Source organism: Oncorhynchus keta, chromosome 14 (assembly GCF_023373465.1).
Source record: "Oncorhynchus keta strain PuntledgeMale-10-30-2019 chromosome 14, Oket_V2, whole genome shotgun sequence".
NCBI lineage: Eukaryota > Metazoa > Chordata > Actinopteri > Salmoniformes > Salmonidae > Oncorhynchus > Oncorhynchus keta.
In genome coordinates, this window is record NC_068434.1 from 1,870,119 (window position 1) to 1,942,207 (window position 72,089).

At 42.8% G+C, this 72,089-nt stretch overlaps 1 protein-coding gene and 2 long non-coding RNA genes across 3 annotated transcripts; all 3 read right to left on the reverse strand.

Annotated features, from left to right (window-relative positions):
- Positions 1-10,520: 10,520 nt before the first annotated feature.
- LOC127907101 (uncharacterized) lies at positions 10,521-14,726 on the reverse strand. Its single transcript, XR_008063215.1, has 3 exons — positions 14,566-14,726; positions 11,522-11,729; positions 10,521-10,674 (listed from the first exon to the last, which is right to left on the reverse strand). It is a non-coding gene; the product is annotated as an uncharacterized LOC127907101 (long non-coding RNA).
- Positions 14,727-22,492: 7,766 nt separating this feature from the next.
- On the reverse strand, positions 22,493-52,928 carry LOC127907099 (uncharacterized). Its single transcript, XR_008063190.1, has 14 exons — positions 52,424-52,928; positions 51,396-52,043; positions 50,684-50,987; positions 46,978-48,715; positions 45,542-46,149; positions 43,513-44,038; positions 42,960-43,119; positions 42,240-42,703; positions 40,291-40,770; positions 37,819-38,014; positions 35,169-35,264; positions 32,768-32,835; positions 28,352-28,515; positions 22,493-22,768 (listed from the first exon to the last, which is right to left on the reverse strand). It is a non-coding gene; the product is annotated as an uncharacterized LOC127907099 (long non-coding RNA).
- An 11,891-nt stretch (positions 52,929-64,819) lies between these two features.
- On the reverse strand, positions 64,820-65,812 carry LOC127907394 (uncharacterized protein slr1819-like). The gene has a single exon (XM_052462653.1). The coding sequence runs from the start codon at positions 65,810-65,812 to the stop codon at positions 64,820-64,822; it is 993 nt and encodes a 330-aa protein (XP_052318613.1).
- Positions 65,813-72,089: the final 6,277 nt, after the last annotated feature.

A 72,089-nucleotide genomic window follows, 5' to 3' on the forward strand; every position in this document is an offset into this window, starting at 1 on the left:
CTGACTCCACCTCCAATACACCATCCTGACTCCACCTCTAATACACCATCCTGACTCCACCTCTAATACACCATCCTGACTCCACCTCCAAGACACCATCCTGACTCCATCTCCAATACACCATCCTGACTCCACCTCTAATACACCATCCTGACTCCACCTCCAATACACCATCCTGACTCCACCTCCAATACACCATCCTGACTCCACCTCTAATAAACCATCCTGACTCCACCTCTAATACACCATCCTGACTCCACCTCCAAGACACCATCCTGACTCCACCTCCAATACACCATCCTGACTCCACCTCTAATACACCATCCTGACTCCACCTCCAATACACCATCCTGACTCCACCTCCAATACACCATCCTGACTCCAATACACCATCCTGACTCCACCTCCAATACACCACCCTGACTCTAATACACCATCCTGACTCCACCTCCAATACACCACCCTGACTCTAATACACCATCCTGACTCCACCTCCAATACACCACCCTGACTCTAATACACCATCCTGACTCCACCTCTAATACACCATCCTGACTCCACCTCTAATACACCATCCTGGTGTAACAGGCCTGATTTATATCATAATGGTCTTACCAGGCCTGATTTATATCATAATGGTCTTACCAGGCCTGATTTATATCACAATGGTCTTACCAGGCCTGATTTATATCACACTGGTCTTACCAGGCCTGATTTATATCATAATGGTCTTACCAGGCCTGATTTATATCATAATGGTCTTACCAGGCCTGATTTATATCACAATGGTCTTACCAGGCCTGATTTATATCATACTGGTCTTACCAGGCCTGATTTATATCATAATGGTCTTAACAGGCCTGATTTATATCATAATGGTCTTAACAGGCCTGATTTATATCATACTGGTCTTAACAGGCCTGATTTATATCATAATGGTCCTACCAGGCATGATTTTATGTGCACATGCATGCAATAAGGATGCAAATAATTAAAAGACACTGTTTCGTTTTGCTTATAATGACAGGGTGTGTCACTAGACAGATGTCTTGGCAGGAGAATCTCAAATGTACAACCAAACCAAAAGACTGGCTGCCCTACTCCCTCTGTCGTTACATCTGGAGGCTTTGAGAATCATTCCTGAGCGTCATAATGTGTTGGACTTGTGCTTAAAAATAGAAGGGAACATTTTCACACACACACACACACACACACACACACACACACACACACACACACACACACATACACACACACACACACACACACACACACACACACACACACACACACACACACACACACACACACACACACACACATACACACACACACACACACACACACACACACACACACACACACACACACACACACACACACACACACACACACACACACACACACACACACACACACACACACACACACACACACACACACACACACACACACACACACACACACACACACACACACACACACACACACACACACACACACACACACACACACACACACACACACACACACACACACACACACACACACACACACACACACGTACATATAGACACACATACATACACTCACACATACATACACTCACACACACACACACACACACACACACACACACACACACACACACACACACACACACACACACACACACACACACACACACACACACACACACACACACACACACACACACACACACACACACACACACACAGAAATGCAGGGTTGCACATTGTGTAAGAGAGCTGAAACTGAGCTCTTTTTAAACATCCACATAACACTTCCAACGAACGACATAGAGGGGGGAGAGAAAGGAGAGAGGATACCTCCTGGGAGAATGTATCAATCACAGACAAAAGATGATAAAGAAGGAAGAGGGGATTGAGAGTTGGAGAGAGAGGATCACAGGGAGGTATAGAGAGAGGAGAGAGAGGAACACAGGGAGGTATAGAGAGAGGAGAGAGAGGATCACAGGGAGGTATAGAGAGAGGAGAGAGAGGATCACAGGGAGGTATAGAGAGAGGAGAGAGAGGTACACAGGGAGGTATAGAGAGAGGAGAGAGAGAGGAGAGAGAGGAGAGAGAGGTACACAGGGAGGTATAGAGAGAGGAACACAGGGAGGTATAGAGAGAGGAGAGAGAGAGGATAGAGAGGAGAGAGAGGATCACAGGGAGGTATAGAGAGAGGATCACAGGGAGGTATAGAGAAAGGAGAGAGAGGAACACAGGGAGGTATAGAGAGAGGAGAGAGAGGAGAGAGAGGATCACAGGGAGGTATAGAGAGAGGAGAGAGAGGTACACTGGGAGGTATAGAGAGAGGAGAGAGAGGATCGAGAGGATCACAGGGAGGTATAGAGAGAGGAGAGAGAGGGACACAGGGAGGTATAGAGAGAGGAGAGAGAGGATCACAGGGAGGTATAGAGAGAGGAGAGAGAGGTACACAGGGAGGTATAGAGAGAGGAGAGAGAGAGGAGAGAGAGGAGAGAGAGGTACACAGGGAGGTATAGAGAGAGGAACACAGGGAGGTATAGAGAGAGGAGAGAGAGAGGAGAGAGAGGATCACAGGGAGGTATAGAGAGAGGATCACAGGGAGGTATAGAGAAAGGAGAGAGAGGAACACAGGGAGGTATAGAGAGAGGATCACAGGGAGGTATAGAGAGAGGAGAGAGAGGTACACAGGGAGGTATAGAGAGAGGAGAGAGAGGATCACAGGGAGGTATAGAGAGAGGAGAGAGAGGAACACAGGGAGGTATAGAGAGAGGAGAGAGAGGAACACAGGGAGGTATAGAGAGAGGAGAGAGAGGATCACAGGGAGGTATAGAGAGGAGGGAGAGGATCACAGGGAGGTATAGAGAGAGGAGAGAGAGGTACACAGGGAGGTATAGAGAGAGGAGAGAGAGGATCACAGGGAGGTATAGAGAGAGGAGAGAGAGGTACACAGGGAGGTATAGAGAGAGGAGAGAGAGGTACACAGGGAGGTATAGAGAGAGGAATAGAGGATCACAGGGAGGCATAGAGAGAGGAGAGAGAGGATCACAGGGAGGTATAGAGAGATGAATAGAGGATCACAGGGAGGTATAGAGAGAGGAGAGAGAGGATCACAGGGAGGTATAGAGAGATGAATAGAGGATCACAGGGAGGTATAGAGAGAGGAGAGAGAGGATCACAGGGAGGTATAGAGAGAGGAGAGAGAGGAACACAGGGAGGTATAGAGAGAGGAGAGAGAGGATCACAGGGAGGCATAGAGAGAGGAGAGAGAGGATCACAGGGAGGCATAGAGAGAGGAGAGAGAGGATCACAGGGAGGTATAGAGAGAGGAGAGAGAGGATCACAGGGAGGTATAGAGAGAGGAGGGAGAGGATCACAGGGAGGTATAGAGAGAGGTACACAGGGAGGTATAGAGAGAGGTACACAGGGAGGCATAGAGAGAGGAGAGAGAGGATCACAGGGAGGTATAGAGAGAGGAGAGAGAGGATCACAGGGAGGTATAGAGAGAGGAGAGAGGAACACAGCGAGGCATAGAGAGAGGAGAGAGAGGAACACAGGGAGGCATAGAGAGAGGAGAGAGAGGATCACAGGGAGGCATAGAGAGAGGAGAGAGAGGATCACAGGGAGGTATAGAGAGAGGAGAGAGAGGATCACAGGGAGGTATAGAGAGAGGAGGGAGAGGATCACAGGGAGGTATAGAGAGAGGAGAGAGAGGATCACAGGGAGGTATAGAGAGAGGAGAGAGAGGAACACAGGGAGGCATAGAGAGAGGAGAGAGAGGAACACAGGGAGGCATAGAGAGAGGAGAGAGAGGATCACAGAGAGGCATAGAGAGAGGAGAGAGAGGATCACAGGGAGGTATAGAGAGAGGAGAGAGAGGATCACAGGGAGGTATAGAGAGAGGAGGAAGAGGATCACAGGGAGGTATAGAGAGAGGAGAGAGAGGATCACAGGGAGGTATAGAGAGAGGAGAGAGAGGATCACAGGGAGGTATAGAGAGAGGAGAGAGAGGATCACAGGGAGGTATAGAGAGAGGAGAGAGAGGATCACAGGGAGGTATAGAGAGAGGAGAGAGAGGAACACAGGGAGGTATAGAGAGAGGAGAGAGAGGATCACAGGGAGGTATAGAGAGAGGAGAGAGAGAGGAGAGAGAGAGGAGAGAGAGGATCACAGGGAGGTATAGAGAGAGGAGAGAGAGAGGAGAGAGAGGATCACAGGGAGGTATAGAGAGAGGAGAGAGAGAGGAGAGAGAGGAACACAGGGAGGTATAGAGAGAGGAGAGAGAGGTACACAGGGAGGTATAGAGAGAGGAACACAGGGAGGTATAGAGAGAGGAGAGAGAGAGGAGAGAGAGGAACACAGGGAGGTATAGAGAGAGGAGAGAGAGGTACACAGGGAGGTATAGAGAGAGGAGAGAGAGGTACACAGGGAGGTATAGAGAGAGGAACACAGGGAGGTATAGAGAGAGGAGAGAGAGAGGAGAGAGAGAGGAGAGAGAGGAACACAGGGAGGTATAGAGAGAGGAGAGAGAGGTACACAGGGAGGTATAGAGAGAGGAGAGAGAGGTACACAGGGAGGTATAGAGAGAGTAACACAGGGAGGTATAGAGAGAGGAGAGAGAGGTACACAGGGAGGTATAGAGAGAGTAACACAGGGAGGTATAGAGAGAGGAGAGAGAGAGGAGAGAGAGGATCACAGGGAGGTATAGAGAGAGGAGAGAGAGGATCACAGGGAGGTATAGAGAGAGGAGAGAGAGGTACACAGGGAGGTATAGAGAGAGGAGAGAGAGAGGAGAGAGGAGAGAGAGGTACACAGGGAGGTATAGAGAGAGAACACAGGGAGGTATAGAGAGAGGAGAGAGAGAGGATAGAGAGGAGAGAGAGGATCACAGGGAGGTATAGAGAGAGGATCACAGGGAGGTATAGAGAAAGGAGAGAGAGGAACACAGGGAGGTATAGAGAGAGGAGAGAGAGGAGAGAGAGGATCACAGGGAGGTATAGAGAGAGGAGAGAGAGGTACACAGGGAGGTATAGAGAGAGGAGAGAGAGGATCGAGAGGATCACAGGGAGGTATAGAGAGAGGAGAGAGAGGAACACAGGGAGGTATAGAGAGAGGAGAGAGAGGATCACAGGGAGGTATAGAGAGAGGAGAGAGAGAGGAGAGAGAGGTACACAGGGAGGTATAGAGAGAGGAACACAGGGAGGTATAGAGAGAGAGAGAGAGAGAGGAGAGAGAGGATCACAGGGAGGTATAGAGAGAGGATCACAGGGAGGTATAGAGAAAGGAGAGAGAGGAACACAGGGAGGTATAGAGAGAGGATCACAGGGAGGTATAGAGAGAGGAGAGAGAGGTACACAGGGAGGTATAGAGAGAGGAGAGAGAGGATCACAGGGAGGTATAGAGAGAGGAGAGAGAGGAACACAGGGAGGTATAGAGAGAGGAGAGAGAGGAACACAGGGAGGTATAGAGAGGAGAGAGAGGATCACAGGGAGGTATAGAGAGAGGAGGGAGAGGATCACAGGGAGGTATAGAGAGAGGAGAGAGAGGTACACAGGGAGGTATAGAGAGAGGAGAGAGAGGATCACAGGGAGGTATAGAGAGAGGAGAGAGAGGATCACAGGGAGGTATAGAGAGAGGAGAGAGAGGTACACAGGGAGGTATAGAGAGAGGAGAGAGAGGTACACAGGGAGGTATAGAGAGAGGACTCGAGGATCACAGGGAGGCATAGAGAGAGGAGAGAGAGGATCACAGGGAGGTATAGAGAGATGAATAGAGGATCACAGGGAGGTATAGAGAGATGAATAGAGGATCACAGGGAGGTATAGAGAGAGGAGAGAGAGGATCACAGGGAGGTATAGAGAGAGGAGAGAGAGGAACACAGGGAGGTATAGAGAGAGGAGAGAGAGGAACACAGGGAGGTATAGAGAGAGGAGAGAGAGGATCACAGGGAGGCATAGAGAGAGGAGAGAGAGGATCACAGGGAGGTATAGAGAGAGGAGAGAGAGGATCACAGGGAGGTATAGAGAGAGGAGGGAGAGGATCACAGGGAGGTATAGAGAGAGGTACACAGGGAGGTATAGAGAGAGGTACACAGGGAGGCATAGAGAGAGGAGAGAGAGGATCACAGGGAGGTATAGAGAGAGGAGAGAGAGGATCACAGGGAGGTATAGAGAGAGGAGAGAGAGGAACACAGCGAGGCATAGAGAGAGGAGAGAGAGGAACACAGGGAGGCATAGAGAGAGGAGAGAGAGGATCACAGGGAGGCATAGAGAGAGGAGAGAGAGGATCACAGGGAGGTATAGAGAGAGGAGAGAGAGGATCACAGGGAGGTATAGAGAGAGGAGGGAGAGGATCACAGGGAGGTATAGAGAGAGGAGAGAGAGGATCACAGGGAGGTATAGAGAGAGGAGAGAGAGGATCACAGGGAGGCATAGAGAGAGGAGAGAGAGGAACACAGGGAGGCATAGAGAGAGGAGAGAGAGGATCACAGAGAGGCATAGAGAGAGGAGAGAGAGGATCACAGGGAGGTATAGAGAGAGGAGAGAGAGGATCACAGGGAGGTATAGAGAGAGGAGGAAGAGGATCACAGGGAGGTATAGAGAGAGGAGAGAGAGGATCACAGGGAGGTATAGAGAGAGGAGAGAGAGGATCACAGGGAGGTATAGAGAGAGGAGAGAGAGGATCACAGGGAGGTATAGAGAGAGGAGAGAGAGGATCACAGGGAGGTATAGAGAGAGGAGAGAGAGGAACACAGGGAGGTATAGAGAGAGGAGAGAGAGGATCACAGGGAGGTATAGAGAGAGGAGAGAGAGAGGAGAGAGAGAGGAGAGAGAGGATCACAGGGAGGTATAGAGAGAGGAGAGAGAGAGGAGAGAGAGGATCACAGGGAGGTATAGAGAGAGGAGAGAGAGAGGAACACAGGGAGGTATAGAGAGAGGAGAGAGAGGTACACAGGGAGGTATAGAGAGAGGAACACAGGGAGGTATAGAGAGAGGAGAGAGAGAGGAGAGAGAGAGGAGAGAGAGGAACACAGGGAGGTATAGAGAGAGGAGAGAGAGGTACACAGGGAGGTATAGAGAGAGGAGAGAGAGGTACACAGGGAGGTATAGAGAGAGTAACACAGGGAGGTATAGAGAGAGGAGAGAGAGGTACACAGGGAGGTATAGAGAGAGTAACACAGGGAGGTATAGAGAGAGGAGAGAGAGAGGAGAGAGAGGAACACAGGGAGGTATAGAGAGAGGAGAGAGAGAGGAGAGAGAGGAACACAGGGAGGTATAGAGAGAGGAGAGAGAGGAGAGAGAGAGGAGAGAGAGGATCACAGGGAGGTATAGAGAGAGGAGAGAGAGAGGAGAGAGAGGAACACAGGGAGGTATAGAGAGAGGAACACAGGGAGGTATAGAGAGAGGAGAGAGGATCACAGGGAGGTATAGAGAGAGGAACACAGGGAGGTATAGAGAGAGGAGAGAGAGAGGAGAGAGAGAGGAGAGAGAGGAACACAGGGAGGTATAGAGAGAGGAGAGAGAGAGAGGAGAGAGAGGTACACAGGGAGGTATAGAGAGGGGAGGGAGAGGATCACAGGGAGGTATAGAGAGAGGAGAGAGAGGAACACAGGGAGGTATAGAGAGAGGAGAGAGAGGATCACAGGGAGGTATAGAGAGAGGAATAGAGGGAGGTATAGAGAGAGGAGAGAGAGGATCACAGGGAGGTATAGAGAGAGGAGAGAGAGGAACACAGGGAGGTATAGAGAGAGGAGAGAGAGGTACACAGGGAGGCATAGAGAGAGGAGAGAGAGGAACACAGGGAGGTATAGAGAGAGGAGAGAGAGGAACACAGGGAGGTATAGAGAGAGGAGAGAGAGGAGCACAGGGAGGTATAGAGAGGAGAGAGAGGAACACAGGGAGGTATAGAGAGAGGAGAGAGAGGAACACAGGGAGGTATAGAGAGAGGAGAGAGAGGAACACAGGGAGGTATAGAGAGAGGAGAGAGGATCACAGGGAGGTATAGAGAGAGGAATAGAGGGAGGTATAGAGAGAGTATTTGAACCACTGGTTCCCTCCAACATGTGTTCTCTATCAGCATTTGTAAACAGTTTGCTGGTGTCTGTTTGTGCTGCTGGAAACAGAGTAAATCAAAAGCCAGGGCTCTGAGCAGGTGTCCTCTCCTCAGCTCAGCTACTAGCTGCAATACTAGCGCAGCAACGTCCTTCCCTGAGGGGGTTAGCCCTGAGGGGGTTAGCCAATATGGTGTTAGCCCTGAGGGGGTTAGCACTGAAGGGGTTAGCCATGAGGGGGTTTGCCATGAGGGGATTAGCCATGAGGGGGTTAGCCCTGAGGGGGTTAGCCATGAAGGGGTTAGCCATGAAGGGGTTTAGCCATGAGGGGTTAGCCATGAATGGGTTAGCCATGAGGGGGTTAGCCCTGAGGGGTTTAGCCATGAAGGGGTTAGCCATGAAGGGGTTTAGCCATGAGGGGTTAGCCATGAATGGGTTAGCCATGAGGGGGTTAGCCCTGAGGGGGTTAGCCATGAGGGGATTAGCCCTCAGGGGGTTAGCCCTGAGGGGGTTAGCCATGAAGGGGTTAGCCATGAGGGGATTAGCCATGAGGGGGTTAGCCCTGAGGGGGTTAAAGGGTAGAAAGCACAAGGTTTTACTCACCAAAGTAACAGTGTGGTCAAAGAGTTAGTCACTTAGATCTGGTCACTAGATTACTATGGTAACCTCATTGATTCGCCCTCACTAGATCACCATGGTAACCTCACTGACTCTCCCTCACTATATCACTATGATAACCTCACTGACTCTCACTATATCACTATGGTAACCCCACTGACTCTCCCTATATCACTATGGTAACCCCACTGACTCTCCCTATATCACTATGATAACCTCACTGACTCTCACTATATCACTATGATAACCTCACTGACTCTCCCTATATCACTATGATAACCTCACTGACTCTCCCTATATCACTATGATAACCTCACTGACTCTCCTCCACTATGGTAACCCCACTGACTCTCCCTATGATCACTATGGTAACCTCACTGACTCTCCTCACTATGATAACCCCACTGACTCTCACTATATCACTATGATAACCTCACTGACTCTCCCTATATCACTATGACCCCACTGACTCTCACTATATCACTATGGTAACCCCACTGACTCTCCCTATATCACTATGGTAACCTCACTGACTCTCCCTATATCACTATGATAACCTCACTGACTCTCCCTATATCACTATGATAACCCCACTGACTCTCCCACTATATCACTATGGTAACCCCACTGACTCTCCCTATATCACTATGGTAACCCCACTGACTCTCCCTATATCACTATGATAACCCCACTGACTCTCCCTATATCACTATGGTAACCTCACTGACTCTCCCTATATCACTATGATAACCTCACTGACTCTCCCTATATCACTATGGTAACCTCACTGACTCTCCCTATATCACTATGGTAACCCCACTGACTCTCCCTATATCACTATGGTAACCCCACTGACTCTCCCTATATCACTATGGTAACCTCACTGACTCTCCCTATATCACTATGATAACCCCACTGACTCTCCCTATATCACTATGGTAACCCCACTGACTCTCCCTATATCACTATGATAACCTCACTGACTCTCCCTATATCACTATGATAACCTCACTGACTCTCCCTATATCACTATGATAACCTCACTGACTCTCCCTATATCACTATGGTAACCTCACTGACTCTCCCACTATATCACTATGGTAACCCCACTGACTCTCCCTATATCACTATGGTAACCCCACTGACTCTCCCTATATCACTATGGTAACCTCACTGACTCTCTATATCACTATGGTAACCTCACTGACTCTCCCTATATCACTATGGTAACCTCACTGACTCTCCCTATATCACTATGGTAACCTCACTGACTCTCCCTCCCTATATCACTATGATAACCTCACTGACTCTCCCTCCCTATATCACTATGATAACCTCACTGACTCTCCTATATCACTATGATAACCTCACTGACTCTCCCTCACTATATCACTATGATAACCTCACTGACTCTCACTATATCACTATGGTAACCTCACTGACTCTCCCTCACTATATCACTATGATAACCTTGACTCTCCCTACTATGACTCTGACCTCCCTATATCACTATGGTAACCTCACTGACTCTCCTATATCCTATGATAACCTCACTGACTCTCCCTATATCACTATGGTAACCTACTGACTCTCCCTATATCACTATGATAACCTCACTGACTCTCCCTATATCACTATGATAACCTCACTGACTCTCCCTATATCACTATGGTAACCTCACTGACTCTCCCTCCCTATATCACTGACTCTCCCTATATCACTATGGTAACCTCACTGACTCTCCCTCCCTATATCACTATGATAACCTCACTGACTCTCCCTACACTATGATAACCTCACTGACTCTCCTCACTATACTATGATAACCCCACTGACTCTCCCTATATCACTATGATAACCTCACTGACTCTCCCTATATCACTATGATAACTTCACTGACTCTCCCTCACTATATCACTATGATAACCTCACTGACTCTCCCTATATCACTATGATAACTTCACTGACTCTCCCTCACTATATCACTATGGTAACCTCACTGACTCTCCCTATATCACTATGATAACCTCAACTCTCCCTCATCACTATGATAACTCTCCTCTCCCTATATCACTATGGTAACCTCACTGACTCTCCCTCACTATATCTCCTCCCTATATCACTATGATAACCTCACTGACTCTCCCTCACTATATCACTATGATAACCTCACTGACTCTCCTCACTATATCACTATGGTAACCTCACTGACTCTCCCTATATCACTATGGTAACCCCACTGACTCTCACTATATCACTGTGGTAACCTCACTGACTCTACCTCCTATATCACTATGGTAACCTCACTGACTCTCCCTATATCACTATGATAACTTCACTGACTCTCCCTATATCACTATGGTAACCTCACTGACTCTCCCTATATCACTATGATAACTTCACTGACTCTCCCTATATCACTATGATAACCTCACTGACTCTCCCTCACTATATCACTATGGTAACCTCACTGACTCTCCCTCACTATATCACTATGGTAACCTCACTGACTCTCCCTCACTATATCACTATGATAACCCCACTGACTCTCCCTCACTATATCACTATGATAACCTCACTGACTCTCCCTATATCACTATGATAACCTCACTGACTCTCCCTATATCACTATGGTAACCTCACTGACTCTCCCTATATCACTATGATAACCTCACTGACTCTCCCTATATCACTATGATAACCTCACTGACTCTCCCTCACTATATCACTATGATAACCTCACTGACTCTCCCTATATCACTATGGTAACCTCACTGACTCTCCCTCCCTATATCACTATGATAACCTCACTGACTCTCCCTCACTATATCACTATGATAACTTCACTGACTCTCCCTCACTATATCACTATGGTAACCTCACTGACTCTCCCTATATCACTATGATAACTTCACTGACTCTCCCTCACTATATCACTATGGTAACTTCACTGACTCTCCCTCACTATATCACTATGGTAACCTCACTGACTCTCCCTATATCACTATGATAACTTCACTGACTCTCCCTCACTATATCACTATGGTAACCTCACTGACTCTCCCTCACTATATCACTATGGTAACCTCACTGACTCTCCCTATATCACTATGGTAACTTCACTGACTCTCCCTATATCACTATGGTAACCTCACTGACTCTCCCTCACTATATCACTATGGTAACCTCACTGACTCTCCCTCACTATATCACTATGATAACCCCACTGACTCTCCTCACTATACACTATGATAACCTCACTGACTCTCCCTATATCACTATGGTAACCTCACTGACTCTCCCTATATCACTATGATAACTCACTGACTCTCCTATATCACTATGGTAACCTCACTGACTCTCCCCCTATATCACAATGATAACCTCACTGACTCTCCCTCCCCTATATCACTATGATAACCTCACTGACTCTCCCTCATATCACTATGATAACCTCACTGACTCTCCCTATATCACTATGATAACCTCACTGACTCTCCCTATATCACTATGATAACCTCACTGACTCCCTCACTATGGTAACTTCACTGACTCTCCCTATATCACTATGATAACCTCCCTACTGACCTCCCTCCCTATATCACTATGGTAACCTCACTGACTCTCCCACTATATCACTATGGTAACCTCACTGACTCTCCCTATATCACTATGGTAACCTCACTGACTCTCCCTCACTATATCACTATGATAACCCCACTGACTCTCACTATATCACTATGATAACCTCACTGACTCTCCCTATATCACTATGATAACCTCACTGACTCTCCCTATATCACTATGATAACCTCACTGACTCTCCCTATATCACTATGGTAACCTCACTGACTCTCCCTATATCACTATGATATCTGACTCTCCCTATATCACTATGGTAACCTCACTGACTCTCCCTATATCACTATGATAACCTCACTGACTCTCCCTATATCAATATGTTAACCTATGATCTCCTCACTATGATAACCTCACTGACTCTCCTCACTATATCACTATGATAACCTCACTGACTCTCCCTCACTATATCACTATGATAACCTCACTGACTCTCCCTATATCACTATGGTAACCTCACTGACTCTCCTCCCTATATCACTATGATAACCTCACTGACTCTCCCTATATCACTATGATAACCTCACTGACTCTCCTCCTATATCACTATGATAACCTCACTGACTCTCCTCACTATATCACTATGGTAACCCCACTGACTCTCCCTATATCACTATGATAACCTCACTGACTCTCCTCACTAAATCACTATGATAACCTCACTGACTCTCCTATATCACTATGGTAACCTCACTGACTCTCACTGACTCTCCTGACTCTCCCTATATCACTATGATAACCTCACTGACTCTCCCTCACTATATCACTATGATAACCTCACTGACTCTCCCTATATCACTATGGTAACCTCACTGACTCTCCCTATATCACTATGGTAACCTCACTGACTCTCCCTATATCACTATGATAACCTCACTGACTCTCCCTATATCACTATGATAACCTCACTGACTCTCCCTATATCACTATGATAACCTCACTGACTCTCCCTATATCACTATGATAACCTCACTGACTCTCCCTATATCACTATGGTAACCTCACTGACTCTCCCTCACTATACCACTATGATAACCTCACTGACTCTCCCTATATCACTATGATAACCTCACTGACTCTCCTTTATCACTATGATAACCTCACTGACTCTCCCTATATCACTATGATAACCTCACTGACTCTCCCTATATCACTATGATAACCTCACTGACTCTCCCTATATCACTATGATAACCTCACTGACTCTCCCTATATCACTATGATAACCTCACTGACTCTCCCTCCTATATCACTATGATAACCTCACTGACTCTCCCACTATATCACTATGATAACCTCACTGACTCTCCCTCACTATATCACTATGGTAACCTCACTGACTCTCCCCCTATATCACTATGATAACCTCACTGACTCTCCCTCACTATATCACTATGGTAACCTCACTGACTCTCCCTCACTATCACTATGATAACCTCACTGACTCTCCCTATATCACTATGGTAACCCCACTGACTCTCACTATATCACTGTGGTAACCTCACTGACTCTCCTCCCTATATCACTATGGTAACCTCACTGACTCTCCCTATATCACTATGGTAACCTCACTGACTCTCCCTATATCACTATGATAACCTCACTGACTCTCCTCCTATATCACTATGGTAACCTCACTGACTCTCCCTATATCACTATGGTAACCTCACTGACTCTCCCTATGATAACCTATGACTCTCCTCACTATGATGGTAACCTCACTGACTCTCCTATATATCACTATGGTAACCTCACTGACTCTCCCTCACTATATCACTATGATAACCCCACTGACTAATATCACTATGATAACCTCACTGACTCTCCCTATATCACTATGATAACCTCACTGACTCTCCCTATATCACTATGGTAACCTCACTGACTCTCCCTATATCACTATGATAACCTCACTGACTCTCCCTCACTATATCACTATGATAACCTCACTGACTCTCCCTCACTATATCACTATGATAACCTCACTGACTCTCCCTCCCTATATCACTATGATAACCTCACTGACTCTCCCTCACTATATCACTATGATAACCTCACTGACTCTCCCTCCCTATATCACTATGATAACCTCACTGACTCTCACTATATCACTATGATAACCTCACTGACTCTCCTCACTATATCACTATGGTAACCTCACTGACTCTCCTCACTCACTCCCACTGACTCTCCCTATATCACTATGATAATTTCACTGACTCTCCCTCACTATATCACTATGGTAACTTCACTGACTCTCCCTCACTATATCACTATGGTAACCTCACTGACTCTCCCTATATCACTATGATAACTTCACTGACTCTCCCTCACTATATCACTATGGTAACCTCACTGACTCTCCCTCACTATATCACTATGGTAACCTCACTGACTCTCCCTCACTATATCACTATGGTAACCTCACTGACTCTCCCACTATATCACTATGGTAACCTCACTGACTCTCCCTATATCACTATGGTAACCTCACTGACTCTCCCTATATCACTATGGTAACCTCACTGACTCTCCCTATATCACTATGGTAACCTCACTGACTCTCCCTATATCACTATGATAACCTCACTGACTCTCCCTATATCACTATGATAACCTCACTGACTCTCCCTATATCACTATGATAACCTCACTGACTCTCCCTATATCACTATGATAACCTCACTGACTCTCCCTATATCACTATGATAACCTCACTGACTCTCCCTATCACTATGGTAACCTCACTGACTCTCCCCTATATCACTATGATAACTCTCCCTATATCACTGACTCTCCCCCTATATCACTATGATAACCTCACTGACTCTCCTCCCTATATCACTATGGTAACCTCACTGACTCTCCCTCACTATATCACTATGATAACCTCACTGACTCTCCTCACTATATCACTATGATAACCTCACTGACTCTCCCTATATCACTATGGTAACCTCACTGACTTCCTCCCTATATCACTATGATAACCTCACTGACTCTCCCACCCTATATCACTATGTTAACCTCACTGACTCTCCCTCCCTATATCACTATGGTAACCTCACTGACTCTCCCTCCCTATATCACTATGGTAACCTCACTGACTCTCCCTCACTATATCACTATGGTAACCTCACTGACTCTCCCTATATCACTATGGTAACCTCACTGACTCTCCCTCCCTATATCACTATGATAACCTCACTGACTCTCACTATATCACTATGGTAACCTCACTGACTCTCCTCACTATATCACTGTGGTAACCTCACTGACTCTCCCTCACTATATCACTATGGTAACCTCACTGACTCTCTCACTATATCACTATGATAACCTCACTGACTCCTCACTATGATAACCTCACTGACTCTCCCTATATCACTATGGTAACCTCACTGACTCTCCTCACTATACTACTATGATAACCTCACTGACTCTCCCTATATCACTATGGTAACCTCACTGACTCTCCTATATCACTATGATAACCTCACTGACTCTCCCTATATCACTATGGTAACCTCACTGACTCTCCTCTATATCACTATGGTAACCTCACTGACTCTCCTCACTATACCACTATGATAACTCACTGACTCTCCCTATATCACTGTGGTAACCTCACTGACTCTCCCTATATCACTATGATAACCTCACTGACTCTCCCTATATCACTATGGTAACCTCACTGACTCTCCTCCCTATATCACAATGATAACCTCACTGACTCTCCCCCTATATCACTATGATAACCTCACTGACTCTCCCTCACTATATCACTATGATAACCTCACTGACTCTCCCTATATCACTATGATAACCTCACTGACTCTCCTATATCACTATGATAACCTCACTGACTCTCCCTATATCACTATGGTAACTCACTGACTCTCCCTATATCACTATGATAACTTCACTGACTCTCCCTATATCACTATGATAACCTCACTGACTCTCCCTATATCACTATGATAACCTCACTGACTCTCCTCCCTATATCACTATGATAACCTCACTGACTCTCCTCTATATCACTATGATAACCCCACTGACTCTCCCTATATCACTATGATAACCTCACTGACTCTCCCTATATCACTATGATAACCCCTCTCCCTATATCAATATGGTAACTCACTGACTCTCCCTATATCACTATGATAACCTCACTGACTCTCCCTATATCACTATGGTAACCTCACTGACTCTCCCTATATCACTATGGTAACCTCACTGACTCTCCCTATATCACTATGGACTAATCACTATGATAACCTCACTGACTCTCCCTCACTATATCACTATGATAACCTCACTGACTCTCCCTATATCACTATGATAACCTCACTGACTCTCCCTATATCACTATGATAACCTCACTGACTCTCCCTATATCACTATGGTAACTTCACTGACTCTCCTATATCACTATGATAACCTCACTGACTCTCCTATATCACTATGATAACCTCACTGACTCTCCCTATATCACTATGATAACCTCACTGACTCTCCCTCCCTATATCACTATGATAACCTCACTGACTCTCACTATATCACTATGGTAACCCCACTGACTCTCCCTATATCACTATGATAACCTCACTGACTCTCCCTATATCACTATGATAACCTCACTGACTCTCCCTATATCACTATGGTAACCTCACTGACTCTCCCTATATCACTATGGTAACTTCACTGACTCTCCCTATATCACTATGATAACCTCACTGACTCTCCCTATATCACTATGATAACCTCACTGACTCTCCCTATATCACTATGATAACCTCACTGACTCTCCCTATATCACTATGATAACCTCACTGACTCTCCCTATATCACTATGATAACCTCACTGACTCTCCCTATATCACTATGATAACCTCACTGACTCTCCCTCCCTATATCACTATGATAACCTCACTGACTCTCCCTCACTATATCACTATGATAACCTCACTGACTCTCCCTATATCACTATGGTAACCTCACTGACTCTCCCTATATCACTATGATAACCTCACTGACTCTCCCACTATGGTAACCTCACTGACTCTCCCTATATCACTATGGTAACCTCACTGACTCTCCCTCCCTATATCACTATGATAACCTCACTGACTCTCCCTCACTATATCACTATGGTAACCTCACTGACTCTCCCTCCCTATCACTATGATAACCTCACTGACTCTCCCTATATCACTATGGTAACCTCACTGACTCTCCTATATCACTATGATAACCTCACTGACTCTCCCTATATCACTATGATAACCTCACTGACTCTCCCTATATCACTATGATAACCTCACTGACTCTCCCTATATCACTATGATAACCTCACTGACTCTCCCTTTATCACTATGATAACCTCACTGACTCTCCCTATATCACTATGATAACCTCACTGACTCTCCCTATATCACTATGATAACCTCACTGACTCTCCCTCCCTATATCACTATGATAACCTCACTGACTCTCCCTCACTATATCACTATGATAACCTCACTGACTCTCCCTCACTATATCACTATGATAACCTCACTGACTCTCCCTATATCACTATGGTAACCCCACTGACTCTCCCTATATCACTGTGGTAACCTCACTCTCCCTCCCTATATCACTATGGTAACCTAACTCTCCCTATATCACTGACTCTCCTGACTCTCCCTATATCACTATGGTAACCTCACTGACTCTCCCTATATCACTATGATAACCTCACTGACTCTCCTCCCTATATCACTATGATAACCTCACTGACTCTCCTCACTATATCACTATGGTAACCTCACTGACTCTCCCTATATCACTATGGTAACCTCACTGACTCTCCTCACTATCACTATGATAACCTCACTGACTCTCCCTATATCACTATGGTAACCTCACTGACTCTCCTCACTATATCACTATGGTAACCTCACTGACTCTCCTCCTATATCACTATGATAACCTCACTGACTCTCCCTATATCACTATGATAACCTCACTGACTCTCCCTATATCACTATGACACTGACTCTCCTCACTATATCACTATGATAACCTCACTGACTCTCCCTCACTATATCACTATGATAACCTCACTGACTCTCCCTATATCACTATGGTAACCTCACTGACTCTCCTCCCTATATCACTATGATAATCTCACTGACTCTCCTCACTATATCACTATGATAACCTCACTGACTCTCCTATATCACTATGGTAACCTCACTGACTCTCCTCACTATATCACTATGATAACCTCACTGACTCTCCTATATCACTATGGTAACCTCACTGACTCTCCTCCCTATATCACTATGATAACCTCACTGACTCTCCTCCCTATATCACTATGATAACCTCACTGACTCTCCTCACTATATCACTATGATAACCTCACTGACTCTCCTCACTATATCACTATGGTAACCCCACTGACTCTCCTATATCACTATGATAACCTCACTGACTCTCCTCACTATATCACTATGATAACCTCACTGACTCTCCTCACTATACCACTATGATAACTCACTGACTAATATCACTGTGGTAACTCACTGACTCTCCCTATATCACTATGATAACCTCACTGACTAATCACTATGTTAACCTCACTGACTCTCCCTATATCACTATGGTAACCTCACTGACTCTCCCTCCCTATATCACTATGATAACTCACTGACTGATAACCTCACTGACTCTCCTCACTATACTATGATAACCTCACTGACTCTCCCTATATCACTATGATAACCTCACTGACTCTCCCTATATCACTATGATAACCTCACTGACTCTCCCTATATCACTATGGTAACTTCACTATGATAACTCTCCCTATATCACTATGATAACCTCACTGACTCTCCCTATATCACTATGGTAACCTCACTGACTCTCCCTATATCACTATGGTAACCTCACTGACTCTCCTCACTATATCACTATGGTAACCTCACTGACTCTCTCTCCTCACTATATCACTATGATAACCTCACTGACTCTCCCTCCCTATATCACTATGATAACCTCACTGACTCTCCTCACTATATCACTATGATAACCTCACTGACTCTCCCTATATCACTATGGTAACCTCACTGACTCTCCCTATATCACTATGATAACCTCACTGACTCTCCTCACTATATCACTATGGTCACTGACTCTCCCTATATCACTATGTTAACCTCACTGACTCTCCTCACTATATCACTATGATAACCTCACTGACTCTCCCTATATCACTATGGTAACCTCACTGACTCTCCCTATATCACTATGATAACCTCACTGACTCTCCTCACTATATCACTATGGTAACTATGTTAACTGACTCTCCTCACTATATCTACTACTGACTCTCCCTATATCACTATGGTAACCTCACTGACTCTCCCTATATCACTATGATAACCTCACTGACTCTCCTATATCACTATGGTAACCTCACTGACTCTCCCTCCCTATATCACTATGATAACCTCACTGACTCTCCCTCCCTATATCACTATGATAACCTCACTGACTCTCCTCACTATACCACTATGATAACCCCACTGACTCTCCCTATATCACTATGATAACCTCACTGACTATATCACTATGATAACCTCACTGACTCTCCCTATATCACTATGGTAACTTCACTATATCACTATGATAACCTCACTGACTCTCCCTATATCACTATGATAACTCACTGACTCTCCCTATATCACTATGATAACCTCACTGACTCTCCTCACTATATCACTATGGTAACCTCACTGACTCTCCCTATATCACTATGGTAACCTCACTGACTCTCCTCACTATATCACTATGGTAACCTCACTGACTCTCCTCACTATATCACTATGGTAACCTCACTGACTCTCCCACTATATCACTATGGTAACCTCACTGACTCTCCTCACTATATCACTATGATAACCTCCACTGACTCTCCCTATATCACTATGATAACCTCACTGACTCTCCCTATATCACTATGGTAACCTCACTGACTCTCCTCACTATATCACTATGGTAACCCCACTGACTCTCCCTATATCACTATGGTAACCTCACTGACTCTCCTCACTATATCACTATGATAACCTCACTGACTCTCCCTATATCACTATGATAACCTCACTGACTCTCCTCACTATACACTATGATAACCTCACTGACTCTCCCTATATCACTATGGTAACCTCACTGACTCTCCCTATATCACTATGATAACCTCACTGACTCTCCCTATATCACTATGATAACCTCACTGACTCTCTCCACTATATCACTATGATAACCTCACTGACTCTCCCTCATATCACTATGGTAACCTCACTGACTCTCCCTCCCTATATCACTATGATAACCTCACTGACTCTCCTCACTATATCACTATGATAACCTCACTGACTCTCCTCACTATATCACTATGGTAACCTCACTGACTCTCCCTACACTCCCCACTGACTCTCCCTATATCACTATGGTAACCTCACTGACTCTCCCTCCCTATATCACTATGGTAACCTCACTGACTCTCCCTATATCACTATGGTAACCTCACTGACTCTCCTCCTATATCACTATGATAACCTCACTGACTCTCCTCACTATATCACTATGGTAACCTCACTGACTCTCCTCCCTATATCACTATGATAACCTCACTGACTCTCCCTATATCACTATGATAACTCTCTCCCTATATCACTATGGTAACCTCACTGACTCTCCCTATATCACTATGATAACCTCACTGACTCTCCCTATATCACTATGATAACCTCACTGACTCTCCCTATATCACTATGATAACCTCACTGACTCTCCCTATATCACTATGATAACCTCACTGACTCTCCCTCCCTATATCACTATGATAACCTCACTGACTCTCCCACTATATCACTATGATAACCTCACTGACTCTCCTCACTATATCACTATGATAACCTCACTGACTCACACTGAACTCTGACTCTCACTATATCACTATGGTAACCTCACTGACTCTCCTCCTATATCACTATGGTAACCTCACTGACTCTCCCTATATCACTATGGTAACCTCACTGACTCTCCCTCCTATATCACTATGATAACCTCACTGACTCTCCTCACTATATCACTATGGTAACCTCACTGACTCTCCTCCCTATATCACTATGATAACCTCACTGACTCTCCCTATATCACTATGATAACTTCACTGACTCTCCCTATATCACTATGGTAACCTCACTGACTCTCCCTATATCACTATGGTAACCTCACTGACTCTCCTCTATATCACTATGATAACCTCACTGACTCTCCTCACTATATCACTATGGTAACCTCACTGACTCTCCTCACTATATCACTATGGTAACCTCACTGACTCTCCTCACTATACTATGATAACCCTACTGACTCTCCCTATATCACTATGATAACCTCACTGACTCTCCCTATATCACTATGATAACCTCACTGACTCTCCCTATATCACTATGATAACACTGATGGTAACCTCACTGACTCTCCCTATATCACTATGATAACCTCACTGACTCTCCCTATATCACTATGGTAACCTCACTGACTCTCCCTCACTATATCACTATGATAACCTCACTGACTCTCCTCACTATATCACTATGATAACCTCACTGACTCTCCCTATATCACTATGGTAACCTCACTGACTCTCCTCCCTATATCACTATGGTAACTCCCACTGATAACTCTCTCTCCTCTATATCACTATGGTAACCTCACTGACTCTCCTCCTATATCACTATGATAACCTCACTGACTCTCCCTATATCACTATGGTAACCTCACTGACTCTCCCTCCCTATATCACTATGATAACCTCACTGACTCTCCTCCTATATCACTATGGTAACCTCACTGACTCTCCTCACTATATCACTATGGTAACCTCACTGACTCTCCCTATATCACTATGATAACTACTGACTCTCCTCTATACACTATGATAACCTCACTGACTCTCCTCCTATATCACTATGGTAACCTCACTGACTCTCCCTATATCACTATGATAACCCCACTGACTCTCCTATATCACTATGATAACCTCACTGACTGATAACCTCACTGACTCTCCCTATATCACTATGGTAACTCACTGACTCTCCCTATATCACTATGATAACCTCACTGACTCTCCCTTTATCACTATGATAACCTCACTGACTCTCCCTATATCACTATGATAACCTCACTGACTCTCCCTTTATCACTATGATAACCTCACTGACTCTCCCTATATCACTATGATAACCTCACTGACTCTCCCTATATCACTATGATAACCTCACTGACTCTCCCTCACTATATCACTATGATAACCTCACTGACTCTCCCTATATCACTATGGTAACCTCACTGACTCTCCCTATATCACTATGTTAACCTCACTGACTCTCCCTATATCACTATGGTAACCTCACTGACTCTCCCTATATCACTATGTTAACCTCACTGACTCTCCCTCCCTATATCACTATGGTAACCTCACTGACTCTCCTCACTATATCACTATGGTAACCTCACTGACTCTCCCTCCCTATATCACTATGATAACCTCACTGACTCTCCTCACTATATCACTATGGTAACCTCACTGACTCTCCTCCCTATATCACTATGGTAACCTCACTGACACTCCTATATCACTATGACTCACTGACTCTCCCTATATCACTATGGTAACCTCACTGACTCTCCCCTATATCACTATGATAACTGACTCTCCCTATATCACTATGATAACCTCACTGACTCTCCCTATATCACTATGATAACCTCACTGACTCTCCCTATATCACTATGATAACCTCACTGACTCTCCCCTATATCACTATGATAACCTCACTGACTCTCCTCACTATATCACTATGATAACCTCACTGACTCTCCCTATATCACTATGGTAACTTCACTGACTCTCCTATATCACTATGATAACCTCACTGACTCCTCCCTTTATCACTATGATAACCTCACTGACTCTCCCTTTATCACTATGATAACCTCACTGACTCTCCTCCTATATCACTATGATAACCTCACTGACTCTCCCTTTATCACTATGATAACCCACTGACTCTCCCTATATCACTATGATAACCTCACTGACTCTCCCCCTATATCACTATGATAACCTCACTGACTCTCCTCCCTATATCACTATGATAACCTCACTGACTCTCCTCACTATATCACTATGATAACCTCACTGACTCTCCTCACTATATCACTATGATAACCTCACTGACTCTCCCTATATCACTATGGTAACCCCACTGACTCTCACTATATCACTGTGGTAACCTCACTGACTCTCCTCCCTATATCACTATGGTAACCTCACTGACTCTCCTATATCACTATGGTAACCTCACTGACTCTCCTCCTATATCACTATGATAACCTCACTGACTCTCCTCACTATATCACTATGGTAACCTCACTGACTCTCCTCCCTATATCACTATGATAACCTCACTGACTCTCCCTATATCACTATGATAACTCACTGACTCTCCCTATATCACTATGGTAACCTCACTGACTCTCCCTATATCACTATGATAACCTCACTGACTCTCCCTATATCACTATGATAACCTCACTGACTCTCCCTCCCTATATCACTATGATAACCTCACTGACTCTCCCTCACTATATCACTATGATAACCTCACTGACTCTCCCTATATCACTATGGTAACCTCACTGACTCTCCCTCACTATATCACTATGATAACCTCACTGACTCTCCCTATATCACTATGGTAACCCCACTGACTCTCCCTATATCACTGTGGTAACCTCACTGACTCTCCCTATATCACTATGGTAACCTCACTGACTCTCCCTATATCACTATGGTAACCTCACTGACTCTCCCTATATCACTATGATAACCTCACTGACTCTCCTCACTATATCACTATGGTAACCTCACTGACTCTCCCTCCCTATATCACTATGATAACCTCACTGACTCTCCCTATATCACTATGATAACTTCACTGACTCTCCCTATATCACTATGGTAACCTCACTGACTCTCCCTATATCACTATGGTAACCTCACTGACTCTCCCTCACTATACCACTATGATAACCTCACTGACTCTCCCTCACTATACCACTATGGTAACCTCACTGACTCTCCCTCACTATGTCACTATGGTAACCTCACTGACTCTCCTCACTATACCACTATGGTAACCCACTGACTCTCACTATATCACTATGATAACCTCACTGACTCTCCTCACTATATCACTATGATAACCTCACTGACTCTCCCTATATCACTATGATAACCTCACTGACTCTCCCTATATCACTATGGTAACCTCACTGACTCTCCCTATATCACTATGATAACCTCACTGACTCTCCCTATATCACTATGGTAACCTCACTGACTCTCCTCACTATATCACTATGATAACCTCACTGACTCTCCTCACTATATCACTATGATAACCTCACTGACTCTCCCTATATCACTATGGTAACCTCACTGACTCTCCTCCTATATCACTATGATAACTCACTGACTCTCCTCACTATATCACTATGATAACCTCACTGACTCTCCTCACTATATCACTATGATAACCTCACTGACTCTCCTCACTATATCACTATGATAACCTCACTGACTCTCCTATATCACTATGGTAACCTCACTGACTCTCCCTATATCACTATGGTAACCCCACTGACTCTCCCTCACTATACCACTATGATAACCTCACTGACTCTCCCTATATCACTATGATAACTTCACTGACTCTCCCTATATCACTATGGTAACCCCACTGACTCTCCCTCACTATACCACTATGATAACCTCACTGACTCTCCCTATATCACTATGTTAACCTCACTGACTCTCCCTATATCACTATGGTAACCCCACTGGCTCTCCCTATATCACTATGGTAACCCCACTGACTCTCCCTATATCACTATGTAACCTCACTGACTCTCCTATACCACTATGATAACCTCACTGACTCTCCTATATCACTATGGTAACCTCACTGACTCTCCTATATCACTATGATAACTCACTGACTCTCCTATATCACTATGGTAACCTCACTGACTCTCCTCCCTATATCACTATGATAACCTCACTGACTCTCCCTCCCTATATCACTATGATAACCTCACTGACTCTCCTCCCTATATACCACTATGATAACCTCACTGACTCTCCCTATATCACTATGATAACCTCACTGACTCTCCCTATATCACTATGATAACCTCACTGACTCTCCCTATATCACTATGATAACTATGACTAACCTTTATCACTATGATAACCTCCTGACTCTCCTTTATCACTATGATAACCTCACTGACTCTCCCTATATCACTATGATAACCTCACTGACTCTCCCTTTATCACTATGATAACCTCACTGACTCTCTATATCACTATGATAACCTCACTGACTCTCCCTATATCACTATGATAACCTCACTGACTCTCCTCCTATATCACTATGATAACCTCACTGACTCTCCTCACTATATCACTATGATAACCTCACTGACTCTCCTCACTATATCACTATGATAACCTCACTGACTATCCCTATATCACTATGGTAACCCCACTGACTCTCCTATATCACTATGGTAACCTCACTGACTCTCCCTCCTATATCACTATGGTAACCTCACTGACTCTCCCTATATCACTATGGTAACCTCACTGACTCTCCCTCCTATATCACTATGATAACCTCACTGACTCTCCTCACTATATCACTATGGTAACCTCACTGACTCTCCTCCCTATATCACTATGATAACTCTCTCCTATATCACTATGATAACCTCACTGACTCTCCTATATCACTATGGTAACCTCACTGACTCTCCCTATATCACTATGATAACCTCACTGACTCTCCCTATATCACTATGATAACCTCACTGACTCTCCTATATCACTATGATAACCTCACTGACTCTCCCTATATCACTATGATAACCTCACTGACTCTCCTCCTATATCACTATGATAACCTCACTGACTCTCCCTCACTATATCACTATGATAACCTCACTGACTCTCCCTATATCACTATGATAACCTCACTGACTCTCCCTATATCACTATGATAACTTCACTGACTCTCCCTTTATCACTATGATAACCTCACTGACTCTCCCTTTATCACTATGATAACCTCACTGACTCTCCCTATATCACTATGATAACCTCACTGACTCTCCCTTTATCACTATGATAACCTCACTGACTCTCCCTATATCACTATGATAACCTCACTGACTCTCCCTCCCTATATCACTATGATAACCTCACTGACTCTCCCTCCCTATATCACTATGATAACCTCACTGACTCTCCCTCACTATATCACTATGATAACCTCACTGACTCTCCCTCACTATATCACTATGATAACCTCACTGACTCTCCCTATATCACTATGGTAACCCCACTGACTCTCACTATATCACTGTGGTAACCTCACTGACTCTCCCTCCCTATATCACTATGGTAACCTCACTGACTCTCCCTATATCACTATGGTAACCTCACTGACTCTCCCTATCTATATCACTATGATAACCTCACTGACTCTCCCTCACTATATCACTATGGTAACCTCACTGACTCTCCCTCCCTATATCACTATGATAACCTCACTGACTCTCCCTATATCACTATGATAACTTCACTGACTCTCCCTATATCACTATGGTAACCTCACTGACTCTCCCTATATCACTATGATAACCTCACTGACTCTCCCTATATCACTATGATAACCTCACTGACTCTCCCTATATCACTATGATAACCTCACTGACTCTCCCTATATCACTATGATAACCTCACTGACTCTCCCTCACTATATCACTATGATAACCTCACTGACTCTCCTCACTATATCACTATGATAACCTCACTGACTCTCCCTATATCACTATGGTAACCCCACTGACTCTCACTATATCACTATGGTAACCTCACTGACTCTCCTCCCTATATCACTATGGTAACCTCACTGACTCTCCCTATATCACTATGGTAACCTCACTGACTCTCCCTCCTATATCACTATGATAACCTCACTGACTCTCCTCACTATATCACTATGGTAACCTCACTGACTCTCCTCCCTATATCACTATGATAACCTCACTGACTCTCCCTATATCACTATGATAACTTCACTGACTCTCCCTATATCACTATGGTAACCTCACTGACTCTCCTATATCACTATGGTAACCTCACTGACTCTCCTCACTATCACTATGATAACCTCACTGACTCTCCTCACTATACCACTATGGTAACCTCACTGACTCTCCTCACTATATCACTATGGTAACCTCACTGACTCTCCTCACTATACCACTATGATAACCCCACTACTCTCTCTCACTATATCACTATGATAACCTCACTGACTCTCCCTATATCACTATGATAACCTCACTGACTCTCCCTATATCACTATGATAACCTCACTGACTCTCCCTATATCACTATGGTAACCTCACTGACTCTCCCTCACTATGATAACTATACTCACTATGGTAACCTCACTGACTCTCCTCACTATATCACTATGATAACCTCACTGACTCTCTCTCACTATACCACTATGATAACCTCACTGACTATATCACTATGGTAACCTCACTGACTCTCCCTCCCTATATCACAATGATAATCTCACTGACTCTCCTCACTATATCACTATGATAACCTCACTGACTCTCCTCACTATATCACTATGGTAACCTCACTGACTCTCCTCACTATATCACTATGATAACCTCACTGACTCTCCTATATCACTATGGTAACCTCACTGACTCTCCCTCCCTATATCACAATGATAACCTCACTGACTCTCCTTCCCTATATCACTATGATAACCTCACTGACTCTCCCTCACTATATCACAATGATAACCTCACTGACTCTCCCTATATCACTATGTTAACCTCACTGACTCTCCCTCACTATACCACTATGATAACCTCACTGACTCTCCCTATATCACTGTGGTAACCTCACTGACTCTCCCTATATCACTATGATAACCTCACTGACTCTCCCTATATCACTATGTTAACCTCACTGACTCTCCCTTATATCACTATGTTAACCTCACTGACTCTCCTCACTATACCACTATGATAACCTCACTGACTCTCCCTATATCACTGTGGTAACCTCACTGACTCTCCCTATATCACTATGATAACCTCACTGACTCTCCTATATCACTATGGTAACCTCACTGACTCTCCCTCCCTATATCACTATGATAACCTCACTGACTCTCCTCCTATATCACTATGATAACCTCACTGACTGTCCTCACTATACCACTATGATAACCTCACTGACTCTCCCTATATCACTATGATAACCTCACTGATGATATCACTATGATAACCTCACTGACTCTCCTATATCACTATGGTAACTTCACTGACTCTCCCTATATCACTATGATAACTTCACTGACTCTCCCTTTATCACTATGATAACCTCACTGACTCTCCTTTATCACTATGATAACCTCACTGACTCTCCTTTATCACTATGATAACCTCACTGACTCTCCTCCTATATCACTATGATAACCTCACTGACTCTCCTCACTATACCACTATGATAACCCCACTGACTCTCCCTATATCACTATGATAACCTCACTGACTCTCCCTATATCACTATGATAACCTCACTGACTCTCCCTATATCACTATGGTAACTTCACTGACTCTCCTTCACTGACTCTCCTTATCACTATGATAACCTCACTGACTCTCCTTTATCACTATGATAACCTCACTGACTCTCCCTTATCATATCACTATGATAACCTCACTGACTCTCCCTATGATAACCTCACTGATCACTATGATAACCTCACTGACTCTCCCTATATCACTATGATAACCTCACTGACTCTCCTCTCCCTATATCACTATGATAACCTCACTGACTCTCCTCTATATCACTATGATAACCTCACTGACTCTCCCTCCCTATATCACTATGATAACCTCACTGACTCTCCTCTCACTATATCACTATGATAACCTCACTGACTCTCCTCACTATATCACTATGATAACCTCACTGACTCTCCCTATATCACTATGATAACCTCACTGACTCTCCTCCTATATCACTATGATAACTGACTCACTGATCTATGTTAACTCACTGACTCTCCTCACTATACACTATGATAACCTCACTGACTCTCCTCACTATATCACTATGGTAACCTCACTGACTCTCCCTCATATCACTATGATAACCTCACTGACTCTCCTCTATATCACTATGATAACCTCACTGACTCTCCCTATATCACTATGTTAACCTCACTGACTCTCCTCCTACTATATCACTATGATAACCTCACTGACTCTCCCTATATCACTATGGTAACCTCACTGACTCTCCTCCCTATATCACTATGATAACCTCACTGACTCTCCCTCCTATATCACTATGATAACCTCACTGACTCTCCTCACTATACACTATGATAACCTCACTGACTCTCCTATATCACTATGATAACCTCACTCTCTCCTATATCACTATGATAACCTCACTGACTCTCCTATATCACTATGGTAACCTCACTGACTCTCCCTATATCACTATGATAACCTCACTGACTCTCCTATATCACTATGATAACCTCACTGACTCTCCTCCTATATCACTATGATAACCTCACTGACTCTCCTCACTATATCACTATGGTAACCTCACTGACTCTCCTCACTATATCACTATGGTAACCTTCACTGACTCCCCTATATCACTATGATAACTTCACTGACTCTCCCTTATCACTATGATAACCTCACTGACTCTCCCTTTATCACTATGATAACCTCACTGACTCTCCCTATATCACTATGATAACCTCACTGACTCTCCCTATATCACTATGATAACCTCACTGACTCTCCCTATATCACTATGATAACCTCACTGACTCTCCTATATCACTATGATAACCTCACTGACTCTCCCTCCTATATCACTATGATAACCTCACTGACTCTCCCTATATCACTATGATAACCTCACTGACTCTCCTCACTATATCACTATGGTAACCTCACTGACTCTCCTATATCACTATGATAACCTCACTGACTCTCCTCACTATATCACAATGATAACCTCACTGACTCTCCCTATATCACTATGATAACCTCACTGACTCTCCTCCTATATCACTATGATAACCTCACTGACTCTCCCTATATCACTATGATAACCTCACTGACTCTCCTCACTATATCCACTATGATAACCTCACTGACTCTCCCTATATCACTATGGTAACCTCACTGACTCTCCTTTATATCACTATGATAACCTCACTGACTCTCCCTATATCACTATGATAACCTCACTGACTCTCCTCACTATATCACTATGATAACCTCACTGACTCTCCTCACTATCCACTATGATAACCTCACTGACTCTCCCTATATCACTATGATAACCTCACTGACTCTCCTCCCTATATCACTATGATAACCTCACTGACTCTCCTCCTATATCACTGATAACCTCACTGACTCTCCTCACTATATCACTATGATAACCCACTGACTCTCCCTATATCACTATGATAACCTCACTGACTCTCCCTATATCACTGATAACCTCACTGACTCTCCCTATATCACTATGGTAACCTCACTGACTCTCCCTATATCACTATGATAACCTCACTGACTCTCCCTATATCACTATGATAACTCACTGACTCTCCCTATATCACTATGATAACCTCACTGACTCTCCCTCACTATATCACTATGGTAACCTCACTGACTCTCCTCACTATGTCACTATGGTAACCTCACTGACTCACTGACTATGGTAACCTCACTGACTCTCCTCACTATACCACTATGATAACCTCACTGACTCTCCTCACTATATCACTATGATAACCTCACTGACTCTCCTATATCACTATGATAACCTCACTGACTCTCCCTATATCACTATGATAACCTCACTGACTCTCCCTATATCACTATGATAACCTCACTGACTCTCCTATATCACTATGGTAACCTCACTGACTCTCCTCACTATATCACTATGATAACCTCACTGACTCTCCTCACTATATCACTATGATAACCTCACTGACTCTCCCTATATCACTATGATAACCTCACTGACTCTCCCCCTATATCACTATGATAACCTCACTGACTCTCCTCACTATATCACTATGATAACCTCACTGACTCTCCTCACTATATCACTATGATAACCTCACTGACTCTCCCTATATCACTATGGTAACCTCACTGACTCTCCCTATATCACTGTGGTAACCTCACTGACTCTCCTCCCTATATCACTATGATAACCTCACTGACTCTCCTATATCACTATGGTAACCTCACTGACTCTCCTCCCTATATCACTATGATAACCTCACTGACTCTCCTCACTATATCACTATGGTAACCTCACTGACTCTCCCTCCTATATCACTATGATAACCTCACTGACTCTCCCTATATCACTATGATAACTTCACTGACTCTCCTGTATATCACTATGGTAACCTCACTGACTCTCCCTATCACTATGGTAACCTCACTGACTCTCCTCCTAAACCACTATGATAACCTCACTGACTCTCCTCTATATCACTATGGTAACCTCACTGACTCTCCCTCACTATGTCACTATGGTAACCTCACTGACTCTCCCTCACTATACCACTATGATAACCCCACTGACTCTCACTATATCACTATGATAACCTCACTGACTCTCCCTATATCACTATGATAACCTCACTGACTCTCCCTATATCACTATGATAACCTCACTGACTCTCCCTATATCACTATGGTAACCTCACTGACTCTCCCTATATCACTATGATAACCTCACTGACTCTCCCTATATCACTATGGTAACCTCACTGACTCTCCCTCACTATATCACTATGATAACCTCACTGACTCTCCCTCACTATATCACTATGATAACCTCACTGACTCTCCCTATATCACTATGGTAACCTCACTGACTCTCCCTCCCTATATCACAATGATAATCTCACTGACTCTCCCTCACTATATCACTATGATAACCTCACTGACTCTCCCTCACTATATCACTATGGTAACCTCACTGACTCTTCCTCACTATATCACTATGATAACCTCACTGACTCTCCCTATATCACTATGGTAACCTCACTGACTCTCCTCCTATATCACTATGATAACCTCACTGACTCTCCTCCTATATCACTATGATAACCTCACTGACTCTCCTCACTATATCTATGATAACCTCACTGACTCTCCCTATATCACTATGTTAACCTCACTGACTCTCCCTCACTATACCACTATGATAACCTCACTGACTCTCCCTATATCACTATGGTAAACCTCACTGACTCTCCCTATATCACTATGATAACCTCACTGACTCTCCCTATATCACTATGTTAACCTCACTGACTCTCCTATATCACTATGATAACCTCACTGACTCTCCTCACTATACCACTATGATAACCTCACTGACTCTCCTATATCACTGTGGTAACCTCACTGACTCTCCTATATCACTATGATAACCTCACTGACTCTCCCTATATCACTATGGTAACCTCACTGACTCTCCCTCCCTATATCACTATGATAACCTCACTGACTCTCCTCCTATATCACTATGATAACCTCACTGACTGTCCTCACTATACCACTATGATAACCTCACTGACTCTCCCTATATCACTATGATAACCTCACTGACTCTCCCTATATCACTATGATAACCTCACTGACTCTCCCTATATCACTATGGTAACTTCACTGACTCTCCTATATCACTATGATAACTTCACTGACTCTCCTTTATCACTATGATAACCTCACTGACTCTCCTTTATCACTATGATAACCTCACTGACTCTCCTTTATCACTATGATAACCTCACTGACTCTCCTCCCTATATCACTATGATAACCTCACTGACTCTCCCTCACTATACCACTATGATAACCCCACTGACTCTCCTATATCACTATGATAACCTCACTGACTCTCCCTATATCACTATGATAACCTCACTGACTCTCCCTATATCACTATGGTAACTTCACTGACTCTCCTCCTATATATCACTATGATAACCTCACTGACTCTCCTTTATCACTATGATAACCTCACTGACTCTCCCTTTATCACTATGATAACCTCACTGACTCTCCCTTTATCACTATGATAACCTCACTGACTCTCCCTATATCACTATGATAACCTCACTGACTCTCCCTATATCACTATGATAACCTCACTGACTCTCCCTCCCTATATCACTATGATAACCTCACTGACTCTCCCTATATCACTATGATAACCTCACTGACTCTCCCTCACTATATCACTATGGTAACCCCACTGACTCTCCCTATATCACTATGATAACCTCACTGACTCTCCCTCACTATATCACTATGATAACCTCACTGACTCTCCCTATATCACTATGTTAACCTCACTGACTCTCCCTCACTATATCACTATGATAACCTCACTGACTCTCCCTATATCACTATGTTAACCTCACTGACTCTCCCTCACTATACCACTATGATAACCTCACTGACTCTCCCTATATCACTGTGGTAACCTCACTGACTCTCCCTATATCACTATGATAACCTCACTGACTCTCCCTATATCACTATGATAACCTCACTGACTCTCCCTATATCACTATGATAACCTCACTGACTCTCCCTCACTATACCACTATGATAACCTCACTGACTCTCCCTATATCACTATGGTAACCTCACTGACTCTCCTCCCTATATCACAATGATAACCTCACTGACTCTCCTCCCTATATCACTATGATAACCTCACTGACTCTCCTCACTATACCACTATGATAACCCCACTGACTCTCCTATATCACTATGATAACCTCACTGACTCTCCTATATCACTATGATAACCTCACTGACTCTCCTATATCACTATGGTAACCTCACTGACTCTCCTATATCACTATGATAACCTCACTGACTCTCCTATATCACTATGATAACTTCACTGACTCTCCCTATATCACTATGATAACCTCACTGACTCTCCCTCACTATATCACTATGGTAACCTCACTGACTCTCCCTCACTATGTCACTATGGTAACTTCACTGACTCCCTATATCACTATGATAACTTCACTGACTCTCCCTTTATCACTATGATAACCTCACTGACTCTCCTTTATCACTATGATAACCTCACTGACTCTCCCTATATCACTATGATAACCTCACTGACTCTCCTTTATCACTATGATAACCTCACTGACTCTCCCTATATCACTATGATAACCTCACTGACTCTCCTATATCACTATGATAACCTCACTGACTCTCCTCCCCCTATATCACTATGATAACCTCACTGACTCTCCCTATATCACTATGATAACCTCACTGACTCTCCTCACTATATCACTATGGTAACCCACTGACTCTCACTATATCACTATGATAACCTCACTGACTCTCCCTCACTATATCACTGTGATAACCTCACTGACTCTCCTATATCACTATGTTAACCTCACTGACTCTCCTCACTATATCACTATGATAACCTCACTGACTCTCCTATATCACTATGTTAACCTCACTGACTCTCCTCACTATACCACTATGATAACCTCACTGACTCTCCCTATATCACTGTGGTAACCTCACTGACTCTCCCTATATCACTATGATAACCTCACTGACTCTCCCTATATCACTATGTTAACCTCACTGACTCTCCCTATATCACTATGATAACCTCACTGACTCTCCCTCACTATACCACTATGATAACCTCACTGACTCTCCCTATATCACTATGGTAACCTCACTGACTCTCCTCCCTATATCACAATGATAACCTCACTGACTCTCCCTCCCTATATCACTATGATAACCTCACTGACTCTCCTCACTATACCACTATGATAACCCTACTGACTCTCCTATATCACTATGATAACCTCACTGACTCTCCTATATCACTATGATAACCTCACTGACTCTCCCTATATCACTATGGTAACTTCACTGACTCTCCCTATATCACTATGATAACCTCACTGACTCTCCCTATATCACTATGATAACTTCACTGACTCTCCCTATATCACTATGATAACCTCACTGACTCTCCCTCACTATATCACTATGGTAACCTCACTGACTCTCCCTCACTATGTCACTATGGTAACCTCACTGACTCTCCCTCACTATATCACTATGGTAACCTCACTAACTCTCCCTCACTATACCACTATGATAACCCCACTGACTCTCACTATATCACTATGATAACCTCACTGACTCTCCCTATATCACTATGATAACCTCACTGACTCTCCCTATATCACTATGGTAACCTCACTGACTCTCCCTATATCACTATGATAACCTCACTGACTCTCCCTATATCACTATGGTAACCTCACTGACTCTCCCTCACTATATCACTATGATAACCTCACTGACTCTCCCTCACTATACCACTATGATAACCTCACTGACTCTCCCTATATCACTATGGTAACCTCACTGACTCTCCTCCCTATATCACTATGATAACCTCACTGACTCTCCTCACTATATCACTATGATAACCTCACTGACTCTCCTCACTATATCACTATGATAACCTCACTGACTCTCCTCACTATATCACTATGATAACCTCACTCTCCTATATCACTATGGTAACCTCACTGACTCTCCTCCTATATCACTATGATAACCTCACTGACTCTCCTCCTATATCACTATGATAACCTCACTGACTCTCCTCACTACTATGATAACCTCACTGACTCTCCTATATCACTATGATAACCTCACTGACTCTCCTCACTATATCACTATGATAACCTCACTGACTCTCCTCTATATCACTATGGTAACCTCACTGACTCTCCCTCACTATATCACTATGATAACCTCACTGACTCTCCTATATCACTATGTTAACCTCACTGATCTCCTCCTGTATATCACTATGTTAACCTCACTGACTCTCCTCACTATATCACTATGATAACCTCACTGACTCTCCTATATCACTGTGGTAACCTCACTGACTCTCCCTATATCACTATGATAACCTCACTGACTCTCCCTATATCACTATGGTAACCTCACTGACTCTCCCTCCTATATCACTATGATAACCTCACTGACTCTCCTCCCTATATCACTATGATAACCTCACTGACTGTCCTCACTATATCACTATGATAACCCCACTGACTCTCCCTATATCACTATGATAACCTCACTGACTCTCCTATATCACTATGGTAACCTCACTGACTCTCCTCCCTATATCACTATGATAACCTCACTGACTCTCCCTCCCTATATCACTATGATAACCTCACTGACTCTCCCTCACTATACCACTATGATAACCCCACTGACTCTCCCTATATCACTATGATAACCTCACTGACTCTCCCTATATCACTATGATAACCTCACTGACTCTCCCTATATCACTATGGTAACTTCACTGACTCTCCCTATATCACTATGATAACCTCACTGACTCTCCCTATATCACTATGATAACTTCACTGACTCTCCCTATATCACTATGATAACCTCACTGACTCTCCCTCACTATATCACTATGGTAACCTCACTGACTCTCCCTCACTATGTCACTATGGTAACCTCACTGACTCTCCCTCACTATATCACTATGGTAACCTCACTAACTCTCCCTCACTATACCACTATGATAACCCCACTGACTCTCCTATATCACTGATAACCTCACTGACTCTCCTATATCACTATGATAACCTCACTGACTCTCCTATATCACTATGGTAACCTCACTGACTCTCCCTATATCACTATGATAACCTCACTGACTCTCCCTATATCACTATGGTAACCTCACTGACTCTCCCTCACTATATCACTATGATAACCTCACTGACTCTCCCTCACTATACCACTATGATAACCTCACTGACTCTCCCTATATCACTATGGTAACCTCACTGACTCTCCCTCCCTATATCACAATGATAATCTCACTGACTCTCCCTCACTATATCACTATGATAACCTCACTGACTCTCCCTCACTATATCACTATGGTAACCTCACTGACTCTTCCTCACTATATCACTATGATAACCTCACTGACTCTCCCTATATCACTATGGTAACCTCACTGACTCTCCCTCCCTATATCACAATGATAACCTCACTGACTCTCCCTCCCTATATCACTATGATAACCTCACTGACTCTCCCTCACTATATCACAATGATAACCTCACTGACTCTCCCTATATCACTATGTTAACCTCACTGACTCTCCCTCACTATACCACTATGATAACCTCACTGACTCTCCCTATATCACTGTGGTAACCTCACTGACTCTCCCTATATCACTATGATAACCTCACTGACTCTCCCTATATCACTATGTTAACCTCACTGACTCTCCCTATATCACTATGTTAACCTCACTGACTCTCCCTCACTATACCACTATGATAACCTCACTGACTCTCCCTATATCACTGTGGTAACCTCACTGACTCTCCCTATATCACTATGATAACCTCACTGACTCTCCCTATATCACTATGGTAACCTCACTGACTCTCCCTCCCTATATCACAATGATAACCTCACTGACTCTCCCTCCCTATATCACTATGATAACCTCACTGACTGTCCTCACTATACCACTATGATAACCCCACTGACTCTCCCTATATCACTATGATAACCTCACTGACTCTCCCTATATCACTATGGTAACTTCACTGACTCTCCTATATCACTATGATAACTTCACTGACTCTCCTTTATCACTATGATAACCTCACTGACTCTCCCTTTATCACTATGATAACCTCACTGACTATCACTATGATAACCTCACTGACTCTCCTCCCCTATATCACTATGATAACCTCACTGACTCTCCTCACTATACCACTATGATAACCCCACTGACTCTCCCTATATCACTATGATAACCTCACTGACTCTCCCTATATCACTATGATAACCTCACTGACTCTCCTCCTATATCACTATGGTAACTTCACTGACTCTCCTATATCACTATGATAACTTCACTGACTCTCCTTTATCACTATGATAACCTCACTGACTCTCCTTATCACTATGATAACCTCACTGACTCTCCTATATCACTATGATAACCTCACTGACTCTCCCTTTATCACTATGATAACCTCACTGACTCTCCTATATCACTATGATAACCTCACTGACTCTCCCTCCCTATATCACTATGATAACCTCACTGACTCTCCTCCTATATCACTATGATAACCTCACTGACTCTCCTCACTATATCACTATGATAACCTCACTGACTCTCCTCACTATATCACTATGATAACCTCACTGACTCTCCTATATCACTATGGTAACCCCACTGACTCTCACTATATCACTGTGGTAACCTCACTGACTCTCCCTCCCTATATCACTATGGTAACCTCACTGACTCTCCTATATCACTATGGTAACCTCACTGACTCTCCTCCCTATATCACTATGATAACCTCACTGACTCTCCTCACTATATCACTATGGTAACCTCACTGACTCTCCTCCTATATCACTATGATAACCTCACTGACTCTCCTATATCACTATGATAACCTCACTGACTCTCCCTATATCACTATGGTAACTCACTGACTCTCCTATATCACTATGATAACCTCACTGACTCTCCCTATATCACTATGGTAACCTCACTGACTCTCCCTATATCACTATGATAACTTCACTGACTCTCCTATATCACTATGATAACCTCACTGACTCTCCTGTATATCACTATGGTAACCTCACTGACTCTCCCTCCTCTAATCACTATGATAACCTCACTGACTCTCCTCACTATACCACTATGGTAACCTCACTGACTCTCCTCACTATATCACTATGATAACCTCACTGACTCTCCTCACTATATCACTATGATAACCCACTGACTCTCACTATATCACTATGATAACCTCACTGACTCTCCTATATCACTATGATAACCTCACTGACTCTCCTATATCACTATGATAACCTCACTGACTCTCCTATATCACTATGGTAACCTCACTGACTCTCCTATATCACTATGATAACCTCACTGACTCTCCTCACTATACCACTATGATAACCTCACTGACTCTCCCTATATCACTATGGTAACCTCACTGACTCTCCTCCCTATATCACTATGATAACCTCACTGACTCTCCTCACTATATCACTATGGTAACCTCACTGACTCTTCCTCACTATATCACTATGATAACCTCACTGACTCTCCCTATATCACTATGATAACTTCACTGACTCTCCCTATATCACTATGATAACCTCACTGACTCTCCTCCTATATCACTATGGTAACCTCACTGACTCTCCCTATATCACTATGGTAACCTCACTGACTCTCCTCACTAAACCACTATGATATCCTCACTGACTCTCCTCACTATATCACTATGGTAACCTGACTGACTCTCCTCACTATATCACTATGGTAACCTCACTGACTCTCCTCACTATATCACTATGATAACCCCACTGACTCTCCTCACTATACCACTATGATAACCTCACTGACTCTCCCTATATCACTATGATAACCTCACTGACTCTCCTATATCACTATGGTAACCTCACTGACTCTCCCTATATCACTATGATAACCTCACTGACTCTCCCTCACTATATCACTATGATAACCTCACTGACTCTCCCTCACTATACCACTATGATAACCTCACTGACTCTCCCTATATCACTATGGTAACCTCACTGACTCTCCCTCCCTATATCACAATGATAACCTCACTGACTCTCCCTCCCTATATCACTATGATAACCTCACTGACTCTCCCTCACTATATCACTATGGTAACCTCACTGACTCTCCCTCACTATGTCACTATGGTAACCTCACTGACTCTCCCTCACTATATCACTATGGTAACCTCACTAACTCTCCCTCACTATACCACTATGATAACCCCACTGACTCTCACTATATCACTATGATAACCTCACTGACTCTCCCTATATCACTATGATAACCTCACTGACTCTCCCTATATCACTATGGTAACCTCACTGACTCTCCCTATATCACTATGATAACCTCACTGACTCTCCCTATATCACTATGGTAACCTCACTGACTCTCCCTCACTATATCACTATGATAACCTCACTGACTCTCTCTCACTATACCACTATGATAACCTCACTGACTCTCCCTATATCACTATGGTAACCTCACTGACTCTCCCTCCCTATATCACAATGATAATCTCACTGACTCTCCCTCACTATATCACTATGATAACCTCACTGACTCTCCCTCACTATATCACTATGGTAACCTCACTGACTCTTCCTCACTATATCACTATGATAACCTCACTGACTCTCCCTATATCACTATGGTAACCTCACTGACTCTCCCTCCCTATATCACAATGATAACCTCACTGACTCTCCCTCCCTATATCACTATGATAACCTCACTGACTCTCCTCACTATATCACACTGATAACCTCACTGACTCTCCTATATCACTATGTTAACCTCACTGACTCTCCTCACTATACCACTATGATAACCTCACTGACTCTCCTATATCACTGTGGTAACCTCACTGACTCTCCTATATCACTATGATAACCTCACTGACTCTCCCTATATCACTATGTTAACCTCACTGACTCTCCTATATCACTATGTTAACCTCACTGACTCTCCTCACTATACCACTATGATAACCTCACTGACTCTCCTATATCACTGTGGTAACCTCACTGACTCTCCTATATCACTATGATAACCTCACTGACTCTCCCTATATCACTATGGTAACCTCACTGACTCTCCTCCTATATCACAATGATAACCTCACTGACTCTCCCTCCCTATATCACTATGATAACCTCACTGACTGTCCCTCACTATACCACTATGATAACCCCACTGACTCTCCCTATATCACTATGATAACCTCACTGACTCTCCCTATATCACTATGGTAACTTCACTGACTCTCCTATATCACTATGATAACTTCACTGACTCTCCCTTTATCACTATGATAACCTCACTGACTCTCCCTTTATCACTATGATAACCTCACTGACTCTCCTTTATCACTATGATAACCTCACTGACTCTCCTCCCTATATCACTATGATAACCTCACTGACTCTCCCTATATCACTATGATAACCTCACTGACTCTCCCTCCCTATATCACTATGATAACCTCACTGACTCTCCCTCACTATATCACTATGATAACCTCACTGACTCTCCCTATATCACTATGGTAACTTCACTGACTCCCTATATCACTATGATAACTTCACTGACTCTCCCTTTATCACTATGATAACCTCACTGACTCTCCCTTTATCACTATGATAACCTCACTGACTCCCCCTATATCACTATGATAACCTCACGGACTCTCCCTTTATCACTATGATAACCTCACTGACTCTCCCTATATCACTATGATAACCTCACTGACTCTCCCTCCCTATATCACTATGATAACCTCACTGACTCTCCTCCCTATATCACTATGATAACCTCACTGACTCTCCTCACTATATCACTATGATAACCTCACTGACTCTCCTCACTATATCACTATGATAACCTCACTGACTCTCCCTATATCACTATGGTAACCCCACTGACTCTCACTATATCACTGTGGTAACCTCACTGACTCTCCCTCCCTATATCACTATGGTAACCTCACTGACTCTCCCTATATCACTATGGTAACCTCACTGACTCTCCCTCCCTATATCACTATGATAACCTCACTGACTCTCCCTCACTATATCACTATGGTAACCTCACTGACTCTCCCTCCCTATATCACTATGATAACCTCACTGACTCTCCCTATATCACTATGATAACTTCACTGACTCTCCCTATATCACTATGGTAACCTCACTGACTCTCCCTATATCACTATGATAACCTCACTGACTCTCCCTATATCACTATGGTAACCTCACTGACTCTCCCTATATCACTATGATAACTTCACTGACTCTCCCTATATCACTATGATAACCTCACTGACTCTCCCTATATCACTATGATAACCTCACTGACTCTCCTATATCACTATGGTAACTTCACTGACTCTCCTATATCACTATGATAACACTGACTCTCCTTTATCACTATGATAACCTCACTGACTCTCCCTTTATCACTATGATAACCTCACTGACTCTCCCTTTATCACTATGATAACCTCACTGACTCTCCCTCCCTATATCACTATGATAACCTCACTGACTGTCCTCACTATACCACTATGATAACCCCACTGACTCTCCTATATCACTATGATAACCTCACTGACTCTCCCTATATCACTATGGTAACTTCACTGACTCTCCCTATATCACTATGATAACTTCACTGACTCTCCCTTTATCACTATGATAACCTCACTGACTCTCCCTTTATCACTATGATAACCTCACTGACTCTCCCTTTATCACTATGATAACCTCACTGACTCTCCCTCCCTATATCACTATGATAACCTCACTGACTCTCCTCACTATACCACTATGATAACCCCACTGACTCTCCCTATATCACTATGATAACCTCACTGACTCTCCCTATATCACTATGATAACCTCACTGACTCTCCCTATATCACTATGGTAACTTCACTGACTCCCTATATCACTATGATAACTTCACTGACTCTCCCTTTATCACTATGATAACCTCACTGACTCTCCCTTTATCACTATGATAACCTCACTGACTCTCCCTATATCACTATGATAACCTCACTGACTCTCCCTTTATCACTATGATAACCTCACTGACTCTCCCTATATCACTATGGTAACCTCACTGACTCTCCCTCCCTATATCACAATGATAACCTCACTGACTCTCCCTCCCTATATCACTATGATAACCTCACTGACTCTCCCTCACTATACCACTATGATAACCCCACTGACTCTCCCTATATCACTATGATAACCTCACTGACTCTCCCTATATCACTATGATAACCTCACTGACTCTCCCTATATCACTATGGTAACTTCACTGACTCTCCCTATATCACTATGATAACCTCACTGACTCTCCCTATATCACTATGATAACTTCACTGACTCTCCCTATATCACTATGATAACCTCACTGACTCTCCCTCACTATATCACTATGGTAACCTCACTGACTCTCCCTCACTATGTCACTATGGTAACTTCACTGACTCCCTATATCACTATGATAACTTCACTGACTCTCCCTTTATCACTATGATAACCTCACTGACTCTCCCTTTATCACTATGATAACCTCACTGACTCTCCCTATATCACTATGATAACCTCACTGACTCTCCCTTTATCACTATGATAACCTCACTGACTCTCCCTATATCACTATGATAACCTCACTGACTCTCCTCCCTATATCACTATGATAACCTCACTGACTCTCCCTCCCTATATCACTATGATAACCTCACTGACTCTCCCTATATCACTATGATAACCTCACTGACTCTCCCTCACTATATCACTATGGTAACCCCACTGACTCTCACTATATCACTATGATAACCTCACTGACTCTCCCTCACTATATCACAATGATAACCTCACTGACTCTCCCTATATCACTATGTTAACCTCACTGACTCTCCCTCACTATATCACTATGATAACCTCACTGACTCTCCCTATATCACTATGTTAACCTCACTGACTCTCCCTCACTATACCACTATGATAACCTCACTGACTCTCCCTATATCACTGTGGTAACCTCACTGACTCTCCCTATATCACTATGATAACCTCACTGACTCTCCCTATATCACTATGTTAACCTCACTGACTCTCCCTATATCACTATGTTAACCTCACTGACTCTCCCTCACTATACCACTATGATAACCTCACTGACTCTCCCTATATCACTATGGTAACCTCACTGACTCTCCCTCCCTATATCACAATGATAACCTCACTGACTCTCCCTCCCTATATCACTATGATAACCTCACTGACTCTCCCTCACTATACCACTATGATAACCCCACTGACTCTCCCTATATCACTATGATAACCTCACTGACTCTCCCTAACTATATCACTATGGTAACCTCACTGACTCTCCCTCCCTATATCACTATGATAACCTCACTGACTCTCCCTATATCACTATGATAACTTCACTGACTCTCCCTATATCACTATGGTAACCTCACTGACTCTCCCTATATCACTATGATAACCTCACTGACTCTCCCTATATCACTATGGTAACCTCACTGACTCTCCCTATATCACTATGATAACTTCACTGACTCTCCCTATATCACTATGATAACCTCACTGACTCTCCCTATATCACTATGATAACCTCACTGACTCTCCCTATATCACTATGGTAACTTCACTGACTCTCCCTATATCACTATGATAACTTCACTGACTCTCCCTTTATCACTATGATAACCTCACTGACTCTCCCTTTATCACTATGATAACCTCACTGACTCTCCCTTTATCACTATGATAACCTCACTGACTCTCCCTCCCTATATCACTATGATAACCTCACTGACTGTCCCTCACTATACCACTATGATAACCCCACTGACTCTCCCTATATCACTATGATAACCTCACTGACTCTCCCTATATCACTATGGTAACTTCACTGACTCTCCCTATATCACTATGATAACTTCACTGACTCTCCCTTTATCACTATGATAACCTCACTGACTCTCCCTTTATCACTATGATAACCTCACTGACTCTCCCTTTATCACTATGATAACCTCACTGACTCTCCCTCCCTATATCACTATGATAACCTCACTGACTCTCCCTCACTATACCACTATGATAACCCCACTGACTCTCCCTATATCACTATGATAACCTCACTGACTCTCCCTATATCACTATGATAACCTCACTGACTCTCCCTCCCTATATCACTATGATAACCTCACTGACTCTCCCTCCCTATATCACTATGATAACCTCACTGACTCTCCCTCACTATATCACTATGATAACCTCACTGACTCTCCCTCACTATATCACTATGATAACCTCACTGACTCTCCCTATATCACTATGGTAACCCCACTGACTCTCACTATATCACTGTGGTAACCTCACTGACTCTCCCTCCCTATATCACTATGGTAACCTCACTGACTCTCCCTATATCACTATGGTAACCTCACTGACTCTCCCTCCCTATATCACTATGATAACCTCACTGACTCTCCCTCACTATATCACTATGGTAACCTCACTGACTCTCCCTCCCTATATCACTATGATAACCTCACTGACTCTCCCTATATCACTATGATAACTTCACTGACTCTCCCTATATCACTATGGTAACCTCACTGACTCTCCCTATATCACTATGATAACCTCACTGACTCTCCCTATATCACTATGGTAACCTCACTGACTCTCCCTATATCACTATGATAACTTCACTGACTCTCCCTATATCACTATGATAACCTCACTGACTCTCCTATATCACTATGATAACCTCACTGACTCTCCCTATATCACTATGGTAACTTCACTGACTCTCCCTATATCACTATGATAACTTCACTGACTCTCCTTTATCACTATGATAACCTCACTGACTCTCCCTTTATCACTATGATAACCTCACTGACTCTCCTTTATCACTATGATAACCTCACTGACTCTCCTCCCTATATCACTATGATAACCTCACTGACTGTCCCTCACTATACCACTATGATAACCCCACTGACTCTCCCTATATCACTATGATAACCTCACTGACTCTCCCTATATCACTATGGTAACTTCACTGACTCTCCCTATATCACTATGATAACTTCACTGACTCTCCCTTTATCACTATGATAACCTCACTGACTCTCCCTATATCACTATGATAACCTCACTGACTCTCCCTCACTATATCACTATGATAACCTCACTGACTCTCCCTCACTATATCACTATGGTAACCCCACTGACTCTCCCTATATCACTATGTTAACCTCACTGACTCTCCCTATATCACTATGTTAACCTCACTGACTCTCCCTCACTATACCACTATGATAACCTCACTGACTCTCCCTATATCACTGTGGTAACCTCACTGACTCTCCCTATATCACTATGATAACCTCACTGACTCTCCCTATATCACTATGGTAACCTCACTGACTCTCCCTCCCTATATCACAATGATAACCTCACTGACTCTCCCTCCCTATATCACTATGATAACCTCACTGACTGTCCCTCACTATACCACTATGATAACCCCACTGACTCTCCCTATATCACTATGATAACCTCACTGACTCTCCCTATATCACTATGATAACCTCACTGACTCTCCCTATATCACTATGGTAACTTCACTGACTCTCCCTATATCACTATGATAACTTCACTGACTCTCCCTTTATCACTATGATAACCTCACTGACTCTCCCTTTATCACTATGATAACCTCACTGACTCTCCCTTTATCACTATGATAACCTCACTGACTCTCCCTCCCTATATCACTATGATAACCTCACTGACTCTCCCTCACTATACCACTATGATAACCCCACTGACTCTCCCTATATCACTATGATAACCTCACTGACTCTCCCTATATCACTATGATAACCTCACTGACTCTCCCTATATCACTATGGTAACTTCACTGACTCCCTATATCACTATGATAACTTCACTGACTCTCCCTTTATCACTATGATAACCTCACTGACTCTCCCTTTATCACTATGATAACCTCACTGACTCTCCCTATATCACTATGATAACCTCACTGACTCTCCCTTTATCACTATGATAACCTCACTGACTCTCCCTATATCACTATGATAACCTCACTGACTCTCCCTATATCACTATGATAACCTCACTGACTCTCCCTCCCTATATCACTATGATAACCTCACTGACTCTCCCTCACTATATCACTATGATAACCTCACTGACTCTCCCTCACTATATCACTATGATAACCTCACTGACTCTCCCTATATCACTATGGTAACCCCACTGACTCTCACTATATCACTGTGGTAACCTCACTGACTCTCCCTCCCTATATCACTATGGTAACCTCACTGACTCTCCCTATATCACTATGGTAACCTCACTGACTCTCCCTCCCTATATCACTATGATAACCTCACTGACTCTCCCTCACTATATCACTATGGTAACCTCACTGACTCTCCCTCCCTATATCACTATGATAACCTCACTGACTCTCCCTATATCACTATGATAACTTCACTGACTCTCCCTATATCACTATGGTAACCTCACTGACTCTCCCTATATCACTATGATAACCTCACTGACTCTCCCTATATCACTATGGTAACCTCACTGACTCTCCCTATATCACTATGATAACTTCACTGACTCTCCCTATATCACTATGATAACCTCACTGACTCTCCCTCACTATATCACTATGGTAACCTCACTGACTCTCCCTCACTAAACCACTATGATAACCTCACTGACTCTCCCTCACTATACCACTATGGTAACCTCACTGACTCTCCCTCACTATATCACTATGGTAACCTCACTGACTCTCCCTCACTATACCACTATGATAACCCCACTGACTCTCACTATATCACTATGATAACCTCACTGACTCTCCCTATATCACTATGATAACCTCACTGACTCTCCCTATATCACTATGATAACCTCACTGACTCTCCCTATATCACTATGGTAACCTCACTGACTCTCCCTATATCACTATGATAACCTCACTGACTCTCCCTCACTATACCACTATGATAACCTCACTGACTCTCCCTATATCACTATGGTAACCTCACTGACTCTCCCTCCCTATATCACAATGATAACCTCACTGACTCTCCCTCACTATATCACTATGGTAACCTCACTGACTCTTCCTCACTATATCACTATGATAACCTCACTGACTCTCCCTATATCACTATGATAAATTCACTGACTCTCCCTATATCACTATGATAACCTCACTGACTCTCCCTCACTATATCACTATGGTAACCTCACTGACTCTCCCTATATCACTATGGTAACCTCACTGACTCTCCCTCACTAAACCACTATGATATCCTCACTGACTCTCCCTCACTATACCACTATGGTAACCTGACTGACTCTCCCTCACTATATCACTATGGTAACCTCACTGACTCTCCCTCACTATACCACTATGATAACCCCACTGACTCTCCCTCACTATACCACTATGATAACCTCACTGACTCTCCCTATATCACTATGATAACCTCACTGACTCTCCCTATATCACTATGGTAACCTCACTGACTCTCCCTATATCACTATGATAACCTCACTGACTCTCCCTATATCACTATGATAACCTCACTGACTCTCCCTCACTATACCACTATGATAACCTCACTGACTCTCCCTATATCACAATGATAACCTCACTGACTCTCCCTCCCTATATCACTATGATAACCTCACTGACTCTCCTCACTATATCACTATGATAACCTCACTGACTCTCCTCACTATATCACTATGGTAACCCCACTGACTCTCCTATATCACTATGTTAACCTCACTGACTCTCCCTATATCACTATGTTAACCTCACTGACTCTCCTCACTATACCACTATGATAACCTCACTGACTCTCCCTATATCACTGTGGTAACCTCACTGACTCTCCCTATATCACTATGATAACCTCACTGACTCTCCCTATATCACTATGGTAACCTCACTGACTCTCCCTCCCTATATCACAATGATAACCTCACTGACTCTCCCTCCCTATATCACTATGATAACCTCACTGACTGTCCCTCACTATACCACTATGATAACCCCACTGACTCTCCCTATATCACTATGATAACCTCACTGACTCTCCCTATATCACTATGATAACCTCACTGACTCTCCCTATATCACTATGGTAACCTCACTGACTCTCCCTATATCACTATGATAACTTCACTGACTCTCCCTTTATCACTATGATAACCTCACTGACTCTCCCTTTATCACTATGATAACCTCACTGACTCTCCCTTTATCACTATGATAACCTCACTGACTCTCCCTCCCTATATCACTATGATAACCTCACTGACTCTCCATCACTATACCACTATGATAACCCCACTGACTCTCCCTATATCACTATGATAACCTCACTGACTCTCCTATATCACTATGATAACCTCACTGACTCTCCCTATATCACTATGGTAACTTCACTGACTCCCTATATCACTATGATAACTTCACTGACTCTCCTTTATCACTATGATAACCTCACTGACTCTCCCTTTATCACTATGATAACCTCACTGACTCTCCCTATATCACTATGATAACCTCACTGACTCTCCCTTTATCACTATGATAACCTCACTGACTCTCCCTATATCACTATGATAACCTCACTGACTCTCCCTATATCACTATGATAACCTCACTGACTCTCCCTCCCTATATCACTATGATAACCTCACTGACTCTCCCTCACTATATCACTATGATAACCTCACTGACTCTCCCTCACTATATCACTATGATAACCTCACTGACTCTCCCTATATCACTATGGTAACCCCACTGACTCTCACTATATCACTGTGGTAACCTCACTGACTCTCCCTCCCTATATCACTATGGTAACCTCACTGACTCTCCCTATATCACTATGGTAACCTCACTGACTCTCCCTCCCTATATCACTATGATAACCTCACTGACTCTCCCTCACTATATCACTATGGTAACCTCACTGACTCTCCCTCCCTATATCACTATGATAACCTCACTGACTCTCCCTATATCACTATGATAACTTCACTGACTCTCCCTATATCACTATGGTAACCTCACTGACTCTCCCTATATCACTATGATAACCTCACTGACTCTCCCTATATCACTATGGTAACCTCACTGACTCTCCCTATATCACTATGATAACTTCACTGACTCTCCCTATATCACTATGATAACCTCACTGACTCTCCCTATATCACTATGGTAACCTCACTGACTCTCCCTCACTAAACCACTATGATAACCTCACTGACTCTCCCTCACTATACCACTATGGTAACCTCACTGACTCTCCCTCACTATATCACTATGGTAACCTCACTGACTCTCCCTCACTATACCACTATGATAACCCCACTGACTCTCACTATATCACTATGATAACCTCACTGACTCTCCCTATATCACTATGATAACCTCACTGACTCTCCCTATATCACTATGGTAACCTCACTGACTCTCCCTATATCACTATGATAACCTCACTGACTCTCCCTCACTATACCACTATGATAACCTCACTGACTCTCCCTATATCACTATGGTAACCTCACTGACTCTCCCTATATCACTATGATAACTTCACTGACTCTCCCTATATCACTATGATAACCTCACTGACTCTCCCTCACTATATCACTATGGTAACCTCACTGACTCTCCCTCACTAAACCACTATGATAACCTCACTGACTCTCCCTCACTATACCACTATGGTAACCTCACTGACTCTCCCTCACTATATCACTATGGTAACCTCACTGACTCTCCCTCACTATACCACTATGATAACCCCACTGACTCTCACTATATCACTATGATAACCTCACTGACTCTCCCTATATCACTATGATAACCTCACTGACTCTCCCTGTATCACTATGGTAACCTCACTGACTCTCCCTATATCACTATGATAACCTCACTGACTCTCCCTCACTATACCACTATGATAACCTCACTGACTCTCCCTATATCACTATGGTAACCTCACTGACTCTCCCTCCCTATATCACAATGATAACCTCACTGACTCTCCCTCACTATATCACTATGGTAACCTCACTGACTCTTCCTCACTATATCACTATGATAACCTCACTGACTCTCCCTATATCACTATGATAAATTCACTGACTCTCCCTATATCACTATGATAACCTCACTGACTCTCCCTCACTATATCACTATGGTAACCTCACTGACTCTCCCTATATCACTATGGTAACCTCACTGACTCTCCCTCACTAAACCACTATGATAACCTCACTGACTCTCCCTCACTATACCACTATGGTAACCTCACTGACTCTCCCTCACTATATCACTATGGTAACCTCACTGACTCTCCCTCACTATACCACTATGATAACCCCACTGACTCTCCCTCACTATACCACTATGATAACCTCACTGACTCTCCCTATATCACTATGATAACCTCACTGACTCTCCCTATATCACTATGGTAACCTCACTGACTCTCCCTATATCACTATGATAACCTCACTGACTCTCCCTATATCACTATGATAACCTGACTGACTCTCCCTCACTATACCACTATGATAACCTCACTGACTCTCCCTATATCACTATGGTAACCTCACTGACTCTCCCTCCCTATATCACAATGATAACCTCACTGACTCTCCCTCCCTATATCACTATGATAACCTCACTGACTCTCCCTCACTATATCACTATGATAACCTCACTGACTCTCCCTCACTATATCACTATGGTAACCCCACTGACTCTCACTATATCACTATGATAACCTCACTGACTCTCCCTCACTATATCACAATGATAACCTCACTGACTCTCCCTATATCACTATGTTAACCTCACTGACTCTCCCTCACTATATCACTATGATAACCTCACTGACTCTCCCTATATCACTATGTTAACCTCACTGACTCTCCCTCACTATACCACTATGATAACCTCACTGACTCTCCCTATATCACTGTGGTAACCTCACTGACTCTCCCTATATCACTATGATAACCTCACTGACTCTCCCTATATCACTATGTTAACCTCACTGACTCTCCCTATATCACTATGTTAACCTCACTGACTCTCCCTCACTATACCACTATGATAACCTCACTGACTCTCCCTATATCACTGTGGTAACCTCACTGACTCTCCCTATATCACTATGATAACCTCACTGACTCTCCCTATATCACTATGTTAACCTCACTGACTCTCCCTCCCTATATCACTATGATAACCTCACTGACTCTCCCTCACTATATCACTATGGTAACCCCACTGACTCTCCCTATATCACTATGGTAACCTCACTGACTCTCCCTATATCACTATGATAACCTCACTGACTCTCCCTATACCACTATGATAACCTCACTGACTCTCCCTATATCACTATGATAACCCCACTGACTCTCCCTATATCACTATGTTAACCTCACTGACTCTCCCTATATCACTATGGTAACCCCACTGACTCTCCCTATATCACTATGGTAACCCCACTGACTCTCCCTATATCACTATGGTAACCCCACTGACTCTCCCTATATCACTATGATAACCTCACTGACTCTCCCTATATCACTATGGTAACCCCACTGACTCTCCCTATATCACTATGGTAACCCCACTGACTCTCCCTATATCACTATGGTAACCTCACTGACTCTCCCTATATCACTATGATAACTTCACTGACTCTCCCTATATCACTATGATAACCTCACTGACTCTCCCTATATCACTATGATAACCTCACTGACTCTCCCTCACTATATCACTATGGTAACCTCACTGACTCTCCCTATATCACTATGGTAACCTCACTGACTCTCCCTCACTATACCACTATGATAACCTCACTGACTCTCCCTCACTAAACCACTATGGTAACCTCACTGACTCTCACTATATCACTATGTTAACCTCACTGACTCTCCCTCACTGTATCACTCACTGTATCACTGGACCCCTACAAATCAGCCGGGCTAGACAATCTGGACCCTTTCTTTCTAAAATTATCTGCCGAAATTGTTGCCACCCCTATTACCAGCCTGTTCAACCTCTTTTTCGTATCATCTGAGATTCCCAAAGATTGGAAAGCAGCTGCGGTCATCCCCCTCTTCAAAGAAGGGGACACTCTTGACCCAAACTGCTACAGACCTATATCTATCCTACCATACCTTTCTAAGGTCTTCGAAAGCCAAGTCAACAAACAGATTACCGACCATTTCGAATCTCACCATACCTTCTCTGCTATGCAATCTGGTTTCAGAGCTGGTCATGGGTGCACCTCAGCCACGCTCAAGGTCCTAAACGATATCTTAACCGCCATCGATAAGAAACATTACTGTGCAGCCGTATTCATTGATCTGGCCAAGGCTTTCGACTCTGTCAATCACCACATCCTCATCGGCAGACTCGACAGCCTTGGTTTCTCAAATGATTGCCTCGCCTGGTTCACCAACTACTTCTCAGATAGAGTTCAGTGTGTCAAATCGGAGGGTCTGCTGTCCGGACCTCTGGCAGTCTCTATGGGGGTGCCACAGGGTTCAATTCTTGGACCGACTCTCTTCTCTGTATACATCAATGAGGTCGCTCTTGCTGCTGGTGAGTCTCTGATCCACCTCTACGCAGACGACACCATTCTGTATACTTCCGGCCCTTCTTTGGACACTGTGTTAACAACCCTCCAGGCAAGCTTCAATGCCATACAACTCTCCTTCCGTGGCCTCAATTGCTCTTAAATACAAGTAAAACTAAATGCATGCTCTTCAACCGATCGCTACCTGCACCTGCCCGCCTGTCCAACATCACTACTCTGGACGGCTCTGACTTAGAATACGTGGACAACTACAAATACTTAGGTGTCTGGTTAGACTGTAAACTCTCCTTCCAGACCCATATCAAACATCTCAAATACAAAGTTAAATCTAGAATTGGCTTCCTATTTCGCAACAAAGCATCCTTCACTCATGCTGCCAAACATACCCTTGTAAAACTGACCATCCTACCAATCCTTGACTTTGGCGATGTCATTTACAAAATAGCCTCCAATACCCTACTCAACAAATTGGATGCAGTCTATCACAGTGCAATCCGTTTTGTCACCAAAGCCCCATATACTACCCACCATTGCGACCTGTACGCTCTCGTTGGCTGGCCCTCGCTTCATACTCGTCGCCAAACCCACTGGCTCCATGTCATCTACAAGACCCTGCTAGGTAAAGTCCCCCCTTATCTCAGCTCGCTGGTCACCATAGCATCTCCCACCTGTAGCACACGCTCCAGCAGGTATATCTCTCTAGTCACCCCCAAAACCAATTCTTTCTTTGGCCGCCTCTCCTTCCAGTTCTCTGCTGCCAATGACTGGAACAAACTACAAAAATCTCTGAAACTGGAAACACTTATCTCCCTCACTAGCTTGAAGCACCAACTGTCAGAGCATCTTACAGATTACTGCACCTGTACATAGCCCACCTATAATTTAGCTCAAACAACTACCTCTTTCCCAACTGTATTTAATTTATTTATTTATTTTGCTCCTTTGCACCCCATTATTTTTATTTCTACTTTGCACATTCTTCCATTGCAAAACTACTATTCCAGTGTTTTACTTGCTATATTGTATTTACTTTGCCACCATGGCCTTTTTTGCCTTTACCTCCCTTCTCACCTAATTTGCTCACATTGTATATAGACTTGTTTATACTATATTATTGACTGTATGTTTGTTTTACTCCATGTGTAACTCTGTGTTGTTGTATCTGTCGAACAGCTTTGCTTTATCTTGGACAGGTCGCAATTGTAAATGAGAACTTGTTCTCAACTTGCCTACCTGGTTAAATAAAGGTGAAATAAAATAAATAAATAAAAAACTATGGTAACCTCACTGACTCTCCCTCACTATACTACTATGATAACCTCACTGACTCTCCCTCACTATATCACTATGGTAACCTCACTGACTCTCCCACACTATATCACCATGGTAACGTGATAAAGGATGAACCAAGTGAAGCTATGGCCTCTCCGATCTGAAGCGCCTGCTTTCTGAACTAAGCCACTCTTTAACAATTGGTACGTCTTGGCTATCTCTCTTTGTTGTGTTCTGTGGGTTCCTGCTATCTGGTCTCAAGCTGTTGTTTAGTTGTGTTCTGTGGGTTCCTGCTATCTGGTCTCAAGCTGTTGTTTAGTTGTGTTCTGTGGGTTCCTGCTATCTGGTCTCAAGCTGTTGTTTAGTTGTGTTCTGTGGGTTCCTGCTATCTGGTCTCAAGCTGTTGTTTAGTTGTGTTCTGTGGGTTCCTGCTATCTGGTCTCAAGCTGTTGTTTAGTTGTGTTCTGTGGGTTCTTGCCTGTGCTATCTGGTCTCAAGCTGTTGTTTAGTTGTGTTCTGTGGGTTCCTGCTATCTGGTCTCAAGCTGTTGTTTAGTTGTGTTCTGTGGGTTCCTGCTATCTGGTCTCAAGCTGTTGTTTAGTTGTGTTCTGTGGGTTCCTGCTATCTGGTCTCAAGCTGTTGTTTAGTTGTGTTCTGTGGGTTCCTGCCTGTGCTAACTGGTCTCAAGCTGTTGTTTAGTTGTGTTCTGTGGATTCCTGCCTGTGCTATGTGGTCTCAAGCTGTTGTTTAGTTGTGTTCTGTGGCTTCCTGCTATCTGGTTTCAAGCTGTTGTTTAGTTGTGTTCTGTGGGTTCCTGCTATCTGGTCTCAAGCTGTTGTTTAGTTGTGTTCTGTGGGTTCCTGCTATCTGGTCTCAAGCTGTTGTTTAGTTGTGTTCTGTGGGTTCCTGCTATCTGGTCTCAAGCTGTTGTTTAGTTGTGTTCTGTGGGTTCCTGCTATCTGGTCTCAAGCTGTTGTTTAGTTGTGTTCTGTGGGTTCCTGCTATCTGGTCTAAAGCTGTTGTTTAGTTGTGTTCTGTGGGTTCTTGCCTGTGCTATCTGGTCTCAAGCTGTTGTTTAGTTGTGTTCTGTGGGTTCCTGCTATCTGGTCTCAAGCTGTTGTTTAGTTGTGTTCTGTGGGTTCCTGCTATCTGGTCTCAAGCTGTTGTTTAGTTGTGTTCTGTGGGTTCCTGCTATCTGGTCTCAAGCTGTTGTTTAGTTGTGTTCTGTGGGTTCCTGCTATCTGGTCTCAAGCTGTTGTTTAGTTGTGTTCTGTGGGTTCCTGCCTGTGCTATCTGGTCTCAAGCTGTTGTTTAGTTGTGTTCTGTGGATTCCTGCCTGTGCTATGTGGTCTCAAGCTGTTGTTTAGTTGTGTTCTGTGGCTTCCTGCTATCTGGTCTCAAGCTGTTGTTTAGTTGTGTTCTGTGGGTTCCTGCTATTTGGTCTCAAGCTGTTGTTTTAGTTGTGTTCTGTGGGTTCCTGCTATCTGGTCTCAAGCTGTTGTTTAGTTGTGTTCTGTGGGTTCCTGCTATCTGGTCTCAAGCTGTTGTTTAAGTTGTGTTCTGTGGGTTCCTGCTATCTGGTCTCAAGCTGTTGTTTAGTTGTGTTCTGTGGGTTCCTGCCTGTGCTATCTGGTCTCAAGCTGTTGTTTAGTTGTGTTCTGTGGGTTCCTGCTATCTGGTCTCAAGCTGTTGTTTAGTTGTGTTCTGTGGGTTCCTGCTATCTGGTCTCAAGCTGTTGTTTAGTTGTGTTCTGTAGGTTCCTGCCTGTGCTATCTGGTCTCAAGCTGTTGTTTAGTTGTGTTCTGTGGGTTCCTGCTATCTGGTCTCAAGCTGTTGTTTAGTTGTGTTCTGTGGGTTCCTGCCTGTGCTATCTGGTCTCAAGCTGTTGTTTAGTTGTGTTCTGTGGGTTCCTGCTATCTGGTCTCAAGCTGTTGTTTAGTTGTGTTCTGTGGGTTCCTGCTATCTGGTCTCAAGCTGTTGTTTTAGTTGTGTTCTGTGGGTTCCTGCTATCTGGTCTCAAGCTGTCGTTTAGTTGTGTTCTGTGGGTTCCTGCCTGTGCTATCTGGTCTCAAGCTGTTGTTTAGTTGTGTTCTGTGGGTTCCTGCTATCTGGTCTCAAGCTGTTGTTTAGTTGTGTTCTGTGGGTTCCTGCCTGTGCTATCTGGTCTCAAGCTGTTGTTTCGTTGTGTTCTGTGGGTTCCTGCTATCTGGTCTCAAGCTGTTGTTTAGTTGTGTTCTGTGGGTTCGTGCTATCTGGTCTCAAGCTGTTGTTTAGTTGTGTTCTGTGGGTTCCTGCTATCTGGTCTCAAGCTGTTGTTTAGTTGTGTTCTGTGGGTTCCTGCTATCTGGTCTCAAGCTGTTGTTTAGTTGTGTTCTGTGGGTTCCTGCTATCTGGTCTCAAGCTGTTGTTTAGTTGTGTTCTGTGGGTTCCTGCTATCTGGTCTCAAGCTGTTGTTTAGTTGTGTTCTGTGGGTTCTTGCCTGTGCTATCTGGTCTCAAGCTGTTGTTTAGTTGTGTTCTGTGGGTTCCTGCTATCTGGTCTCAAGCTGTTGTTTAGTTGTGTTCTGTGGGTTCCTGCTATCTGGTCTCAAGCTGTTGTTTAGTTGTGTTCTGTGGGTTCCTGCTATCTGGTCTCAAGCTGTTGTTTAGTTGTGTTCTGTGGGTTCCTGCTATCTGGTCTCAAGCTGTTGTTTAGTTGTGTTCTGTGGGTTCCTGCCTGTGCTATCTGGTCTCAAGCTGTTGTTTAGTTGTGTTCTGTGGATTCCTGCCTGTGCTATGTGGTCTCAAGCTGTTGTTTAGTTGTGTTCTGTGGCTTCCTGCTATCTGGTCTCAAGCTGTTGTTTAGTTGTGTTCTGTGGGTTCCTGCTATTTGGTCTCAAGCTGTTGTTTTAGTTGTGTTCTGTGGGTTCCTGCTATCTGGTCTCAAGCTGTTGTTTAGTTGTGTTCTGTGGGTTCCTGCTATCTGGTCTCAAGCTGTTGTTTAAGTTGTGTTCTGTGGGTTCCTGCTATCTGGTCTCAAGCTGTTGTTTAGTTGTGTTCTGTGGGTTCCTGCCTGTGCTATCTGGTCTCAAGCTGTTGTTTAGTTGTGTTCTGTGGGTTCCTGCTATCTGGTCTCAAGCTGTTGTTTAGTTGTGTTCTGTGGGTTCCTGCCTGTGCTATCTGGTCTCAAGCTGTTGTTTAGTTGTGTTCTGTGGGTTCCTGCTATCTGGTCTCAAGCTGTTGTTTAGTTGTGTTCTGTAGGTTCCTGCCTGTGCTATCTGGTCTCAAGCTGTTGTTTAGTTGTGTTCTGTGGGTTCCTGCTATCTGGTCTCAAGCTGTTGTTTAGTTGTGTTCTGTGGGTTCCTGCCTGTGCTATCTGGTCTCAAGCTGTTGTTTAGTTGTGTTCTGTGGGTTCCTGCTATCTGGTCTCAAGCTGTTGTTTAGTTGTGTTCTGTGGGTTCCTGCTATCTGGTCTCAAGCTGTTGTTTTAGTTGTGTTCTGTGGGTTCCTGCTATCTGGTCTCAAGCTGTCGTTTAGTTGTGTTCTGTGGGTTCCTGCCTGTGCTATCTGGTCTCAAGCTGTTGTTTAGTTGTGTTCTGTGGGTTCCTGCTATCTGGTCTCAAGCTGTTGTTTAGTTGTGTTCTGTGGGTTCCTGCCTGTGCTATCTGGTCTCAAGCTGTTGTTTCGTTGTGTTCTGTGGGTTCCTGCTATCTGGTCTCAAGCTGTTGTTTAGTTGTGTTCTGTGGGTTCCTGCTATCTGGTCTCAAGCTGTTGTTTAGTTGTGTTCTGTGGGTTCCTGCTATCTGGTCTCAAGCTGTTGTTTAGTTGTGTTCTGTGGGTTCCTGCTATCTGGTCTCAAGCTGTTGTTTAGTTGTGTTCTGTGGGTTCCTGCTATCTGGTCTCAAGCTGTTGTTTAGTTGTGTTCTGTGGGTTCCTGCTATCTGGTCTCAAGCTGTTGTTTAGTTGTGTTCTGTGGGTTCTTGCCTGTGCTATCTGGTCTCAAGCTGTTGTTTAGTTGTGTTCTGTGGGTTCCTGCTATCTGGTCTCAAGCTGTTGTTTAGTTGTGTTCTGTGGGTTCCTGCTATCTGGTCTCAAGCTGTTGTTTAGTTGTGTTCTGTGGGTTCCTGCTATCTGGTCTCAAGCTGTTGTTTAGTTGTGTTCTGTGGGTTCCTGCTATCTGGTCTCAAGCTGTTGTTTAGTTGTGTTCTGTGGGTTCCTGCCTGTGCTATCTGGTCTCAAGCTGTTGTTTAGTTGTGTTCTGTGGATTCCTGCCTGTGCTATGTGGTCTCAAGCTGTTGTTTAGTTGTGTTCTGTGGCTTCCTGCTATCTGGTCTCAAGCTGTTGTTTAGTTGTGTTCTGTGGGTTCCTGCTATTTGGTCTCAAGCTGTTGTTTTAGTTGTGTTCTGTGGGTTCCTGCTATCTGGTCTCAAGCTGTTGTTTAGTTGTGTTCTGTGGGTTCCTGCTATCTGGTCTCAAGCTGTTGTTTAAGTTGTGTTCTGTGGGTTCCTGCTATCTGGTCTCAAGCTGTTGTTTAGTTGTGTTCTGTGGGTTCCTGCCTGTGCTATCTGGTCTCAAGCTGTTGTTTAGTTGTGTTCTGTGGGTTCCTGCTATCTGGTCTCAAGCTGTTGTTTAGTTGTGTTCTGTGGGTTCCTGCCTGTGCTATCTGGTCTCAAGCTGTTGTTTAGTTGTGTTCTGTGGGTTCCTGCTATCTGGTCTCAAGCTGTTGTTTAGTTGTGTTCTGTAGGTTCCTGCCTGTGCTATCTGGTCTCAAGCTGTTGTTTAGTTGTGTTCTGTGGGTTCCTGCTATCTGGTCTCAAGCTGTTGTTTAGTTGTGTTCTGTGGGTTCCTGCCTGTGCTATCTGGTCTCAAGCTGTTGTTTAGTTGTGTTCTGTGGGTTCCTGCTATCTGGTCTCAAGCTGTTGTTTAGTTGTGTTCTGTGGGTTCCTGCTATCTGGTCTCAAGCTGTTGTTTTAGTTGTGTTCTGTGGGTTCCTGCTATCTGGTCTCAAGCTGTCGTTTAGTTGTGTTCTGTGGGTTCCTGCCTGTGCTATCTGGTCTCAAGCTGTTGTTTAGTTGTGTTCTGTGGGTTCCTGCTATCTGGTCTCAAGCTGTTGTTTAGTTGTGTTCTGTGGGTTCCTGCCTGTGCTATCTGGTCTCAAGCTGTTGTTTCGTTGTGTTCTGTGGGTTCCTGCTATCTGGTCTCAAGCTGTTGTTTAGTTGTGTTCTGTGGGTTCGTGCTATCTGGTCTCAAGCTGTTGTTTAGTTGTGTTCTGTGGGTTCCTGCTATCTGGTCTCAAGCTGTTGTTTAGTTGTGTTCTGTGGGTTCCTGCTATCTGGTCTCAAGCTGTTGTTTAGTTGTGTTCTGTGGGTTCCTGCTATCTGGTCTCAAGCTGTTGTTTAGTTGTGTTCTGTGGGTTCCTGCTATCTGGTCTCAAGCTGTTGTTTAGTTGTGTTCTGTGGGTTCTTGCCTGTGCTATCTGGTCTCAAGCTGTTGTTTAGTTGTGTTCTGTGGGTTCCTGCTATCTGGTCTCAAGCTGTTGTTTAGTTGTGTTCTGTGGGTTCCTGCTATCTGGTCTCAAGCTGTTGTTTAGTTGTGTTCTGTGGGTTCCTGCTATCTGGTCTCAAGCTGTTGTTTAGTTGTGTTCTGTGGGTTCCTGCTATCTGGTCTCAAGCTGTTGTTTAGTTGTGTTCTGTGGGTTCCTGCCTGTGCTATCTGGTCTCAAGCTGTTGTTTAGTTGTGTTCTGTGGATTCCTGCCTGTGCTATGTGGTCTCAAGCTGTTGTTTAGTTGTGTTCTGTGGCTTCCTGCTATCTGGTCTCAAGCTGTTGTTTAGTTGTGTTCTGTGGGTTCCTGCTATTTGGTCTCAAGCTGTTGTTTTAGTTGTGTTCTGTGGGTTCCTGCTATCTGGTCTCAAGCTGTTGTTTAGTTGTGTTCTGTGGGTTCCTGCTATCTGGTCTCAAGCTGTTGTTTAAGTTGTGTTCTGTGGGTTCCTGCTATCTGGTCTCAAGCTGTTGTTTAGTTGTGTTCTGTGGGTTCCTGCCTGTGCTATCTGGTCTCAAGCTGTTGTTTAGTTGTGTTCTGTGGGTTCCTGCTATCTGGTCTCAAGCTGTTGTTTAGTTGTGTTCTGTGGGTTCCTGCCTGTGCTATCTGGTCTCAAGCTGTTGTTTAGTTGTGTTCTGTGGGTTCCTGCTATCTGGTCTCAAGCTGTTGTTTAGTTGTGTTCTGTAGGTTCCTGCCTGTGCTATCTGGTCTCAAGCTGTTGTTTAGTTGTGTTCTGTGGGTTCCTGCTATCTGGTCTCAAGCTGTTGTTTAGTTGTGTTCTGTGGGTTCCTGCCTGTGCTATCTGGTCTCAAGCTGTTGTTTAGTTGTGTTCTGTGGGTTCCTGCTATCTGGTCTCAAGCTGTTGTTTAGTTGTGTTCTGTGGGTTCCTGCTATCTGGTCTCAAGCTGTTGTTTTAGTTGTGTTCTGTGGGTTCCTGCTATCTGGTCTCAAGCTGTCGTTTAGTTGTGTTCTGTGGGTTCCTGCCTGTGCTATCTGGTCTCAAGCTGTTGTTTAGTTGTGTTCTGTGGGTTCCTGCTATCTGGTCTCAAGCTGTTGTTTAGTTGTGTTCTGTGGGTTCCTGCCTGTGCTATCTGGTCTCAAGCTGTTGTTTCGTTGTGTTCTGTGGGTTCCTGCTATCTGGTCTCAAGCTGTTGTTTAGTTGTGTTCTGTGGGTTCCTGCTATCTGGTCTCAAGCTGTTGTTTAGTTGTGTTCTGTGGGTTCCAGCTATCTGGTCTCAAGCTGTTGTTTAGTTGTGTTCTGTGGGTTCCTGCTATCTGGTCTCAAGCTGTTGTTTAGTTGTGTTCTGTGGGTTCCTGCTATCTGGTCTCAAGCTGTTGTTTAGTTGTGTTCTGTGGGTTCTTGCCTGTGCTATCTGGTCTCAAGCTGTTGTTTAGTTGTGTTCTGTGGGTTCCTGCTATCTGGTCTCAAGCTGTTGTTTAGTTGTGTTCTGTGGGTTCCTGCTATCTGGTCTCAAGCTGTTGTTTAGTTGTGTTCTGTGGGTTCCTGCTATCTGGTCTCAAGCTGTTGTTTAGTTGTGTTCTGTGGGTTCCTGCTATCTGGTCTCAAGCTGTTGTTTAGTTGTGTTCTGTGGGTTCCTGCCTGTGCTATCTGGTCTCAAGCTGTTGTTTAGTTGTGTTCTGTGGATTCCTGCCTGTGCTATGTGGTCTCAAGCTGTTGTTTAGTTGTGTTCTGTGGCTTCCTGCTATCTGGTCTCAAGCTGTTGTTTAGTTGTGTTCTGTGGGTTCCTGCTATTTGGTCTCAAGCTGTTGTTTTAGTTGTGTTCTGTGGGTTCCTGCTATCTGGTCTCAAGCTGTTGTTTAGTTGTGTTCTGTGGGTTCCTGCTATCTGGTCTCAAGCTGTTGTTTAAGTTGTGTTCTGTGGGTTCCTGCTATCTGGTCTCAAGCTGTTGTTTAGTTGTGTTCTGTGGGTTCCTGCCTGTGCTATCTGGTCTCAAGCTGTTGTTTAGTTGTGTTCTGTGGGTTCCTGCTATCTGGTCTCAAGCTGTTGTTTAGTTGTGTTCTGTGGGTTCCTGCCTGTGCTATCTGGTCTCAAGCTGTTGTTTAGTTGTGTTCTGTGGGTTCCTGCTATCTGGTCTCAAGCTGTTGTTTAGTTGTGTTCTGTGGGTTCCTGCTATCTGGTCTCAAGCTGTTGTTTAGTTGTGTTCTGTGGGTTCCTGCTATCTGGTCTCAAGCTGTTGTTTAGTTGTGTTCTGTGGGTTCCTGCTATCTGGTCTCAAGCTGTTGTTTAGTTGTGTTCTGTGGGTTCTTGCCTGTGCTATCTGGTCTCAAGCTGTTGTTTAGTTGTGTTCTGTGGGTTCCTGCTATCTGGTCTCAAGCTGTTGTTTAGTTGTGTTCTGTGGGTTCCTGCTATCTGGTCTCAAGCTGTTGTTTAGTTGTGTTCTGTGGGTTCCTGCTATCTGGTCTCAAGCTGTTGTTTAGTTGTGTTCTGTGGGTTCCTGCTATCTGGTCTCAAGCTGTTGTTTAGTTGTGTTCTGTGGGTTCCTGCCTGTGCTATCTGGTCTCAAGCTGTTGTTTAGTTGTGTTCTGTGGATTCCTGCCTGTGCTATGTGGTCTCAAGCTGTTGTTTAGTTGTGTTCTGTGGCTTCCTGCTATCTGGTCTCAAGCTGTTGTTTAGTTGTGTTCTGTGGGTTCCTGCTATTTGGTCTCAAGCTGTTGTTTTAGTTGTGTTCTGTGGGTTCCTGCTATCTGGTCTCAAGCTGTTGTTTAGTTGTGTTCTGTGGGTTCCTGCTATCTGGTCTCAAGCTGTTGTTTAAGTTGTGTTCTGTGGGTTCCTGCTATCTGGTCTCAAGCTGTTGTTTAGTTGTGTTCTGTGGGTTCCTGCCTGTGCTATCTGGTCTCAAGCTGTTGTTTAGTTGTGTTCTGTGGGTTCCTGCTATCTGGTCTCAAGCTGTTGTTTAGTTGTGTTCTGTGGGTTCCTGCCTGTGCTATCTGGTCTCAAGCTGTTGTTTAGTTGTGTTCTGTGGGTTCCTGCTATCTGGTCTCAAGCTGTTGTTTAGTTGTGTTCTGTAGGTTCCTGCCTGTGCTATCTGGTCTCAAGCTGTTGTTTAGTTGTGTTCTGTGGGTTCCTGCTATCTGGTCTCAAGCTGTTGTTTAGTTGTGTTCTGTGGGTTCCTGCCTGTGCTATCTGGTCTCAAGCTGTTGTTTAGTTGTGTTCTGTGGGTTCCTGCTATCTGGTCTCAAGCTGTTGTTTAGTTGTGTTCTGTGGGTTCCTGCTATCTGGTCTCAAGCTGTTGTTTTAGTTGTGTTCTGTGGGTTCCTGCTATCTGGTCTCAAGCTGTCGTTTAGTTGTGTTCTGTGGGTTCCTGCCTGTGCTATCTGGTCTCAAGCTGTTGTTTAGTTGTGTTCTGTGGGTTCCTGCTATCTGGTCTCAAGCTGTTGTTTAGTTGTGTTCTGTGGGTTCCTGCCTGTGCTATCTGGTCTCAAGCTGTTGTTTCGTTGTGTTCTGTGGGTTCCTGCTATCTGGTCTCAAGCTGTTGTTTAGTTGTGTTCTGTGGGTTCCTGCTATCTGGTCTCAAGCTGTTGTTTAGTTGTGTTCTGTGGGTTCCTGCTATCTGGTCTCAAGCTGTTGTTTAGTTGTGTTCTGTGGGTTCCTGCCTGTGCTATCTGGTCTCAAGCTGTTGTTTCGTTGTGTTCTGTGGGTTCCTGCTATCTGGTCTCAAGCTGTTGTTTAGTTGTGTTCTGTGGGTTCCTGCCTGTGCTATCTGGTCTCAAGCTGTTGTTTCGTTGTGTTCTGTGGGTTCCTGCTATCTGGTCTCAAGCTGTTGTTTAGTTGTGTTCTGTGGGTTCCTGCTATCTGGTCTCAAGCTGTTGTTTAGTTGTGTTCTGTGGGTTCCTGCTATCTGGTCTCTGTTGTAGGGCTCTGCTGCTTCTGCAGACCGTAGACTAGCTAGCTGCCTAGAATGTTATAAATTATATGTCCTCTTAAAACAGAATAAAAAAATTCTAACAACATACAGTTAGCCGTGAGGGGGTTAGCCGTGAGGAAGTTAGCCGTGAGGGGGTTAGCCGTGAGGAGGTTAGCCGTGAGGAAGTTAGCCGTGAGGGGGTTAGCCGTGAGGAGGTTAGCCGTGAGGAAGTTAGCCGTGAGGGGGTTAGCCGTGAGGAAGTTAGCCGTGAGGAGATTAGCTGTGAGCGGGTTTGCCGTGAGGGAGTTAGCCGTGAGGAGATTAGCTGTGAGGGGGTTAGCCAAGAGGAGATTAGCCGTAAGGAAGTTAGCCGTGAGGAAGTTAGCTGTGAGGGGGTTAGCCGCGAGGAGGTTAGCCATGAGGGGGTTAGCCGTGAGGTAGTTAGCCGTGAGGAAGTTAGCCGTGAGGGGGTTAGCCATGAGGAGATTAGCCGTAAGGAAGTTAGCCGTGAGGAAGTTAGCCGTGAGGGGGTTAGCCGCGAGGAGGTTAGCCATGAGGGGGTTAGCCGTGAGGTAGTTAGCCGTGAGGGGGTTAGCCGTGAGGAGGTTAGCCATGAGGAAGTTAGCCGTGAGGGGGTTAGCCATGAGGAGATTAGCCGTGAGGAAGTTAGCCGTGAGGAAGTTAGCCGTGAGGAGATTAGCCGTGAGGAAGTTAGCCGTGAGGAGGTTAGCAATGAGGAGATTAGCCGTGAGGAGATTAGCCGTGAGGAAGTTAGCCGTGAGGAGATTAGCTGTGAGGGGGTTAGCCGTGAGGAAGTTAGCCATGAGGAAGTTAGTCGTGAGGGGGTTAGCCGTGAGGAGGTTAGCCGTGAGGAAGTTCGCCGTGAGGAAGTTAGCCGTGAGGAGATTAGATGTGAGGGGGTTAGCCATGAGGAGGTTAGCCGTGAGGAGGTTAGCCGTGAGGGGGTTAGCCATGAGGAGATTAGCCGTGAGGAGATTAGATGTGAGGGGGTTAGCCGTGAGGAGGTTAGCCATGAGAGCAGAACAACTGTGGCCCGGCACCAACAGGAAGCAGCTTGGTCAATCAGGCAGGCTGCTATGGCTCCCAGTTCCACCTGAGTAGTGGTTAACTGCACTACATTTAACTGTGTCTCAAACAGCATCTTATTTCCTATGTAGTGCACTACATTTAACGTGCCATTTGGGAAGCAGCTGTTTCCTCGGTTCCTGCCGCTTCGCAGAACTACAGGCCAGTAAAGCACCGGCCACAAAATAAGTGGCTTGAACCCACAGGGCTGCTCCTGCTTCTCAATTGGTGTTTAAAAATGTATATTAAAACCTCCCTGGTGTTTCTACGTCCTACACATAGCCTGGGACTCATGTTCGCCTCTCTCTCTGGGTCTCTCCTGACTTCCTGAATTCCCTGACAGACATTATTTCTGTTTTAAGCTTCGTTTAGCGTTTCCAAGAGCTGAAAAATGCAGCTCTGTAACAAAACAATGATCAACTCCAACAGTATGGGGTGATACAGAGTGTTGTTCTGGACAGTGTTCACCAACGGGGTTGTCCACGTCATATGGTAATGCTCTGCTTGAAACAGACCTGGGACCTGCCCTTAAAACCATACTGTACAATATGGACTGGAGGAGGAACATATCCTTAAGTCACAGAAAGAAAGGGGGAGTACAGAGAGACAGAGAGAATAGAGAGAGAGAGAGAATAGAGAGAGAGATGGAAAGAAAGTGAGGAAAGAGAGTACAGAGAGACAGAGAGAATAGAGAGACAGAGAGAATAGAGAGACAGAGACAGAGAGAATAGAGAAAGAGAGAACAGAGATAATAGAGAGTATAGAGAGAGAGATAGGAGAGAGTAGAGAAAGAGAGACCTGATGTTATCACCACTTAAAGGGACATGTCACAGCTGCTCTATGTCACTGTATATGTCTATTAATGTTATTATTTCACTGTATATGTCTATTAGTATGTTATTATTTCACTGTATATGTCTATTAGTGTTATTATTTCACTGTATATGTCTCTTAATGTTATTGTTTCACTGTATATGTCTATTAGTGTTATTATTTCACTGTATATGTCTATTAATGTTATTATTTCACTGTATATGTCTATTAATATGTTATTATTTCACTGTATATGTCTATTAGTATGTTATTATTTCACTGTATATGTCTATTGATGTTATTATTTCACTGTATATGTCTATTAGTGTTATTATTTCACTGTATATGTCTATTAGTGTTATTATTTCACTGTATATGTCTATTAGTGTTATTATTTCACTGTATATGTCTATTGATGTTATTATTTCACTGTATATGTCTCTTAGTGTTATTATTTCACTGTATATGTCTATTGATGTTATTATTTCACTGTATATGTCTATTAATGTTATTATTTCACTGTATATGTCTATTGATGTTATTATTTCACTGTATATGTCTATTAATGTTATTATTTCACTGTATATGTCTATTAGTATGTTATTATTTCACTGTATATGTCTATTGATGTTATTATTTCACTGTATATGTCTATTAGTGTTATTATTTCACTGTATATGTCTATTAGTGTTATTATTTCACTGTATATGTCTATTGATGTTATTATTTCACTGTATATGTCTCTTAGTGTTATTATTTCACTGTATATGTCTATTGATGTTATTATTTCACTGTATATGTCTATTAATGTTATTATTTCACTGTATATGTCTCTTAGTGTTATTATTTCACTGTATATGTTTATTAGTATGTTATTATTTCACTGTATATGTCTCTTAGTGTTATTATTTCACTGTATATGTCTATTGATGTTATTATTTCACTGTATATGTCTATTAATGTTATTATTTCACTGTATATGTCTCTTAGTGTTATTATTTCACTGTATATGTCTATTAATGTTATTATTTCACTGTATATGTCTATTAATGTTATTATTTCACTGTATATGTCTATTAATGTTATTATTTCACTGTATATGTCTATTAGTATGTTATTATTTCACTGTATATGTCTATTGATGTTATTATTTCACTGTATATGTCTATTAGTGTTATTATTTCACTGTATATGTCTATTAGTGTTATTATTTCACTGTATATGTCTATTGATGTTATTATTTCACTGTATATGTCTCTTAGTGTTATTATTTCACTGTATATGTCTATTGATGTTATTATTTCACTGTATATGTCTATTAATGTTATTATTTCACTGTATATGTCTATTGATGTTATTATTTCACTGTATATGTCTATTAATGTTATTATTTCACTGTATATGTCTATTGATGTTATTATTTCACTGTATATGTCTATTAGTGTTATTATTTCACTGTATATGTCTATTGATGTTATTATTTCACTGTATATGTCTCTTAGTGTTATTATTTCACTGTATATGTCTATTAATATGTTATTATTTCACTGTATATGTCTATTAATGTTATTATTTCACTGTATATGTCTCTTAGTGTTATTATTTCACTGTATATGTTTATTAGTATGTTATTATTTCACTGTATATGTCTCTTAGTGTTATTATTTCACTGTATATGTCTATTGATGTTATTATTTCACTGTATATGTCTATTAATGTTATTATTTCACTGTATATGTCTCTTAGTGTTATTATTTCACTGTATATGTCTATTAATGTTATTATTTCACTGTATATGTCTATTAATGTTATTATTTCACTGTATATGTCTATTAATGTTATTATTTCACTGTATATGTCTATTAGTATGTTATTATTTCACTGTATATGTCTATTGATGTTATTATTTCACTGTATATGTCTATTAGTGTTATTATTTCACTGTATATGTCTATTAGTGTTATTATTTCACTGTATATGTCTATTGATGTTATTATTTCACTGTATATGTCTCTTAGTGTTATTATTTCACTGTATATGTCTATTGATGTTATTATTTCACTGTATATGTCTATTAATGTTATTATTTCACTGTATATGTCTATTGATGTTATTATTTCACTGTATATGTCTATTAATGTTATTATTTCACTGTATATGTCTATTGATGTTATTATTTCACTGTATATGTCTATTAGTGTTATTATTTCACTGTATATGTCTATTGATGTTATTATTTCACTGTATATGTCTCTTAGTGTTATTATTTCACTGTATATGTCTATTAATATGTTATTATTTCACTGTATATGTTTATTAGTATGTTATTATTTCACTGTATATGTTTATTAGTATGTTATTATTTCACTGTATATGTCTATTAGTGTTATTATTTCACTGCATATGTCTATTAGTGTTATTATTTCACTGTATATGTCTATTAGTGTTATTATTTCACTGTATATGTTTATTAGTATGTTATTATTTCACTGTATATGTTTATTAGTATGTTATTATTTCACTGTATATGTCTCTTAGTGTTATTATTTCACTGTATATGTCTATTAGTGTTATTATTTCACTGTATATGTCTCTTAGTGTTATTATTTCACTGTATATGTCTATTAGTGTTATTATTTCACTGTATATGTCTATTAGTGTTATTATTTCACTGTATATGTCTCTTAGTGTTATTATTTCACTGTATATGTCTATTAATATGTTATTATTTCACTGTATATGTCTATTAGTGTTATTATTTCACTGCATATGTCTATTAGTGTTATTATTTCACTGTATATGTCTATTAGTGTTATTATTTCACTGTATATGTCTCTTAGTGTTATTATTTCACTGTATATGTCTATTAATGTTATTATTTCACTGTATATGTCTCTTAGTGTTATTATTTCACTGTATATGTCTATTAGTGTTATTATTTCACTGTATATGTCTCTTAGTGTTATTATTTCACTGTATATGACTCTTAGTGTTATTATTTCACTGTATATGTCTATTGATGTTATTATTTCACTGTATATGTCTATTAATGTTATTATTTCACTGTATATGTCTATTAGTGTTATTATTTCACTGTATATGTCTCTTAATGTTATTATTTCACTGTATATGTTTATCGGTATGTTATTATTTCACTGTATATGTCTCTTAATGTTATTATTTCACTGTATATGTCTATTAATATGTTATTATTTCACTGTATATGTCTATTAGTGTTATTATTTCACTGTATATGTCTATTAGTGTTATTATTTCACTGTATATGTCTATTAGTGTTATTATTTCACTGTATATGTCTATTAGTGTTATTATTTCACTGTATATGTCTCTTAATGTTATTATTTCACTGTATATGTCTATTAGTGTTATTATTTCACTGTATATGTCTATTAATATGTTATTATTTCACTGTATATGTATCTTAATGTTATTATTTCACTGTATATGTCTATTAATGTTATTATTTCACTGTATATGTCTCTTAGTGTTATTATTTCACTGTATATGTCTATTAATGTTATTATTTCACTGTATATGTCTATTAGTATGTTATTATTTCACTGTATATGTCTCTTAGTGTTATTATTTCACTGTATATGTTTATTGGTATGTTATTATTTCACTGTATATGTCTATTAATGTTATTATTTCACTGTATATGTCTCTTAATGTTATTATTTCACTGTATATGTCTATTAGTATGTTATTATTTCACTGTATATGTCTCTTAGTGTTATTATTTCACTGTATATGTTTATTGGTATGTTATTATTTCACTGTATATGTCTATTAATGTTATTATTTCACTGTATATGTCTATTAGTATGTTATTATTTCACTGTATATGTCTATTAGTATGTTATTATTTCACTGTATATGTCTCTTAGTGTTATTATTTCACTGTATATGTTTATTGGTATGTTATTATTTCACTGTATATGTCTATTAATGTTATTATTTCACTGTATATGTCTCTTAGTGTTATTATTTGACTGTATATGTTTATTAGTATGTTATTATTTCACTGTATATGTCTATTAGTGTTATTATTTCACTGTATATGTCTATTAGTGTTATTATTTCACTGTATATGTCTATTGATGTTATTATTTCACTGTATATGTCTCTTAGTGTTATTATTTCACTGTATATGTCTATTAGTGTTATTATTTCACTGTATATGTCTATTAATGTTATTATTTCACTGTATATGTCTCTTAGTGTTATTATTTCACTGTATATGTCTATTAGTATGTTATTATTTCACTGTATATGTCTATTAGTGTTATTATTTCACTGTATATGTCTATTAGTGTTATTATTTCACTGTATATGTCTATTAGTATGTTATTATTTCACTGTATATGTTTATTAGTATGTTATTATTTCACTGTATATGTCTATTAGTGTTATTATTTCACTGTATATGTCTATTAATGTTATTATTTCACTGTATATGTCTATTAGTGTTATTATTTCACTGTATATGTCTATTAATGTTATTATTTCACTGTATATGTCTATTAATGTTATTATTTCACTGCTTATGAACTGTTATAGCATGGCTGCTTGTTATGAGCAGCCCAGACAAAAGCCAGCCCTCTGAAGGGCCTGAATTCACTGCTGGGGGAGGGGGAGGGGGTAGTCATGAACTACTAGAACCAAGTTGTCTCACTATCAATCATTTCAAACTAGACCTCTGTAAAGGACTGCAGCTCATGTAAACAGGCTGAGACGTTTCTAACGGTTCAAATGGTTCCTGAATCGTTCTCTCCTAATGAACATTACACGCTGGCTCAGCTAGCTTTGCTTGGCAGGTGGCAGACATTTCAGATGGTTCCTGAATCGTTCTGTCCTAATGAACATTACTCGCTGGCTCAGCTAGCTTTGCTTGGCAGGTGGCAGACATTTCAGATGGTTCCTGAATCGTTCTGTCCTAATGAACATTACTCGCTGGCTCAGCTAGCTTTGCTTGGCAGGTGGCAGACATTTCAGATGGTTCCTGAATCGTTCTGTCCTAATGAACATTACACGCTGGCTCAGCTAGCTTTGCTTGGCAGGTGGCAGACATTTCAGATGGTTCCTGAATCGTTCTGTCCTAATGAACATTACACGCTGGCTCAGCTAGCTTTGCTTGGCAGGTGGCAGACATTTCCCGGTGTCCTGTGTAATTGCAGTTGACAAAGTATACATTGTTTCTGTCCCAAAATGGCACTGTATTCTGTATGAAGTGCACTACTTTACCAGACCCTATAGGGTGCCATTTGGGACGGGTCATTGTGGAGAATGAGCCGTTATCCTAACAGGAGCCATAACTTAGAGTCAGGGTTGAGATAAACAGAGCTCTGAAGAGGTAGAGTAGAAACGATTTTAGGGGTTGAGAATAGAATG

Coding starts and splice junctions, on each gene's coding strand:
- LOC127907394 (XM_052462653.1), bottom strand. CDS start 65,812: ATGGCTAACCTCCTCACGGCTAACCCCCTCACATCTAATCTCCTCACG.